Genomic DNA, 69,380 nt, shown 5'->3' on the forward strand with positions numbered 1-69,380 from the left:
TGTTTTGATTCAGTGCTTCTACTTGCACACTATGACGCCATTACTTCAACAAGAGATAAAGCCAACATTATGTCTGCTTTTTAATCAAAATTTATTTTGATACTGGCATGAAGAAAAGCAGTGGCCTTACAATAGGTTAGGAATCATGGGAAAAATCCAGTATTAAATCATGTATCTTTCGTGCTTAAGATGAGGATTTAAATGTAATGTCTGTTTTTTTCTTCTTTTTCAGTCATGTCCAACCGTGACTCGATGGGGTTTGGGGACCTGCTTCCCCAGGATGTTGTTGAAGTTTTTGCCCAAGAGAAGCACAGCAAAAGAGGCCGAAAGAAGCGGCGTCGCACTCTTGGCAGAGCTTTTAGCTGGTTGAAGGGTAAGAGGAGGAAGAACCTCAGCGCTAATGGACAGGGCCTGGGTCTCGGTCCTGCGCTGAACCTGGACTTGGATGGACGTCCCGCTAGGCATCAGGGTGGATTCAAGGGAGGACAGAAGTCTGGAAGGCAGGCTCATCCACAGGGAAACAGCCACGGTAAGAGCCTACAGCGCTGTATTCTCCAAAGTGTTTTTCAAGGAGTTTGAATCTTAACTTCAACTACAGTCGTGTATAATTTAATCAAGAGTTGAAATGCTATCTAGATTGACACTACACATACAGAGTCTCTGTATGTGTAGTGTCAATCATCATATCATACCTTTTTTGTATAATGTGATAAGGCTGTTATTTACATTTTTACTGGCACGAAAGAAACAAATGAGCTTTTCCCAAAAAGAAAAAGACAAAAACAAAACTGTTATTTAATGAGGTATTTGTCAGTTAGATTAAGTAAATTATTACCATAGAGTGTTTATAAAAGATGGGCGTTCCCATTATAACCTCTCCTGTTGGTTTATGGCCAAGTTAGATTTTTTCCCCCTCCAAAGTATATTTGAAGACCGACGCTATGAAAGTACTGGTATTTGAGGCCAGCTACTTCATTATGGAAATTCTTCAAAAGTACCAGCAGCACAGTGCTCAAACAGTAAGTTTAGTTGATGACATTATAATGACTCTTTGAATGGGAGTCTGTTGGAGGCAGAGGTTTTCTGTAGTTGGCACCAGGGGAGCCTGTGATTAATCAATTTGTCCCTGATTAGTTTCTGCAGCTGTATGAGAGCAGTACAATATAGTATTGTGACATCTAAGAGCCTTTTCACACCTGAGTCTGAACCAGCGTTTGTGTTTTGTTGCACTGCATACATTTGATGTGATCAAGTTTGTTTTCAAATGATAATTATGCATATTAATGTCCTGTCGTCATCATCTACAGTACATGGGCTACACCTTGCTTGATGTGGCACTGATTTATTTGTAAATGGGCTTCTCACTTTGATTCTTACTTAGGTGTGTAGTCATGTCTGATGTTACAGTGTTACTATGAGCTGCAGCAATTTCAAGTGTGTTTCTTTACTCTCTCTTCCTTTTTGAAATATCTAACAAGCATTTTTAATTGTTTTTCCTCCCCAGATCACTTCTAAATCATGTTTTAAAGAAAACTTGGTCTCAAATTGTGCTACCATAGCTAATTTTTACTTAGGATTCTGACTGTAGCCTGTTGTAAAGCTGAGATGTCCAGAGAGTTTTTTCACTCTAGAAATGAGCTGATTTAAAGCGCAGTTTGATCTGAGGTAAGACCACTTCTTTTCACAAGACAAGGGTTTGACTGTTTTGTCTTGAATGGGGTCTGCTGGAGTTTTCACTCACTTCATTTTGGATTGGATCAAACTGAGAAGTAATGTACCAAATGACGCTGTGGTGAATTGGGTGACAATATGAGTAGGTATAAAGTGCTGGCAACCAGTTTGAAAGCCTTCTCACTGACTTCCAGTCACGTGTGTTTGTTCTCCGTAGGGATGTTTGAACACTGGCTTCCTACTCGCCTTCTGACCTGCAGCTCTCTTTGTTTGCTGTGCAAAAATCTCTTTTCTGCGTCACCATCACTTACCTCTCAGGTCCTCGGATTAAATGGAGGATGAAGGGCTGCACAGGACTGGCAGGAAGAGCTATGTACACACATGCGTACACAGTCATCAACTGTAGTAAAAGCATACACAGAGTGAGTGCTTAAGAAAAAACAGACTTCACACTCTAGCAAGAAAATTGCAGCAACACTGAGACTTTTCCCAGAGCTTCAGGTCGTGTTGGAGCTTGTAGAGGTGTATTCGTATAGCAGCAGGCTGTGCTATTCCAGTCCTGTTCCTCATTGTTAATTTTATTGAATGTGGAGCAATGTGAACTGTCAGTACGAACATCTTATTCCCAGATTAATCGCATCTAGATGCAGTTACACAAAAACATTCCACAAACACAAGCAAAACCTTGTTTTGTGGATTCGGGCTTATCCCAAAACTGTGTTTCGTTGCTCAGGGCTATTTTACGTGTCTTTGTTTGGCTTTTCTTATGGTCGTGGCAGCTTTACAGACAGTGGAGGCTCCACTTGTTTATTTTTGCTGCGACCTCTCATGGTGGAAGCCCAGATCTCAAGTGGGAAAGGTGTCGGGGATTTCCGTGGGATCCAGACTCATTCAGACTCAAGTCATCAAACTGCACCCACAGGAGAAGATGAATATGTGGCAACATGTCTTCAGTCATGTTGGTGGATTTGGTAGATGATAAATGCATTGAGAAATACGTCAGCACTGAATAATGATGTGTTTGTCGTACCATTACACAATTTTTGCACTTTATTGTGCTGCTCACGATTGGTCACAACAGCAGAGTTTTGTTTGAGAAAGCAAACTTAGAATAGAGATAAGGGGTTTCTCCTCTGCCAAGGTTGACTTGGAGGCAAACTCCCACACTGGGCAGAGGTCAGGAATGTTTATTCTCTTTCATACTCATGTGCACAACAAGAATGAAAGAAATTTGTCATTTTCTGGCTTTATTTAAAAGGTGGAAGCAACGGTTGTACACAGATGGGATGATAGCCACGGTAAATATTCTTTCAAATAGCATATTAGTTGCTTTAAAATGGCATGCCTTGAGGTTACAGAAATATCACTACAAAGCCTGAAGCTCTGGCTGTTAGCTGTGATTTATGTGCCTGGCATGCTGCTATTGAGCCCTCAGAAATTATCGAGTTGTGTTGATGCCACAAAAGACCTCGGCAGACTCCCCACCAGACACTTTGTCCGATCAGAGGAGCAGCTGAGTTACGTCCAAAATGCACCAAAGAAGATTTATTACAGCAGCAGTGTAACGCTTGCCCTGAAAATTGAATGCCTCCAGCTGAGCCTCAGATGATGATCTGTATTGATGCCAGAGGGGCCTCCTGCCCACTAAATGTCTGGTATGGTGGGCACACCGCCAGTTAATTAAAAGCCATGCCAGCACCATTACAGTGAGGAAGGTACGGAAGGTTCTGTTTTTCCCTACACTTGTACTTTTACTGTTCCTCATTGTGCTGAGACAGTGGTACCCAGAGGCTGAACTGAAGTATGTGTGTTCAAAACAAGATACAAGGCTGACAGTCAATGCTACATAACCTTCTGGAGATGAAATGTGTTGTGAACGTTTGTGCAAATCCTATTTAAATAGATAACATGTCAAAGTTTTTGTTATCTCTCAGTGATCACAGTGACCTGAAAGCAGCTTTACAGATTCCTCTAGATTGTCATGTGACCTCTTCTGTAGCTCACCGTGGATACTAAGTGTGCAAAGTCAGATCTTTATGTTTTGAGAGTCGAGAATTCCAAAATTTTCTAGAGAAACAAGCTGTAAATTACATAAAACAAATAATTCTAGAGCTATCATCAGCAACTATTCTAGAAAACATCTTCCTGGCAAAAATACAAAATATTACCCAATCCTGAGCTTTAAATAATGTGGACTTGCTTATTTTTTTCATTTGCAACAGTGGATAAATTGGGAAAATACTAGCAGATTTATTTACAGATGTTGCAGATGCTTTTATCCAAAGTGACTTTCAAGTGAGGCAAAGCATCCAAGCTTCAGTGCAGTAAGAATCCCTCTCGTATACATGAAGTGTTAAATCTATTTAAATGACTACAAGTAGTGCAGATACAACTATATGAAGACCCCAATTCCAAAATTGGGACACAGGCCAGTGCAAATTCCAGATGTGCGAGTTGTCGGTTTTTTAGACACTAGTGCACCTGCATCCTACCAGAGATGCAGGCTTTTGAACTGAGTGCTGATAAGTCTGATGGTACTGCTTTTCTTTAATCTGGCACCCATGATTTCCTTAAAGAATATCAAATTTCAATCAATCTGATCACAGACTTTTTTTCCACTTTGCTTCTGTGTATTTTAGATTAGCTTTGGTTCAGAGTTTTGGTTCTGGCAGCCGCGTGGTGAGCTGCAATTAAGTTCAGTAAGTTGTTCGTTTTGGTTGATCAAACACGCTGGTGTGGTTTTGACCATTTGTAGATGTTTTACTGTGTAAGCAGAGAGGCCTGTTTGAAGAACATTGCCGTAGTTGAGGAGAGTGATAATCTCAGTCCGTACCAAGACTTGAGTGACTATCTTTATTTGGAAGATTCTGAAAGAGGTCATTTTTATGGCGGTAACGTGTTGAATTAAATAACTGGCTTGGATGATCAGCTCAGTCTTGGAGATGTAGCATTAAAGGTAGCATTTCTCCATCCATGTTGAAACGTCAGAAGGCCTCCTCACAAATGCTTTTACATGCATGTGTGAAAGTACCGAGGCAGCATGACGGGTCAGAGTTGATCCGCTGCTGATACTATTGATATTGAACCAGCTAGGAAGGTGTATGAGGGCAAGCCGGCTCTGTTTGTAAGTCTGACATGTGTGAATTACCAAAACGGAACAGCGGTGGTTTAATGAAGATGTCTTGTTTTTTTTTTGGAGTTATTTTTTCTGCCGATGATCCAGAATCGAAATGTGAAAAGAGGCAAATTTGTGCTAAAACTGTGGCACAGCCAGCGAGGTAGTGTATATTACAAAGAGAATGGGGCTGCAGCCTATCCCAGCTACAAATGGATATATTCTTAGGGAAACATTATACAGCAACTTAATTTTTTAAAACGATTTTGGTGCATATTTTATTTATTTATTTATTTATTTTATAAAGGTTGACCTAAAGGAGTACAAATGCCACAGTATTAAACTCATGTACTGGATTTTTGTAAAAATCCTTTAGAAATATGAATACTTTTGTAATGATTTCTGATCTTATTACTGAAAATGTCAAAGATCAGCAAGAAAAAAAGGTATATTATGCGAAAAAGCAACCTCCCGTCAACACATCAGAAGCTTAAACTTGTTTTCAGTTTTACTTAAAGATGAAAGTGCAGGTTGACCCAGATTCCCTGTCAAACTGATCATCTGCACCCTGTGTAGTTTCATTTTACCGTTTGCTCTTATGAGAATACATTTTTGTAAACGCAGCTCATGCAGTTCTGTGCTGAAGCATGAACTCTGTCGTCCTGGACTTTTCATTATGGTAAAGGCATTAATTCTGCATTGTCCTTTCTTGTGACTCTGTTTTGTTTTGTCTTGGCCAAAAAGCAGGTTACAGGTTTATCTACTTCCAGTTACTTTAAGAAGAATTCCCCTCTATTTTATTGTAAGCAAGCTTGTTTAAGAGTTATTTGGTCATACAGTCCTAACAAGGTATGCTCATAAGGTCACCTGTTCGCTAAAAAACACTCCCTGAGAGATTCTTCGCATTCCTGATCTTTTAGATATTTCTTTGAGGAAGCTAGAAATAGGGAGGCCTTTGTGTTTGTGTTTCGCTTGCATGCCAGAACCACGACATTTGACCCATTTAATTTGACTTCCTTTGTTGAAAAATCGGTTAATGATACTACTTACCAGAAGTAGGATTGGTAATCCTGAACAAACTGACTGTATCTCCTGCTTTGCTGCATTTTTTGCATTGTGGTGTAAAACCCTGTCAGTTAAGATGTTTGAGTAGCACCAAACTGCAGCTGAAGACATTCATTTTGATTCAGTCGTCCAACAGATTTGCAGATTTTATGGTTTTATAACCAGGTTTGACTGTATGTGAATTCTGCTAAATTGAATTTAGCAGAAAGTGGAAAATTTGGGAAATACTGGAATGAATTATATAGAACTATTCAGAAATTCAAAACACTGGTTAACTCTCCACGATTATTGTTATATTTGTATATTGCCGCTCTGTCAGTCAGGACTTGGTGGGGATTTAAATGATTAAATTATTTGTGTTGACAAACTAGAAAATCTGCTGACATTCAACTTCCTTTTCCATGTTGTTATCCCTTATTCCTCACTTATTTATCTCATTTTCTGCATGCAGAGCCTTAAGATCACAGTCAACGAACCGTGTCTTGAACTTCCCTGTGTAGATAAAAATCTATACACGGTTAACTGAGGGTAAATTATGTCAGTCACTTTCTTCCTCCTCCTGTATCAAGCAGGAAACGCACTGTAACTAGGTGTTTAGTTATGTTACCTTAATTGATAGTTTTTTCTTCATGTACACATTTGTCCAGGTTACAGGTTAAGGAGAAATGAACGGGATTCAAGTCCCCTTAAGATCAAAATTCTTTTCAAATCAAATTCTCTTAAAGGATTTTCTTCTGCCTACATGTCATTACATGGCCCAACAATGACTCAACCTGCTCTCACAGGTATAAAGTAATTTCCCATCCTCTGAAACAGTTTGTGTGAATATTAATAAAGGTGCCAGAGTGGATTAGGAAAAGTGGGTGCTGCCCTCTCAGCCCGGTGGACCTGACCAATCAGAGCAGACTGGGCTTTTCTGCCACCCCTCCACTAGCTCTCGACTATCTGCGTCACAGAAATTTCAATAGAAATGTATTTTTCTGACTGCAGGGCTGTAAGAGCCAAAGGTGACTTCAGCCTTTGACCAGTTAACTGAAAAATGATATTGCTGTAAAAATGCACAGCTAATATGTCACTTTTGTGGGTTCAATAACTGTCAAAGGCAAGGAAACAGTTTTGGGAAGTTACTTGTGATAGAGTTTAATTCTCTACATTTCAAGGCAGAATGTAATCAGCTACCATTTTGTACACTGTTGCCTCAGTGTGAGGTGTCCCTCTGAAATATGCTCTCATCACTTCGCTTTTTATGTAAAAAGATCTACTTGTTGATTTTGGTGTGTGTTTTTGTAGATTCAAACACTACAGTGGAACAAGGATGAGTTTGTTTTTTTGTGATAACTTTGGCACCTCAGGACCAGAATACTGGTATCTAAAAATCAGTCTCAGTCTCAGAACAGCTCAAGCTAACACGAGTTAGCAAGTTGATGCCAGCACTATGAGACTTGGCTGCGTGTAAAGTAAACAGTTATGCAAGTGCTCATTTGTAATCACAGGCTTTTTAAAGCGTTTAATAGAACTTTAATACAACAAGTGAAGAATCACCACATCCAAATGACAGAGGTGAACGTATTTAGGTCACTCAAATATTGAAGAGGTTTATGAAAAGTTCCAGTTTGCCCTCTAGTCCCATTTGAATTATACTCTCGAGTTTCACTTGATTAACTTCCTTTTATTCATTGTAGTGTTCTAAGGTTTGGTGTCAGTGTTATTGAACTTGGCAGAACAGCCAAAAGGAACAGTTACCGTTTATGAAATCATACATTGTTTCATTGTCAAGATAGCAGATACATTACTGTGGCTTTGCACCAGCTGCACAGGCTCATGTCATGAAAGCAAAATGTTTGCCAACGCACTGTGGCAGGCAGGTCTACAGAGAGGCTGAGAAACATGTGCTTGGACTTTTGTTGGTCACCGCTCATGGCTTCTGCAGTTTTGTTATCAATGGTAGACAGCAGACACTTGTGATAGTCTTGTTAAAGATAACTCTGTTGGTTTTAACTCACTGGTGCTGCAAAGCTGAATAAAGGCCGACACGCTGCTGGATTTCAATGCAATTTTCTTCTCTTGAGAACAAACTGTTCTTTCTGGATAAATGTTAGGACTGGAGCCATGTTAAGCCTGAGCTATGCTTGTGTATAATAGACCCACTTAGACAGTTTACATCAGCACGGTGATGTCAGGGAGGCTCTACCATTTCATCGATGTGGAAGGCATCGAATAACAAACAATAGACCACAGCCATGTCACAGCTCTGTGAAGCTGGTTTATAGCACTGAGCTAAAGTGAAGCCATCTTTCCTTACTTTGAGTTCATGCGAACACTTGCCCGTGAGCAAGTAATACATGGATCAGCTGAGGCTGATAGATAATTACATTAGGTTTACCTGCATCTGGCAATAAGACAAAGTATTGCATACATTCAGAATCTTACCCTCTTTGAAAACCATGCAAGACGAAAATGTTCGGGGTTCACTAAGTTATCGGGCTTTATCCTCTGGGGAACATTAATCCAGTAGCCAGTAGTTAATGCAACCAGTTTCCTGGAAATTCAATATTTAAATCATACCAAAATATGGGCCAGCCTTGAGCCTTGCTGCTAGTTTGGTTAAGATGATGTAGTAATGAACTGACAAACATGGTCTGTCTCTGCGTTTTTTGTAGATTAACAACAGGGCTGCTTGAAAATTTGGAAACTCTTTGGAGTTCTCTGTCGGCCTTAATATGACCATAAACTTCATGTTTTTTTTACAAGTTCTTAAAGTAGACAAAGAGAACAAATCAAACTGTTGTCGATGTTGAATTACTTGACTGACTTTGTATTTGTTATTCCAATCAATTTAATTTATGCTTCTTCAACCTTCTTCAGTCAGATGACCTGTGTGATGCATGTCTCACTTTCTCCTGGGGTTCACTTTACTGACGCATGTCCTGACGCTTTCATCTGGTGCTTGCTGGTCAAATTCAGAATTAATCTGTCGATTGGAGGAGTCCAAACTCTTTAGAAAAGGTTTTGTAATATTTTCCCTTACTCCCTTTTTTTCTGAGATCCTGTGGAATCTTCTTTGTTGGTATCATGATACACGTCCACAAACTGTGAAGATCTGATTTGATAGAGCCCCTCTGAAATTAAAATGATATTCTGTGCTACTGGGTTGAAAATGTGTGTGAGGCGCCCACTTTTTTTTTAGAATCTGCAGCGTCTGCAAAAACTTTCATATATAAGGAATTATCTATTTTCATGGGTGATTCTAAAAGTTCTTTTAGAATCAGCTTTTGTGACCAGATGTAAATACACTTTTAATGCATTCCCACAAACTTTCTGTGTAAAGAAAAAGCAACTCGTCGGGTTAGCAGACACAGGTGAGGTGGTAATTCCAGTCTTGCTTATTTTCTGTTGCCACATAAAGCAGGAGCCTGTGACATATCTCGTGAAGTGGGCACTAGCAGGCCTGAATATTTTCCACTGTCCTGCACATTTTCTAATTTGATTCGATTTGTTTGACTAAGCCTATTAAACAGGGATATTGACGTCATGAAGCTGGCACTGAGTTTGCTCCTCCTTGATCTTCAAATGATGTGAAAAGATAGATTAAGACAGTGGGGAGGCTCAAGATGTAAACTTGCGTGATGATATTAATGATAGTTTGAAAAGGGACCACCTGCAAAGTAATGTGTATGTTTTAGAGGAATCTGATACATGCTGGTTTCCTGGTGTACCAATTGTGTCGTCTGACAGTGATGTAGAGTGTTACCCTGCCACATGACGCCAGCATATCTGTTACCTGGATCGTGGTTATTGTCTCACCATGCTTTTTTTTCTTTTTTTCTTTTCAGCTGTGATATATGTGTTTATATTTAATTCAGTGAACACCAAGAGCGTGAAAACAGTCAATGAAGCACACAAGCTTTGAGCAGGATGCATTAACTTGTCTGTCTGTCTGTCATACTTCAGTTTTCAAAACAGTGAGCTTTCAGCCCTTTTTCCATAAAGCATTTGGTTAGACGTGTGCTGCTTAGAGAAGCTTAAGCCCGCTCAGAGCTGCACAGATCGTCTCTGCATGGTTATCTGACTGTTTGTGCAAAACAAGAAAAGGGGCAAGTTAGGGCAGAGGCGAGAGGTGTGTGTGGTGCATTGTTTGATTCCCACATCAGTGCCAGTGTGTCTATGTTGATGCTGAGGATAAAGGCAAACTGCAATGTGTTATTTAGTCTTCTGAGAAACTGATCAAATGCAGTCTGCCGTCTCACTAGGATATCTACATTCTAGGCAGGAAAGATTGTCACAACAAACTTTTTGATTCACTCCCGTCTGGGAGAAGACCGCAGTCCATCAGGACCAAACCTCACGCCACAACGGTTTCCTTTCTTCTGTAGTTGGTCTCATCAACGAGGCCTGCCCCCCCCCACCCACCACCGCTGCTCTCTTACACAGTCTTGCTTCCATTTATTCTTCACTAAAGATCACTGCCAACATATCAACAGAAGATAACAAAAGAAATTTGAATGGATTAATGACAAGCATATTTAATATTTCTGCTTAAAATTACTTTAAGGTTAACCAAAAAAAAAGCATTAATTTTAAGAAAATGTTTAGATTATTTTTAATACATTTTATTCCCTTTATTATTGTTTCCCTTTACTATTTCATACTATTATTGAAACATCTCACAGAACACTGTTCCTAACATAGAGCGGATGGCCATAAGTAGCATTTCTTTTATGCCACAAACTCTCTCCATCGCCATGTGTGTAACTAAATATGATTTTGTTTACACTTTTTATTGATGCAATCCACTTTTATTTACATGTAATAAGATTGTATAATCCCCTCCACTTGAGTTGACGGGGAGGGGGGGCTTTATTTATTTATTTATTTTTTTCTAATATTGTTTTTCCCTCTTTGGAGGCTGAAGTCTGAACCTTCAGTGAAATGGTCCGGTTTAGCATTCAAATCCGAGCTGTAAACGTCGGTTTAGGGTTCATATATAATCACGGCCTCTCTTTTAATACCTCCAGCTTTTGCACAGTCTAGCAGTGACAGATGGTGTCATTAATATGGACATAATTACAAAGTGAATTCAGAACCAGAGATAATGTGGGCCCCTTGTTAAAAGGCAGTCATGCCCCACCCGTCATTACAAGCTTCTCCAGTTAAGTCTGTACTGTCATGGTATCTAGATAAGTGTTGTGCTAGACTGACTTAGCTTCACATATGCTCATCAGCTCTCTGTTTACAAATGCAAGCAGAGGCTTTGACTAGCAGCCAATCCTGTTAAACTTGTGTTCCTTTTTGACTTGTTACTGGATTCTGGCACCACATGTCGTTGATTTATTTTCTCTCTTTTTTTTTAAAGTAAACTGCTTTTGTCTGACTCACTCTTGCTAGGATCACAACCATGGGAATGTTTTCCATTTGCTCAGATGTCATACATTCCATGTCATGTCTGCTCAGCACACAAAGAAGTGAACAAACCCTACGGTCGCCACAGATGAGTTTGAAGTGTCTGGATCAGGAATGATTGTCAAAAGAGAAAAGCTGACACACTCACAACAGCAGACGTTTGACTCTGCAGCGAGTTTAAAAGGTTTTCAGGCTTCTCATTATATCAGTCATTTGCAGTATTCTGGCTGCATGTTAACAGACTGATTTTTTTTTTTTTTTTTAACTAAACAAAAAGGGAAGTTTTTTTTATCCACATGTGGAACCATGTGCTCTGGAACTGTAGGCCTGTTTTAAAACATGTTTTTAATCTAGTTTTAGATGTGGATCAGTTTAGTTCACCTACTCCCCCTTGTGGCAAAACAGTACAGTTATCTGCCTCTTGATGAAGTATGAGAAAGTAGGGAAATTGACCATATTATTACATTTCTGTAGTGAAAATGATATATGTGTTAACAAAGCTGTGGGGTGTTATTTATTTACAGAGCTTAAGTTGTTGCTCAGTGTACCCGTGACGCACTTGTACCTTAAATCCCTGACAATCCCTTGCTCCTTCTTTCCCGTGATGTTTACGTTTGATATCAGTTCGATCTGAGTCCTGACTGACCAATCTGGGGCAAGTATGCCTGCAGATGGGGAGCAACAGTGAGATGCTGGGTATCTGTTTGATAGTAGAAAGGGGTGGTAGGAATTAGGCTGCTGAGGATTAGCGTCTGAGCTCTGACTGTCTATTGGCTGCAGAGGCATTTTCTGCTATGCTTGGACGTATACTGACAATAACAGCTTGATCAAAAACAATCTGATCATGCTTGTTCCGGGATGTTTATTCAACTGATTGACTGCAGACAATTTAAAGCAGATTTTTTTCCCAGGTTTTTTTTCTTTCAACACAACTTGAGCTTATTTTTGGTGGACTTTTGGTCACTTTTATAAGATATAAGAGAGGCAATGGTGGTGCTCCTGACTAATAACTCAAGCTCTAACTTGTACTGCTTTCCAACAGTTTTAAAAAGGAAAGGTGAGTTTAAACCACATTTATCACTTGCTTAAGTTGTTTGGTCTTATTTGTTCATGAGTCAAGTCAATCGCCCTGCTCAGGATGGTGAAACATCTTTATTATTCATGTTTAACCAGAAGAGGCAGGAGGAACAGGCTCGCCTTAGATGGCAGTAAAGCTATAGTCCCTATAAACCACTTGCAAACCACTGTCCGTTTGTAGTGTTTACTCTGCTGACATATAAGATGCTGTGATTCACAGGGCAGAAAAAGGACAAGTGTCAGTTCAGTGTATAATGCTGTTACAGAAGAATAAAGAAAAAATTGGCAGCAGTCATGAAGCATGTGGCTATTGAAGCTAATTCCAGCTTGTTCTTACAGAGATCATAAAGACAGAAGAGAAGCTAAATGTAGAGCAGTTGTCATTATTACATAAAAGCATTGTGGCAGGCTTACAGACCGCTGATCCCAGACTACTCCCTGGAAGTGTGAGAGCACCTTATATATCACACCACATGGCAAACAATACATCATTATGATTATTTTATTTAATCTTGTCTGACTCTGTTATTCTAATCAAATGTTCATAGATTGCATCCTTGATATTTCAGGTATTTTCTAATTAGCTCTTGGTAATTGTCATTGCTGTACTGTCAGGGTTATTGGCTGTGACGGCAATATAACAAATGTCCTCATTAAGTGATACTTGGGCTGGAAAATATGTCAGCATATGTTGCTGATGGTAGATTTTTATATGATAATCCCAGTCACAGGAGTTTAATCCCACATAAAATAAAAATAAGTTCAGCGCATTTGATTAGTACTCGGATGTGTTAACCTCCAAACTAATTTACAATTCCTGGTCTTAAATGTCCCTGACAGACACCTGAATGCTCTCCTGCTGTTCACATGCCCCCCTAAACCCCTAACTACTGTAACTGTAACACAGAGCTTTGAGTTGATCCAGGCTGATCCCTCCTCTCCCTTCTTTGCTTCCAGCTGTCCCAAAGCGGGGTGATGACGACAAGACCCCAGCACCCCCGCTGCTCCAGGAGAATGTGTTCATTGAGAGCAGCAGACCCAAGTACCTGGAGGATCTCCACAGTGAGGCCCTGGAAGGATTGAAAATGATGCAGCAGGAAGGTATAAAAGCACTCTTGTGATACACTTTGTACACCTGTAAACTAAATTACAGCTGTTTATAACTGTCTGCATGTTGATGAAGATGCTGTGCACTGAAGAATATATTACTGCTCAGAATTTGCTGTGAATGTGGACTCTTAAATGTTATCTCATTGCAGAAACCAATAATGGGGTAGAGTACCGGGATAATGAAAGCACCATTGTAAGTTCTGCACACACAAGAAATATTCATTATTAGTAGAAGTGATTTGTTTTCCACTATAAATATTTTTCTCCTTTTGCTGCAGTCAAGTGTGACTGTCCAAACAGATGGGGACAGCGGCGGGTTTGTGACAGACAGCACCATTCCTGACTCATCCTCTGTTGTCTCCATGCAATCATCAGTGTCCACGAGATCTTCCCGCTCTGGACTGACCCGGCAAGGTGACTTGACCGTCAGATAAAGCATCATTTATATCCTCTCGTACAACATATTCCACACTTGTATGAAACATTTACAGCTGAAACAATCCATTACTTTGTTTGAAATTTAAGGATTTAATGAAGATTTTTAATATATGATAATGCAGTGTCAATAAAACAACCCATTTGTATACATTACTTAGCTCACTGGAATATTAAGTGTAAATTTATCTTTAAGATTCTTAGATATTTAAGACAAAACCATTAAACATAATCTGTAGATGGATTCAGATTAAATACTGATTTACCATAAATGCCTGTTGATTGTTAACATCCTCCTCTCACATGTATTTATTTCTGTCCAGGATCAACATTCAGACCATTAAACTCTGGGAAAAAGTCAAAAAAGGCCAGGACAGGGAGAAGACACAGAAAGACCGTTGTGGGGATCCCAAAACATGTTCAGAAAGAACTGGGTATGCTGCTGAGCTTTTGAATGTGTAAATTGCAAAAGACATCTGCCTTTGACATATTCTTTGCAAACTAATTATTTCTATAAGAAAATAGTTCTAATTTCTTAATTATTCATGTCAACTTGTACTAATTACTCTTGTTTTCAATCAGGCCTGGACAGAGCTGCCTGGGCACGGACTCAGAGACTGGATGAGGAGCAGTTTTACAACGGTGAAACTGACACCAGCCATACCTCTGATGGGCCACAGTATGCTGCAGAGTCAGCAAAAGAAGCTGGTGCCAGTCTCCAAGCTACTAACATCACCATGCCACTCAGCAAAGACAAACTCAAGCTGCTTGGTGCCACCCATGCTGGTCATAGGGATGACCTGGCCCTGCTGCATCGTCTGGGTCCTCACTTGGAAGGTGGGCAGAGACCCCGGTCTTTGGCGGTACCCTGGATGACTACTGCCTCAAGCTTCCAGCAGCAGCCACCCAGCCCTGTTATGTCCATGTCCCCCCAGGCTGCTTACCTGTCAAAAATCATTCCCAATGCTGTGCTGCCACCCTCCATTGAGGTGGTGGAAATCAGTCGTGGACGGAGTCGTAGCAGTGTGCGCACTGTCAGCAAGAGCAGCCTGGTGCTGTCCAGCCCAGCTCCTTCCCGCGCCTCTTCAAGAGCCTCTTCATCCAGAACCATTTCTTCAAACATCACCTCTGTGTCCCGCTACAACATTCCCAATGTGTCCGACAGCTCCTGTTGGAGCAATTCTGAATCTTCAGAGACCTTGGTATCAGACTCTTCAACTATCTCTAGTAGCAGCACCCCCAGACAGAGGATGTCTCAGGATCAGGATGCTTCTGCTAAGCAGGGCAAGGTTATTAATAATTCCTCCAATTTCACCACCAACGGCACCTCTAATGGCAAGCTGATTATTAAGGAAGACAAGGTTGAGAAAGATGGACAGTTTGTTCGTAGCCTCTCTGTCATCAAGCCCAAAAGGGCTCCACCTCCTCCAAGCCGCTCCTATTCCCTCCACAATAGGATGAAACGACGGTCGCGAGATCTGGCAGAGGCTAGGATCAGTCCAGGAGAATCCTCTCTGCATAGCACCTCAGCACCAAGTGAGGAAAATGAAAAGAACAAACTTGCATCATCTCCGATGCCCTCCATAAGAGTTGACAGCCCTGGCTACCATGCAGACACCAGTTCTCTGGAAGACTCAACTGCCTCTGTCTCATTTAGTCTCCTGAAATCTCAACTGCAAGAACCAAAGAGAGAGGATGTTAAAAATAATGGAGAAACTGTGTCCAAAGAAGCTTCACATGAGAAGCAGGAACCACTTCAGGAGAATAAACTCGACAAAGTAGTCTCCCCATCCAGTGGCTACTCCAGCCAAGATGGGACATCCCCCATTTCTAAACAGCCTCACAGCTCATCTCCGAAGCATAAGAAGGGCTTCTTAGCGAAGCTTCACATGTTATTTCATGGGTCCACTTCTGTTCCATCCCCTCAAACAAAGCCAGAGATTTGTGAAAAGACTGAAATCACAGCTGAGCCTAAACCTGATTTAGTCGACAGCATCAGCCCCTCTGTACGAACCTTGAGAGAGCTCTTCAACATCCCTCCCCCACCCAAAGTCCACGCTCCTCCACCTCCTCCCCCCGAGGTATGGGCTCATAATAAGCGTACATTTGAATTGCTCTTGGGACCTCCAGCTCCGGACAACATACAGGCCATCATAAAGAAGAATCCAAAGGACAGGAGACAACAGAGGCTGCCCCCCTCTGTATCTACAGAGGGCTCAGTGAAGAGCTTGGAGGGAGAGAGAAAACACAAGAATCCAACAGTAACAGTGGACACCGTGAATGGATCAATAAATGTGCCGCCGTCAATGAAAGTTCAAGAAAGTAGGACTTTGAATGAAGAGATTCACAAGGAGAATGCTGATAGATTAGTTCAGAATGGAGATTTGAAAGGAAATGATAAAAATGAGATAGTCAGAGTATGTGATATGTTGAATGGGATGTTAGTCAAGACCGTAGAGAAACGTGAGGAAACGCTGGCAGCAAAGAGAATTGAAGAGGGTCAGAACACATCCACCAGACCTACAGAGGTGAACACTAAGATTGACACATCACCTGTTGCTTCATTAGTGCGCATTTCTCCATCGCCATCTTCATCTGTGGCGCATCATCCTTCCCAGCCCCTCACCAGACTGACCACTGAAGCTGCTTCTGGCACAACTGTACAAGTTGTATCCCCCGAGTCGTCCTGGCCCCCGCCACCTCCACCCATGGCGCAAGTTGGCAGCAATGGACCTGATGAGATAGATCTCCCTCTTCCACCACCACCAATGTTTGGTCAGGAGGTGCTAGTCTTGCCTGTTCAGGTACCACCAAAGCAGTCCCTTCTTGGTAATGACTTATCTTGTGCAACTGTGTCCGTTAAACACGGAGGGGGAGCAGAAAGTGTCAAGGTAATCGCAGGGGCTGAACCACAGAAGCACCATATTGCTCAGGAGATGGCGCCTACCACCCTGAATATCCCTCCTCCCCCACCTTATACAGCTCCCCTTGCACCAAAAACAGCAGTCGTGGCTCCTACGACTGAAAAAGTCTCTCTGCCACTAAAAGAAGTTTCTCCACCACCCCCTCCTTTGAAGCCCAAACAATCCACCACTCTTGTCCATCAAGAAGTCCCGCCACTGGTTACAGTAGTATGTCCTTCACCAGTTACAGAAGTCACCCCTCCTCTGGTTGTAGAGGTTTCCCCTCTGCCCTGTGAAGAAGCCTCTCAGTCTGCTGAGGAGGCAGCACCTGAGAGTAAGCTTATGCCACCACAAAGTATTCCTCCTCCACCACCACCCCTGCCATCACAGCTCCATCCATCGGAGCAGATTGATCCACCACAAGAGAACATCCCTCTGGAGCCTGAGAGTAACATGGATTCATCTAACAGTATTCTCACGCCTCCTCAAAGTATTCCACCTACACCTCCAATAGAACCTCTCCCCCAACGTTCAGAGCTGTCTCAGACAACTGATTATCCAGCAACAGATGAGGCGCCTCCTTCACCTCCATCTGAGTTTAGAAACTCACCTTTACTAAAAGATGCTGAAGAACCTGCTTCTTTGCCACCTATTAGTGTTCCTTTGCCCCCACCTTTGCCAGATCAGGGTCATGCCAGCATTAAGCAGTCTAGTTCTCTGAGCACAGAAAACCAAAGCCAAGAGAAGATCTCTTCAGCTGTTGAGCCTGCTCCCAGCATCACCCCCTCCCTCCTGCACGTGGTGAAGCTGCAGTCGGTCGACAGCAGCCCCGAACCCCCTGAAGCTCAAGAACAGACCTCTGCTCCCGTTGCAAATGAGGAACCTACTCCCGTTTTCACCCCCTCACTCCTGCAAATGGTCAAGCTGCGTTCAGTCAACAGCAGCCCTGAACGCCCTGAATCTCAACAGCAACCCGAGCCCGAGGTCACAATGAACCAACAACAGCCCAGCAATCACGTCCCAACCTCATCATACAGCAGTGAGGCTCCTCAGAAGCCCATTAGAAGATCTCTGATTATGATCTCTACCACACCTGCTTCTCCACCCGTCGTTGATACCTCCCAGCCAACTTTGCCCAAGTCCCCGTCTATTGTGGTTTCATCTGAATCTTCATCCACATCTGTTTCCCCTGTGAAAAAGTCTCCTCCCACCATTTCTCCCTCCATGAACCTGCAGGAGGCCATCCGTCTGAGGACAGCAGCCAGATCAAAAGAGAACTCTTCATCTCACCTAAGCCTGCACTCTCCGGGCTTCCCTAAATCCCCTACTAGCACTGCCAGCTTTATCTTCTCCAAGAGCAACAAGAAGGTGGTGATTGAAACAAAGCATGTGATGGAGGACAAGGAAACCAAACAGAAGAACATTGAGAGTTCTCCTGAGACAAAGACGATCAGTGAGGCAGAGTCAACAAAGACAGGAGCCAAGGTGCCGCCAGCTGTTGCAAAGAAGCCTAAAACCAAGTGTAAAGGGACTGAGACCAGTGAAGGTGTGGTGCAAACTGAAGGACAGGAAGCAGAGCAAGAGAGTATCAGAGGTAAGAGAAATACAAGCAAATGAAAGTGAAGAACTGTCAATGGTTGTTACATTTGACCCAGAGGGGGAATAAGCGCTCAGAAAACTTCCCATCCGTCCATACAAAATGAGATATTTCCATCCAAACGTTCAATCAACAGTCACGTTGTGGTTGAAATTCAAATCAGTTTTTTTTGTCCCACCCTTTTGCACACCCCAAAACTAATCCTGTCCACGTTTTCAAACTCCAGATGCTGCAGAGGAAACAAGTGGGACAGCAGGTACTGTTGAAGGAGCGACGTCCTCAACATGATTGCAGAGGCTGGAGAAGACCCGAGAAGGACATAATCAACACTGAATTTTACTGCAGGTCTTTGTTTGTGGCAGGCAAAAACTGGATTTGGATGGATGAGATGCTCATTTCAGAAATTTCGTTTTCTGGAGTCGTTTGAATTTTATGTTAGTGGTGAGGGTCTTAATATTCTTAAGTACTCATTTTGCATTTAACAGAGTAAATATTGTATATTTTCTTTGCCTGAGGGTCTTCTGAGCTTTACTGTTGCAAGAGACGGGGCTACATCTCCCTCTAGTGTCAAACAGTGATTATACCACTGACAGTATGTCCTGCTGAATCAAAGCTTTAGTCTGTACTTGTACCAATGGGACTTTTGGGGGCTCATCTGTAAATATAGCAATATTTTGTATATTTAACATATCCAATAATGATGGATCTATTCTACGGAGTTCTGTACATTTTCCAAGAGTCTCCACACCAATTATTTGTTTAAAAATATTAATTATCTTAAGTTATTATTCTTGTCATGGTCAGGAAGGTCTCCGGAGACAGAATGTCCTTTTTCCAATGTGTTAAATCCTAACATGAGTCAAGTGTTTGTATGGATACATAATCAAATCCAAATTCATGATTTAAAAAAAAAAATAAAAATCCCACAAGCCACTTAGTTTTTTTTGTGTAATTGAGACAAACGTGCACATAAAGCAATACCTGGAACTTTGTTATAGAGCACATCTTCTGCTGCTTTTAGTTACTGACGAAGGAGCAATGCTTTTTCCCCTCAGTCACAAGTCATTCTTTTTTTTAACCTTTCAAAATGTTTTAGAGACTGTAATGGAGGAAATTATCATTTATAAAGAAAATTAAAGATTTATGGACAGATCAAATGGTCATTTCAACAGAAGAGTTGTTCTTATTTGCATGCATTTTCTTATTATTAGCCTTTGAAGCATTTATAGCTTTGTTGCCAGCATTAATCACACTGACACAGCTGATCCTAGTCAGCTGCTGATGGAATTAACTTTAAAGATCAGAGCAAATAAGCTCTGGAAAAAAAAGAAAAGTTTTAAGATGAGACACTACAGATGAAACCATGTTTTTACAATGTTGAGATTCTAAGTTTTCCAAGTCGTCCTTCTGAGAACTATAGGTACTCACCTTGAAGTTTCACTGATAGCCATTCATTAACCTTTATCCTTGTCACTTGTAGTGTCTACTTATATAAAGGGTAGTTCAACTTTTCTATTAAGTAATGACAAGATAGTCAAGTAGATGCATTTACACGTTTAATTTAAATGAGTCAACAAAAAATAGTCTTAAAGCAAATGACTCAGTTGTTGATTTAACTACCTCCATGTGAAATACCACGTCTTTTCCTCTTCATCCACTGAGTCACCCAGACTGCTGTCACTCTTCAGCTCCACCTTGAAAGACGTCATCCCATCCTTTTGGTTTTGAAGGGCCTCACTTTCTGTCTGATTAACATAGAGCATCTGATCTTCAGAGGGCTCCAATATATCCTTATAATCATCCCCTAATCCATCCTCCCTAAACGCAGTGAAATTCCATAATTCAGATGCACTCTCCTTATGATCCAACTCTTGTAGATCAGGTGCAGTCATCGTTCCAAAGATAGTTTCACTTTCTTCAAGCTGCTGCTCCTTGTTTTCACCATCATCATCATGCTTTAGTTCAGCGCCACTTTCCCAGATCTTGTCATGACTATTCAGACCAGTGTAATAATTTTCATTGATCTTGTCTTCTCTTAAGCTGCCAACTGCAGAGGAACTGACCGGTAAAAAGCCATCCTGTGCCGTGTTCCGTGGATCTGAGACCAGGAATGGCCCGCTACTGGCAGAGCCTTTGAAAAATTTAAAGATATGTTTTTGACAGATTTTAGGCTTTTAAATTGACTTGAGATCGTAAGCTTATATATTGTAAGCCAACAAAAAAATCTGAATAGGAATAAGTGCTTAAAGACTAACAGACCTTCCACCAAGGCCCTGCGGGATTTAGAGGTGACACATTTTGAATCGCAGCAGTCACATATGGAGTCATGGCCAGCAAGAGCCCTCCACCTGTTAAGGCAAAGATATTCTTAAGACACAGAAAGTGAGGAAAAACCCCCAAAAATAAATAAAATACACTGTTCTAGTTTAAAATTTATGTTGATAACGCTCACCTGTGGTCTCTGTAGGTGCAGGATTTGTGTGCAGGTCCTGAGTCGTCTAATGTGACTAATAATTTGCAGTGGATGCCAACCTAAGAAAGAAATTACACTCAGCCACAGTTGGTCGTGCAATTCCACACAAATCTAAATTTTCCACTCTCACCTCAGTGTCGGGGTCTGCTGTAAACTGGAAGGCCTTAAGAGAGAACCTCAGGGTCTCGTCTGTCCGAGAAATAAACTCGGAGGACCCAGGCTCCTGCTTGCTGTCCAGCATGCAGCTGCGGATACAAAGAACAACATAAACACCATGGACAAACCCAAAAGATTTGAGATAGCTTGTCCTTCACTATACATACCCAAAGTTGCCCATGATTGTGTATTTTAGGGAGGATTTAGGGCCACTGGATGGTGTTGCATAACAGCGACTGATGTACATTTTTTCTCCAGCGGGAAGGTGAAGAGCAGAGACTTGGATATTAACCGTTTGTCCAAGCAAGTACTCATGAGTCCTGGCTGGAGCCCTCCAATAATCTAAGAGTCAGTTGGACATGTCACACAAACATAAAACCACTTGTTTCAACGTATCCAAACAGAACGGAGTACAAAATTGAAACCGCATTTTACGCATACCATCCATTAAAGTGACCTCGAAGTCCATCGGGCGTCTTTTCAGCTTTTTACGCACAACCACAGTTTGCCATGTGGGCTGCACCGCAAGCTGGTGTATGGGATAGTCTCTGTAGGATTTAGGAGCTCTAAGTACAAACCAAGTTTTAACACAATCTGGATGTTATAAATAGCAAAGAAACAAGTCTAACCTTAGATAATGGCATTCAATGACGACGTCGATCGGGTGCGCTCTGCTTGGGAATCGTTTAGGTGAAGGCTCATAATGCAGCACGTATTTGTAGATCAGGAAACCACGAGGCAGCTGTGCGTCAGAAAAGCAGAAATTGATATTTTAAAGATTAAGAGACGTCGACACCCGTGTAACTCCTCTTACCTTGCGCACTCCATTACACGACGCCAATGGATAGGCGAAGAGCAAGTCACCTTGTGGTCCGAGATTGCCGTTGCTTTTGCAGCTGCTACCTATTGTCAGTTCATGCTCATCTGCACCTAGACCATAAAAACCTCGTCTCACCCGCACGACAAAATCCGACGTGGAGCAGGTAACAGAGACATCTGGGTCATAAGCAATGTCCGACTGGATCTTTTCTTCAGGCTGTTCTTGGCGCATGGATATAGGTGTCACCGCTGTCAAAGAACGGAAGAGCTTGCGCATAGGGAGCTTAGACGACGGGGGTGTGCTACTAGAGAACTTTTGACTGAGTTTTCGGTCCTCTGTAGTTGACAGATTGATTGGTTTGGGTTTTGATGCACCAAGTTTGAAATCCCGTTTCCTTCTGATAAACGGCAATTCATACGCGGAGCTGAAGGGGCCAAGCGTTATAACAGAAATACACAAAATAAAGATATACCACTTTGTTTTCATCGCAACAGACTACTGTCTTCCTATCTTCCACTTTCAATCCGCGCCTAAAAATACCGCCGCAACGGCTGTGGATAATTAGTGGCGATGGACTTCCAGCCTGTTGGTAAAAAGGTGAACTTACGCTTCGTTTATTTGGCCGATTTTATTCCTAAAAAGTCAGATGCTGTTTTCATGAACGCGTATTTTTAACTTTGTTTAAGAAACTGTTTTAAGCGACAAGATTTTGATTATAACCAGCTTAATAGAGAGAGAGATTTATTTGCATCAATACTATGCTGCTGAACTAGCCAAATGACTGGGCGTGTTTTGGGGTTATTTCAATCAAATCAATTTTTATGCTTTAACAAACTTTATTCACAGACTTAAAATTACAAATTTACAGTACATCAATTCCTTCATTTGCTGGTTTATTGCTCATCATCGTCAGTCCAGGAAAAAAAGTATCAACAATTCATACATACAGCAGCATTTACACATCAAGACCAATTGGAGATGTAATGTGATGTGATTAATTATGTTCATTCAGTGCAAGTTCAAAGCCCTACAAAAGGAAAACTATGCAGCAAAACACAAAGACTGCTTTAAAAAGCCTCTACAGCAACATAAGGTGGAATGGGTGAAGACAACTGCCCCGACATAATTTAAAAAAAAAAAATTTAAAAAAGGAATCTGGGCATGAATTGATGCTTTTGGGAGTCAACATTCTGTAAAGGCAGCCTGTTAATGGCACAAATTCTGCTTTTCTCAGAAAAGGGGAAAAAAAATCCACCACTTTGATGTTCTCAGAGTTTTCCACTGGACTTAAAGATCACTTTTTCACATAGTCAACAATAATCATTGTTAATAAATTATATATATATGTGCTTTCATAAGAAAAATTATAATCCCTTGGCAGTTTGTTCAAATAAATAGTTAAATAAAGCATTTTTCCCTCTTGGGAAGTGAGAACATGCAAGATGAAATGACCTCATGCTCAGTTGACTTTGCTTTTAAAGAACATTTAGACATATATCAAATTTAATGGAAACTTAAATATCTTAACAGTAAAAAGTTTTGCTCAAATAAATTAGACAATCTGAGTCACAATTTCATCAGAATATCTCATTGTAACTCTATTCGCAACATGTGGTTGTAAGGCAATGGTTCAGAAGACCTACAAGACAACCTTTCAGCCTAAGGAAATTCAAGTTTTTAATCTTCATGAAAACATTACCATAAAGCTCCACATGACTCCAGTTAGAGGAAGAGTGAACTGAACATCTCCTTCGGAGCGGTCTCTGACAGTACAGTTGACACATGGTAAACATTCTATGGTAACATCACACTCCTGTCTGCATGAGTGGCAGTCAGATCTTGTAAACCAGCACATAAATAATTCATGAGCCAAAACAACACAAATCACATTTGAAACCAGGCTTTGAGGATGTAAAGCAGTCACAAAATGAAGGATTCTAGTTCTAAAGTCCAAAAAGACCTGAATCAAAATCAGAAAAGCTCCAGCAACATCTCGGTAAACAAAACGTCTTTGGAGAAATGACTGAGGTTGCCATATAGACAGAAATCAGTGCCCCATTTCAGCTTGACAATGACAGAAAAGCTCTAGATAAGAAAAGAACAAGAGCTAACCTGGGACACTGGCTTTACACTGACAAAAAAAAAAAAAAAAACTGTAGATTTCTCTTCCGTTAGTTAAAAAGAAAAGAAAAAAAAAATCAAGACAGAAAAGAGAAGAAAATACTCCATGCACACACACACACAGGCTTGCCACTAGAGGGTAGCACAAACCTGCGTGATTCACTGGAGGTGGCTTGTTAATGCTGATGATCTTAAGACAGAGTATTGCTCTGTGGTCTTCTGTGAGTCGTAACAAGTGGTGGTCTCTGTGTAAAACGGCATTGCTACACACTGCTCCCAAGCTCTGAGATTTCAGACTCAGAATCCCTGTTAAAAGGTAGGAGAACAGTTCAGACTTACACACAAAAAACTGTCCAAAGTGGAACAACAAAGCAAACAGTGTGATGAATACATTGTTGAAGTTGTGCTGCACAACAACATTTGAAATTTGTGTATTACACCCCCCAACTTACAACAGTTCCTGCAGAAGTTTGCGATTTCCTTGCCTCCTTTCCTCGTCTATAGGGTAGGTCCTCAGTATCAACAGTCCGATAACAATAAGAACCACGGGCACGGGAGAGACCAGCACTTTTAGGGTTAAACTCACCGACTCAGGCTGCAAGCAGTCACCGGTCACATAGCCAGCAAATCTGTGAAAAAATGCAGAAAGATGGAAGAAAGTTTAGCTGATGTAAGTACAGTTTAGAGATTATGTGATTGTTGCCCACATGATTACAAGAGGTAATCCAGTATACCGTTACATTGAAATATCAATGTAAAGCACTGTACAAAAGTCTTGATCCACCCTTAATATCCTCATATACTGCCAGGTAAAATGAGAAATAGATGCAGCAATTTATTTAAATATGTGTTAACAAAAATGGAAATACAGTAGAAATGGCAAAAAGAGTTTGTACAACTCTAATGAGTTTGAAAGTCAATATTTGGTATGAGCACCTTTATTCTTCAACTCAGCTTGAACCCTATTAAACAAACTTTCTTGTCATTTCTTGGAGTAGTTTAAGTAGGTATAGTTCTCCAGGCTTCTTGAAGGACATCCCAAAGCTCTTCTTTGGATGCCGGCTGCCTTTTGTTCCATTCTCTCTTAAGATGATCCCACACTGCTTCAATAATGTTGAGGTCCAGGCTCTGAGGAGGATTCATCCCTCCATAAGACCTGTTGCCACTGATTTTCAGTCCACTTCTTGTATAATTTTGCAGACCTCAGCCTTTTCTCTGTTTCCCTTCATTAAGAATGGCTTCTACAGCCACCCTTCGTGGAGACCATTTCTGATGAGGCCTCAGAGAACAGCAGATGGATCAAGTGAAGGTCCACATGCATTTCTCTGGTCCTGTGTCCATAAGGACATCACTTTCAGTTTCTGTTCATTTGCTGCATTTTTTCCGTCTTTTGTCCTCCACTTTTACAGTTACCTCAATTTTTGCAAGTTTTCATAAAAAAAAGTCTGTGGAAATCACCTTATTGGTCTGTGTTAAGTAGACATTTTTTCTATAAATGCAAGTAAAGAAATTGGAATGAATTATGCATCTTTGTTACAGGCTGTTAGTAATAATCTAAAGTGGTTCTTTGCCAAGTTGTCTGTTGAAGTTGAAGGTTCATCTCTTAAGTTAGGTGTCTTTTTATGCATGAATGATCTATAGGTCAGTGTCAGGTTGCCTAACAAGCAAACACATTCCTCTCAAAAAGGTTGCAAGGTACAAGGACAGAACAGAAAATTAGTGAAAAAGTAGCCAGCGTTCAAAAAAAGAAAGACCTTGAAAGAGCATGATAAAGCTTGGAGAACTACTGCTCAAGACAGTCTTGTTCAGTGGAAGGAAACTATAAAGATATGAGAGGTGGCTTCAAGACCTTTGCACAGTGTGTATGAATATTAACAAAAAAAGAGATAAATACTATAAATACTGCTTACTTCAAACTGAGGGTAGAGATACCTAGGGACAACCCAGAGGCGAACTTGATGAAGAATACATAGAAAGAGTAGAAGAGAGCTTCATGACCATGGATGTCTGGATTCTTAACTTTGAAGTCATCCACTACATCAGGAAGCATTGACCTGAAAGAACAAAAACAAAACTTAGAAGGAAGCTCAATCAACAAAAATCTCCACCTTCACCCATTAAAGCACTCAGGATGAAACCGTGCTTACCAGGGCAGGAGGAAAGCTGCTGCCACACTCACACCTGCTGCCACTGAGACCAAGTAGGAAATGATCAGGTTGCTCTCGATAGAAACGATCAGGATCATGAAGGGTATTGCCCACTGCAGGGAGAGAAAAAGGTCTGAGAAAGATCCTCTCTCATGTGATGCCGCAACAGAATTTTTTTCACATCTTCTAGATAAAGTGATCGGACTGAGATAGTTCAGTGCACCCTTAGCCTTGATAAATAAAAAGAAATAAGTCATACCGTGATGCCAAAGTAAGCCGCTTTCTTCTTCCCGAACCGGGTCAGAAACCACTGCCACCATGGGATAGTTAGAGTCCCAGAAAGCTGGAAGAATCGTGAAAAAGAATCATCAACACTGCAGTTCTATTAAAGCTCAATATACAAACCATGACAGCACAAAAACATGCACAGAGTAAATGAACAAAAGAGCAACAATACTTTTATTTGTTTTCATTCTTTCAGATAAAATTGCCACTTTCCCATCAGTGTGTAAAGAAAACAAGCTGTTAGGGGCTGAAGCAACAGCAAAGTGGAGTAACTCTACTGCATGTTTAATCTGTCCGATAAAAGTTGATTTGTCATCTGTAGAACACTGCATTCAGGTCCTCGGCCTGTTCGAAGTGTCCCTGCAACACTGTAACCAAAAAGGCCGTTTCAAGCCTGGTGATGTGTTGTTTCAGTTACAGCTTCAATCTGAAAAAAAACATTTCTATCACTGTGCGTTCAAAACACCCAGAAGCTGCTATCTCTCTGCATAGAATTTATCTAGCATGCCGTTCATGGGAAAAAAACCTTCAGACTTGGAGTCTGTATGATACTTGTATCATTTGTAGAAAACATGTCACTATCAGAACACTGAGATCCTGTCTTCTGCATTTTTGGTGATCTGTTTTTTTTGCAAGTTGTTACCTTGTAGAAAGCAGATGATCACCTCATACGTACATCCTGTCATACTCTGTGTTATATGTATGTTACATCATTAATGTCTATGGCAAACTGTCTTTGATGCCACATTTAAATAAGATAGGATAAAGAGTCTAAATCTTCCCTGGTAACATTGTTTTAATAAACCTGACTTATTTGTATTTCTAAAGTATTAACTTTAGTCTGCGTGCATCTTTCTTAAAAGAAACAAAAGCCCCTCTCATTTGAAATAAAATCCTAACTAGGCTTCAATAAGGATTGAAATGTGGGAACTGGCAAGAATAAAGTGAGCAGAGGAGGCCAAGTTAAAGGTGAGGTTTAACTTGACCCTGCAGGGAGGGACCTCTGGGCCAATCTTTGTCAACCAGAGTGAAATGACCACACGAAAAACAAGCGTCCTGAACTTCAACTGTGAACAAAGTTTCCACTCCCATTTTTCTCTGCCAATCAGAAGGAAAAGCAGTGGAGCAGAAAGCAGTCAGGAGGAAGAAAAGATGGACACAGGGCATGGTGGTTGCTCCTGTGGCACCAGTGGAGGGTTGCCAAGGCAACCAAAGCTCCACTGTATGCCCATCTCTCCCTTGATCTTCTGCTAATGCAGAGTGAGCGTGTGGGTGATGAGTTCCCAGGATTCCAAACAACACCTCCTCTCACCCTGAAAATCTGCCTGTTTTAGCCTCACAGTCAACTCTGTCCTCGTACGAGGAAAAACAAAGAGATGAGAACAGGGCAGCAGAATATACAGACGTTATCCAACACTCACCATGATGACCAGCAGAATATTCTGGAAGTCTTTCCTGTGGCCGAGAGCGTAGGTGATGAAAAGGGCAAAGTTTCCCTCCAACAGCTGTTAAAGAGTGAAAAAGTTCAATTTTGAGGTGCTACCTAGAGGCAGTTACCCAGCACACACATGAAAAGCGACATGCCAAAATATTCAATTATTTCTTTCAGTATGGCCTGCTGAAGTTAATACAAGATGCTAATGATTACCATGAAGGCCAGAGATGTGAAGAGGAAGCCGATGACCAGTTTGACGTACGGGCCGTGACTCCCGACCACCCACAGACCCTGACAGAAGGTGAGCGGCTCCGACTTTTTCCGCCCGCTCTCTACAATCCAACACAGAGGGGAGGAAAACAAAGATAAGGGAACTGAAAATCTTTGCAAGCAATCTCGAAAGAAACTAATGCACAAAGAGAGCAATTTCAATGACAGAGTCTGGTATTTCACCGATATGCTGTGCATTTTGCAGAAAAATGTAGGGCCTGCAGGAATCCATCTTTTTTCCTGATACTTTTTCAGCAACACCCAATCATTAACTGACTGCTGTCTCTAAAAGTAAATTGCTTTGCAACACACCATTAGGTCTCAACTCCTCCTGAAGCAGTTCCATGACTTTAACCTTGGTTTTGAGTTCTTAAAATTATAGATCATGAAACTTTTACATTTTTTTAAACAAGGTTACAGATTCTCTGCGTTTACAGATTTGACAGTTCTCTTCAAAGCTGTTACTGTGTGCCATGTGTCAGCAGAACACAGACTTAAAAAACAACAACATTGAATTAATCATGAATGTTGGATTTCATCTTAGATCAACACCTCTGCTTTAAATATAAAAACTCCACACTGGACAGGTGAGAACGTCCTCTTGAGGTTTTGTACCTTTTTGCTCCTTCACACCCAAAAACAAGATTGCGGCACATAGGATGTAGATGATGCAGATAACCCCTGAAGCAATCAAGTAGGCTTGTTTCTGGGAACAGAAAAGAAAGCATTAGCATGGACAAACACAGGTTACACTCTCCACTGACACAGATGACATGGCTAGAATCGACTTCGAATGGCTTGTTTAGCGCTGTTCTCCTTTTCGCAGAAATCTTTAATTAAACATAAATAGAAAACAGGAATTTGGTGCACAAACAAAAGGTTTTGCATGGTTTCTGAAAACCAAACAGGGTAAAAACAACACGTGCAAACAAAAAAAAAATGTACATAGTTGCACTTTTGGTAGAGATCAACGAGCTTCTGGTTGTTGGTTTTCTAGCAGCGTCCTGACCTTTAAGACAGGTTCACTTATTTTCAAAAGCATTCCAGCAGGGACAGCATATTAGAGGTGGACTGGCCACAAAGTCCCCCTTTATTATGTGAACTGCCATTTCAAATCCTTGACTTCACCTTTTCGTAGTTATCTTAGAGTTCTGGAGCCAGGAGTGACCATATTTGGAAGAGGATGAAGAAAGACTCATACTTGAGACCTAATTGGAAAAAAAATAGTCATCTCTCAGGACTAATGCCTGCTCTCAAAATGACCATCTGAACCCTGATCAGAAGGAGTGAATTCTTCGTGCTTATCGGGTACTAGTCTGCTGAAACCATATTTGCTCCAGACACTGAGAAACTGTCAGTGTTTCATGTCTCAGTCAGCTACATCCACCTTTATATATTAGCCTCCTTTATCCATTCCCAAAACAGCTCTAATGTGTGTTTAGGGTCATTGCTCTTGGGAAACATTGTTTAGTATCTAATTTTAAGCGGTTTTGCTTTTATTTGGGGGTTTTGCTAAAGACTTTAATTGCTAGTCCTCCTTAATGATACCACATTGTTCAATCTATTAGTTCTACTGGCAGCAAAACAGCCAGAGAGCTTTATTTTACCATCAACACTAAGTTTTTTATGGAGTACGATAACCTCCTCCAATCATCTACCTGGTGCTTGTGGCCAAACAATTTGATCTTTGTTACATGTGACCATAAACTTTCCTCCAGCTTATTTCTTTTTCCTTGTGGTCAGCTGCATGTTTATTCAAGCTTAAATGGATCAGTTTTGGAGCAGGAGCTTCTTTTATAGCCTCTAATGCCTCTTTTGCACCAACCTAGCATCAACAACCAGTGGCACCAAAAGGACCCCTGTTGAGTGTCCTTGTGTTGTGAACAAGGCAAACAAAAAAACAACAAACAAAAAGAGGAACTCTGCAGCGCAAAAAAAAGAGGGTTTTTAAAAAAAAAATTTTAATTTTTTAATTTTTATTTTTTTAAATGGTATGGAACAAGAATTACTTTGTGTGCAGTTCGAGTTAATAGGAAATGAGAACTTTATCATAGGAGTGGTGCTAGCAGGGCTTGGCCTGCTGGTTATGGAAGAAGATAGAAATAAGCAGAAGCACAAAACAAGGAGAAACCACATGGGTAAAATTGTGGATTCTTATGTTATGCTTAACAGCCAATAACAATTATCTCTCTCACTGATAGATCGGTGCAGATCAAAAAGATACGAGACAGGTGTTGACAGACACTCGAGAACCAATTTCGTTTTGACAACTTGGATCTTCCAGACTTGTGGCCAAAACCTAACAATATATTATATCTGTATGTAAATGGTTTATCTCTGAATTTACAGTTGCTCAAAAATTGCTCCAATTTCCATTGTACCGTGTGTTGGTAAAGCCAAGAAGCGCTGTCAAATAAACCATTCCTATGTTCATAATCTCTAACTGAAAGCTGAGTGGCCTTCACACTATAACAATTTAACTGGGTGCATGGGTATTTTAGAGTCTGCAATTATTTATTTATCCATTAAATATTTAGGAGGTGCAATGATTCTCAGAAAACTAAAATGTCTGATGTATGAACTGTAAATTCTACATCTAATTCTTGTTAATGCCACCATTTGACACAATGCAAAATAATAGAGACTTACTGTTTCATCCAGCGATACTCTGGTAGTGTTGACTGTGGATGAGTTTATGCTGTTAGTGTCTTCAATTTCAGTGGGACAATTGGAGACACCACCTACTATCTGTCCTTGGATTGCAGTGCCCAGCACTGTGCCCAGTACCTCCACCATCATCCCTGAAAGAAAAACAGGCCTGCACGGTCAGCATATGATGGAGAACATATGATGGTGTAATTGCAATCAAGCAGGAAGTCTGACGTACGATAGGCGGTGGCAGAATCCCGCTCTTTCTGGTCGCTGCTGATGAACATGGTGAGGGCTGAATATGGCACGTGGAAGCACTGCAGGACACAAACTCACAGTCAGAGCAGTGTACATTGTGTGATGAAGAGGCTCAAATGCCTGATGTGTATCGACATGAGGTACAAACCGTTTGCATTGACTGGAAGAGGCAGTAAAATATCAGGTACCAGATGACCTTCCCTTCTTCAAACGGGGGCACATACCAGATCAGGAAATAAGTCAGCACTGCAAATGGAGTGGAGCAAAGGATCCTGGGTGGAAAGGAGTAGAGAATTATGGAATAAAAGTTTGTAAATCAACTTTAATTTTGTGCGTTTGTGGTAAGCATAGGGTGCTCACTGTTTGCCTCGCTTAAGAATGGGTTTAATGAAATCTGCCCACTGTTACTGTACCATAACCCCTCCTTTTCATTCATTCCTGCCCTGCAGTCACTTATTTTCTGCTGTCTCCCTGCTGCTTTGTGAATAATCCCCTTAATCCTTCCTCATTAGAGCTCATGTGTGGAGAAAGGGCTCAGTCAGGGCTGCGTGTGGAGCCCAGGGTGGACATGGGCCGCTTTGGCCCACCTCACTCTCACCCCACTAGTGTCAACAGTCTCTTCCTCAGCTCTGTAAGCCCGCCGACGTACCTCCGTGCCAAAACTCAATCAGGCAGCTGCACCACTTCAGCAGCTTGTTTTTACACAAACAGCAGGGCAGCTAAAACTCCCAGTGGAGAGAAGGTCAAACCGTTTCTCAACTTCACTTCTGCTAGCTCTTGCTTATGGTTCTGTGACGGTAGAGAAACATGACAGGGAAATCCCCCGTTGCTGTTATAATTAACATAACTTTCAATGTGAGCAATAATAAACCATTTTTGTCTTATTTGTGATATTAAACCAAGTATTTTCTCACAACCATGTGACATTTTATAGCCAACACAACAAAAAACAGCTGCAAGATTAAAGGATATTGATCAAAAACATTAGCTGTAGGCCTAACGTTAAAGTCCGGTTCATAAATATAACAGCAAATATAACATCTAAATCAATATTTTAGCCTCAATTCTGTCTCTACGCTGTCACACACAAAAGATTAAATCTATATTTCCCTGAGGGGCATATCACTAAACACACAGAGAGAGGTTCTTTATTGGATGTGACACTTGTTCACTCTGTCATATGTCCCCCCACTCGCACATAAAGCATCTCTTGATTTTCTCTCACGCCAGAGCAAGCAAGGTTAATGTGAACTAATCTATCTGAAAAGAAGAAGCCAGGTTGAAGTAGTTTCACACACACAGAGTGAAGACCTCAGGCCACTAAGATGTTACATTCGGAGGTCAGTGAGACCCAAAAATTTATTTAAAAAACAGAGTTTCAATTTCAGAAAATTTTACATGCAAAGAAATTCATATGTAGACAAAGCTAAATGTCCTCAGAACAAGAGAGAACATAAAAACTCCTCTGTTGGATGGTTGTTTCATTTACATGTTGCCTTTTTTTGACAGTGACCTCCATTATTTAATTCAAGCATGGCTTTTGACACAAGGTAACCTCTCTCTGCTTTTGCCAGACCTCCTCTCAGTTTAGGGAACCACAAATACATGCAGCACTCATTGTTCCCCCACCCATTGGTTTGAATCTGGTGGTGTGTTGTGGGTTGGACCAATCGCTGCAGAAGCCGGCAACACCCCCTCCCCCTCCCTTCTCTTCTCTGCTTCAACTCTCAAAGCGAAAGTCACATACAGCCGGCATTTTTTTTTTGTTGCACCACACTCAAGAAATCACTGAATAATCATGAGAGAAATAAAAATGGTAAAAATATCAGTTCTGCTCCTCTGAAAATTAGATCATGACCTCAATCAACAGTTCCTAAAAGAGGTACTAATATAGCCGTGCACCACATTTCACAAGCAAGCAAAATGTCGAGGTCATCTTTCTTTTCAACTGGACTTCCTTAATGAGCTCAAGCGTGCGAGTTTGGTTGCAGGAGTAATCTGATCCTACGAAAAAAGGAACATCTGACTTTTACAGCCGGCACATTTTCCACCTTTGTGCTGCGTTCTCAAAAGCTTCAAGTACAAATCAACTAAAACATACAGTACATCTATCCTTTTAAGGGTTGCAAGAAGCTTTTGGCAAGAGGCAGGAATATATATACCCCGGACAAATCGGCAGCTGTAGCACAAAGCTAACACGTGTACACTTGGACTCACAAATTAACCTATGTACAGTGACGCAACGTGCAAACCAAATATAGTGTCATAAATAATGCAATATTCAAAAGATTTTTTCCAATCTGTAGCTGTTTTAATGGGGGAGTTATTCCAGTAGTTCAGCTCTTAACAGAGCTATCAACATCTATCATGTTGAGTTTTTGCTTTTTTAATACAGGCAGATTTCATCCTTTCACCATCTATTACCCCTTAGCAGCCTCTTCAACCTTGTTGCCATGGTTACCACTAACAGCTTGCAAATTGCTTGTTCGTCACTCCATTTGCCTCACATTCCTCCCTCCACTCAACATCTCAGAAGCTCATTTCTCCATCATCTCATTATCGTCTTTCCTGTGGGAACCTGCTCCAGACACCTACCAGGGCATCATGCGGCCGATGCTGGTCCATTTACTCCGGCTCACCAGGAACCCCACAGTTGGGTCTGTGACAGCATCCCAAGCCCTGCCCACGAACAGGATGATAGAGGCATAGAACGGATCAAGCTACAGGGAGAGAGGGAAAAAAAAACAAAAGAGTGAGGCTTCAAACTAAAACAAAGAGGTCGCTAAATATAAGATCACATATGGCTTAGTTGGGGGAATGGTTCAAAGGAGCAGTGACACCAGTGAGGTTATGGAGACATTTAGAGGCTTAGAATACAACAGCAACTGTTTATTGAAAGCTACTGTGATGATCTCATTCCTTGAACTGAATGGCCATTATCTAAGTTCCCTCTGAGAACAGTGGAAAAGACTAATTCAGCAACAAAGCAAACAGCAGGAGTCTGGGTTAATGTGCCTGACCAATTATAGCAGGGATGAAGGCTGTTAAAGTGATATGAGGTGGAGAGGAGCAAACATCAGGAAGAGGAAATGGGTGAGTGTTGCAACTGGCAACAGCAAAGATACTGGACTGATACTACAACTTGCAAATAAATTACTTCTCTTTTCAAGAATTTGCTGCTTGAGGTTAATCATACAACTAATGAGACAATGTCATTTTTTTCTATTTTATTTCATTGTGATCGCCCCTTTTATGTGCATCTCTTGTCAATCACCTGCGCCACGTCGAGCAGGTAGATCTGGAGGAAGAAGCCCAGTGCACTGCCTGTGATCTGGTAGGGAGCTCCTCCGAATGCATAGCACAGTTTGTTCCAAACAGACAGACGATTTCTCTGGGTCCTTGCCTGGAGGAGAAAAACAGATATGTGGCGTTATTTTGGATACGAAACAGTCTGCACATCTAAAACTCTAACTCTGACCCCGGGGGGTTATGAATTGACTTTATCTAATTGCAATTTTCTGCTTCAAATTCCCTTTCCCATGCGTCCATCTGTCTGATACCGTGTTACAACCAGTCAGAATCTCACGGGAAACTATGAGGTTACTCTCGTTCACTCAAACCTCATCACTACTACATCAGCCATTGGCTCCTGCGATAGGATGTTGGAGGTAGTGTGACATTTTATGCTGAGCAGTCAGCAGACAAGCTCGAATATCATCGCCAACCAATCACCTTTAAGAGCTTGATGATGCAGGTGAGGGGGATCCAAGACCACCACATATACAAAAGCTGACTCACATCTTTCTAAATGCAAATTGCTACCTTGTTACAAATTAGAGCCAGCAAGATTATTTCCCTCTTGCCAAATTCCCAAGCTTTTCATTACCGGACTGGAAAAATAACCATGCTGAACTCAAAATAAAGGCGATATTAAAAGTAATAAAGATAAATATATGCTTCTTGATAACCTTTGATGACTTTCAGTGTGTCCAGTCAGACTTTTACAGGAGAAAACCCTATCGAACATAACACTAAGATGGTTTCAAGGAATATCGGTTTAACTTTACTGACTTTAAGGGGGCACATTTAAATTCCGTACATCACATCACACAAGCTGGACACTCGGAATATCTGGCATTTGACTTTGTAAACTGCCTAAAGGGAAAGAGCAGCTTCAACTCTGAATCAGTAGCATCACGTCATATTTCTGCAGCGCGTCTGTCTGCACCGGATAGACCAAACCTAACAGTTTTGAAGCAAAATGTCAGCGTAAATGTAGTCTCTTTAAAACCGGCACGTTGGCTTCGCAACGGAGCCCGAGAACAGGCGTACAAACGCGGTGAAATCAAATTCAGAGGACAGGAAAAGACACAAGACTTGAGGTCTCAGGTGCCGAAAGTAAGTAACAGACATTGAACTCCTGCGCCCTTTTACGCACCAGAGGAAAAACGGATGACAAAGACAAACAATTAGTAGAAAAACGTGCACTTACCTTTACTGTCTTGATATCTGTGCTCATAGGTTTGACCGTCAGCAAAGTCGCCGCGTACTGCTCGGCGCCCTCTCCTCGTGCCATTGCGCGCTCAAGACGACAAACTGATTAAACTTGGTCCGATACTGATATAATTTTAATTCATCAGAAGAAAAAAGCCACCTCACAGCATCGTATTATAGTGCTTCGTGCTCTCTGTGTGTCTGACTCAGTCTGTCGTGCTCCATCTGGCCAGCTCATTCATTCTACAACGCTGTATACGTCATTCAGACACTCACGTGACTATCGTATGTTCCACCGCAGAAGAAAGCACTAAGGAAGGAGTTATGCCAAGGTTGAGAAATGGAAATCATGTTATCAGGAGGTAAGCATGTTAGGAAAATGAATTAAAAACCTTTACACAAAATAAGAAACATAATATGTTCACTGACATGTGTAACTCCACACACTTTGTGAGAACTCATAAAACTAATGTGCACTGGTCCTTAACACAGCTGAGCAAAATTAGACCCTGACTGAAAGCATACAGGTAGATCTGTTGTGTAAAGGGTGTGCAGTGTTGTCCATTGGATTTTCTGCAGATTTCTTTCCCCAGGACCAGCTCAGGGTTTTTCAGAGCAGACAGCAGTATATGTGCAGTAGTCCACCTCTACTGTTCAGCTTATCCCAATTTATTGCACCCACCTATTGATTGATTTTGAGTTTATACTATGAAAATGCAAAGTCTAAAGGGATTTTTTTGTATTTCAAGGATGTATTAAAAAGATGTTGAACCAATAACACACAGAAACGGCATAATTACTTCATGAAGGCAGTTTTCTTTAATTTATCATTTTGCTCAGTTGCGGACTCACACAAACACAGCAGAATGGTGCTTTGGATGAGGGGCTGTGCAGTTGTTCAACCTGCTCTTTTGATAAAAGAAATAATGGCGGCCATTAAAAAAAACCAAAAAGCTATCTCTAGAGCCAGTGTTTGGTTTGTTCACTATGGGTTACTGTGGAGTACATGAAGTGCATGGAGACCTGGTTATTCCAATGGAATGAAAACACAGCAGTTCTTGCTTTACACTATTCCACACTATGTAGAATATATGTATGAATATTATATTGCATTTATACCAATAGATCCCTCTAATTGTAGCACATTAGAATTGGTGAAATGACTTCAGTGACAATGAAAGTAATGAAAATAATTCAACTAGAAAAATGCTGTTCCTGCAAAACAGCAGTGAGAATGCTGATAAGCTGAATGGGGAAAGCTGACCATGCTAAAAAAGCGGAACAACTTTCAGTTTTAGGAGTCATCAATGGTTTTACTAATTTTTTAAAACTGTGATAGTTCAGCCTCTCGCCCGATGACCGCTGAGATCGGCTCTAGCCCCCCTGCGACCCGACCGATGGATTAAGCGGGTATAGAAAATGGATGGATGGATGTGATAGTTCAGAATTGGTAGAACATTTTAAAAAGCTGCATCATTCAATAATGGCTGAATTTAATTTTTTCAGCATTCTCACAATTAAATATTTTTTTTAAAAAAAAGATCAAATTGTGAGGATAGGACTTTGCCGCAAGGGGAGGAGTTAAGAGTGTCTTGCTGAGCATAAAGGTAAAGCTTTTGTTTTACTGGTTCAACTACAGTGAGTTCCAACTCTCACTGACTGTGAGAAATATGAGGTCATGGATACAAGCAGCTGAAATAAGTTTCCTTTGGGGGTTGTCTGGGCTCAGTCTTAGAGACAAGGTGAGGAGCTGGTGCATCTAGGAGGGAGCTTGGAGTAGAGATGTTGCTCATCTGCAAACGAGTCAGCTGAGGTGGTTCAGGAATTTGATTAGGATGTCTTCGAGTTGCCTCCCTTTGGAGATTTTTCAAAGCATATTCAACTGGGAGTAGACCCCGAACTTAATGAAGGGATTACAACATTTTAAAAAATCCAACAATGAGAAATCAGAATATTTTGAATAACTTGAATTGGACCAAATGTATATAGCCACAGCTACAAGATAAAAATCAGCCTACTAATGCAATGAAGTCAATGTCACATTAAGTTGATTGAGCAATTGCATATGAATGAAAATGAATGAATGAAAAAATGGCGCCCAAACAGTTGTAAAAACAAAGCAATTTTATTGCCTTCACCTAACCAGGAAGAGGTTAAAGTGTTTTAGTGTTGTTGAAGGGAAAACGCGTGAATGATTGAAAGCTCTTGGCTTTACCGCACCATCCAACCGCCTTATGAGCATTTTATGGCCTCTTAAAAAAAACAGCTAATATATGTCTAATTTTCCTCCTGCTACTTGTAGGAGGAAAGGTTCAATTCAATGCAATTATTGTCTAATAAGATCAAATTAATTTAGAATCCTAATTAGTCCAAATCATATCATGCAAGTTCATGAAAAGGGGCCTAGATAAGGAAAACAGCAAATTGCATCAAATCTTCTCATCGATTCAGTCCAGACATTTTCAGCCTCATCATTTTTTGTTTTATTCTTTTTTGCATCCAGACGTCTGAAGGGGGTGTGCCACATTGATCCTACTGTTTGAAATTAATCAAAAGTAAACATCACAAACAGATGTAATGCTCATTTTACAGACATATTCAGAGTGTTAAGTGTTAGGCTAAACAAGAGTAAGAGGATGCAGTTGTGTCACGTGTCATTTTTAGTTTGCATCAGTTTAAATTGATGCTCTGAGGGAGTCCCTCCCACCAGAGGGACAACCCCATATATAGAGAAGTCAAATAGAGGATTCAAGTGTATGCAAATTTAGGAAATGAGAGAGACGGAGGGAGAGTAAAAATGTCAGAGTGAGGAGAGGTGCTCGGTGCATCATGGGATGCAGCAGCAGTCTGGGCCTATAATAGCATAATTAATGGATGGATCAGGGTTACCACAATCATTCCTAACTATAAAATGTCTAATCTTAAAGGTAGAGAAGATGTCTGCCTTCTGAACCACTACTGGCAGCTGTTTCCACAATAGAGGGGTCTGTTAAGTAAAACCTCCTCCTCCCTTTCTACTTTTAGAAGCTTGAGGAACCACAAGTAAACGTGTAGTCAGAGAACAAAGTGCTCGGTGGGGAAAATACCAAACTTTGAGTTTGTTAAGATTTGATGGAGCGTGGCCATTAAGAGCTTTATATGTGAAAATAATACTAATATCCTCGATGAATGCTAAATATTTCAATACTAGATTTAAAAATAAGAATGAGTAAGCAGATATATGAATTCACTCTGAACATATACTACTAAATAGTTTAATAGCTCTTCCTTGAAAAGAAGTGACTTCTATCATGTAACATTTAGCCAACTTTTGTTTTCCTTAGAAGTAAAATGGTATGACGAGCCTGTTCACACTTTTCAAGTTTTCTTCTTTCAGTTCAGCTTGTACACTCATCCTTTTGTCCTTGCAAATATTTACTCTGCTGTTTTATTTGTTTATGGCCTCTTTTCTACATTGGATTCACGGTACCTCTCATTTCCTAGTCTAGATAAACAAAAACACTCTTATTCTCAGAAAACCTGCCTAGTCTTCCCACACTAAGATCTGGCAGAAATGTTTGAACATGATTCCAGATGCTACTTTATACATGGTCCTACTTTTCTTCCCCAGCTGAACTACACACCACTGAATACTTCAGATTTGATGAAGTCTTTCAAAACCTACAAGTGGGAGGGAGGTGAAAGTGTTGAGGACATGTCTGTGGGTTATAAATGCAAAACAGAACTTGGTTCTGACTAATTCAAAAATCCTCAGTTAGAGGGGAAATTCAGACATGCTGTTCATCAGGTTCATGTCTTTTCTTTAACTGCAGCAACAACAGAAGTAATGACCAACCTCTAAACTCAGTGTGACTTTCTTGAAAGGTGCTGTTGCTTTTCTTACACCGTGGTCTGGTTTCCTGTCACAGAATGCTGATCCAGCTGCAGTGGAACAAAGCGAACACGGTTAGCCTGGTGTGAGTCTCGGGGACTAATCTGGTCTCATGACATACAATAACCTGAAACATCTTAATCCTGTGGATTTAATTCCAGCAAAGCTGAAAGTGCCAAGTATAATAAATTTGCTTATGTAAAAGTGTAACTGTGACTACTTGGTGTACTTTGACATTATCATAAAGATTTAGTTTGAATTAGTTTTTGTTTGATGTAGGTGTAATAGCCCATCTTTTGATATGTCAAATAACATTCATGGCACAGTATAGATTCTTTGTTAGATACATCTGGCTTCACTATTTATTTTAACACCAAAATAACAATTTTGTAGTTTAAAAAATTGTTTTATCACTTGGATCAGGACTGTTATTATCACTGTTGAAATGGACATATTTTTGCATTTTTACCAACTTCATGCTAACCATAGAAATGAAAACTGAACTGAAAAGTGCTACCTTTAACCTACAATGTAATTACAATGTGACTAAAAGTTTACCCAAAGCGAGTTGCAGGAAAACCCCTTAATCATGAGGTGTTCACTTTCACAAAACCAGAGAGGGAATGTAAATAAATGTTTCATTTTAAATGAAGATTTCTTCCATGTCTCACGTTCAGATGTGTTACAAACTTAGATTAGATTAGATGCTGCACCCAAGGACACTTTAAGTAATGGTTCTATGGGAACTGCAGCACCACCTACTGGCAAGGCCTTGTAACTAGAACACAAAGTATTAAGAGATTTATTTATTCATATATTGATTTATTGAAGTTGCGGGTTCTGTGAAGTTCACTCCAAATGTAACAGTTGTCAGTGTCTTACTTCTTTCTCACAAGTGGGCCACGTAGGAGCAAAATTTCACCATTTACACAACTCAAACCTCAGAAATTTCACAGCTTTTCAAGCTACAAAAGGTCAAAAAGCTATGTACTGTGGATGCCCAATGTATCCTACTGCTTGAATCTCTTAATGTTGTTCAATGTTTATTTTGACATTATGGAAATAGTAATTTTGATTAAAAAAAATGATTTTTTTCTGCCTCTGCACCCCCAAATCTGTCTAACTTCCACAGTCTATGTCTACTCCTCCTTTCTGATGAGCTCATTTCATGTGAAGGTCACCAGATTTGCCTCAGTTTTGGGTGTGTGGATTTGGGCCACTTCATGCTTAGAATGGGCACATTTAGCCTGATTCAGAACAATGGACCTTGTGTCCAGACCTTAATTTTGTCAAGATACAGACCTGGTTCAGTTTTTCAGCAAATAGACTGTTCCCAGACTGGTTCTGAGATATTGTTCAAGCCTTACTTGAGCAGAGTTATTTCCTCTAGCACAAGATGGCAAAACCATTATGCCAATCTGTGTCACAGTTTTAGTCAGAGAGCACTGAAAACACTGATGTTATTCAAGCTGATTTGAATATTTTTCAGTGGGATATCTGAAATTTGATGCATCAGGAATCATGTACAACAAATGCCAATTCCATCTTTGTCATATTAGACCTGACAGCTCACTGAATTCTACTATTTAGACAACTGCTGCCTTTACCCATGGAGAATGTGGTTCATGGGTTATTTGAGGATAACTTTCGGGTCCTTGGATTAAGGAATTGGATGAGGTGGGGAAAGTACTTTCTAGCTGGGTACTAAATGTTTAATGAATTATCTAGAAGTTTAGCTTTTGACATCAATCTTCTCCTTTATGGCTGTTGTGTTCCTTTAGGCATAACTGGACTTTAAATCTTGTTCACAGAAAAACAGAAAGGACAAAAATGATTCATTTGGGAATCAATGTAGAGGTTGATAGGTTTGGCAGGATGTTAGCAGTTAGATAACTTAGGTATGATGATATATAAAAAGTTGAATAACATTTCTGATATGTCATAAGTGGGCTCTACTCAATCCTTGGACTAATGTGACCATTATTGTTAATTATTGCTTCAGAAGCCATAGTTGTTAGCTATTATTGCCCAAATGAAAAGAAAAGAAAAGTAAAGAAACAATATTCCATATTTTTTTTATTAAAAGTACTAGATAAGTATGAGTTTTTAGAGTTTTGGTTAATGGAAAGGGAAGAAAATGAACAGCCTTCAGATGCCTCTTTATTAAAATGGATCACAGCGCCATCAACTGCGCATCAATCTCACACGGCAAGAAAATAAAAAAATGGACCTGATAAAGCTGAATTCTCATTCATCTCAGACTCCAATTAATCATTGACTTATTACTCTATTGATTTATGATTTACTATTTTATGGTGATGCATATCTATGAGCTGGAAACAGACCAACAACACCAAAAAACATTCAAAGAAATTAAACAACATTTACAGGTTTGCCTGTGTCTGGATTTTAGTTCAAATTTGACAGCTTATATCATTCACAACATATCCCACATAGAGGGGGGGGTCTCTTAAATGCATCAGTTTAGCTGTCTGGCTTTCCAGAGCTTGTTTACCCTTACCCCTTAACAAAAGGATCATTATCAACAATTAAATACTTGTGTTTGTCTATATTTAAACCAGTTAAATGTTCTCTCAGATATAGATTAATATATATGAATCTGTACATCTGCTCACAGTGCTGTCAGTAATAGCTGCTTAGAGAAGATTCTCAATTATTTCCACTGTGGTCTGTCATAAGACTGCTGCTGACTTATTGAATTTGTTCTCCTTGCTATGACGCATGGGTGCTGGAAACCATTCCTGTAGTTGAATGTGTCCTACATTCACTCATATACTGCAGTTAAGTATAATTTCCAGACACTTTAATGATTACATTGAGTATGTTTTTCTTTTTTTGGCTTATGCTACTTTTTCTATCTATGAGAGGAATTTTTGGTTCTTTTTACTTCACCTTCTTGACAGCACATTTACAATCTTGTGTCCATCTTATAAAAGAATACACTGTTGACAAGTTAGATGTACGTCAAATGTAAAGATATGAGTCAAATGAGCTGACCAGCTGCACGTAAAATGCAAAGAACATCAATATATCAGTAATGGTCACAGAATCTGCCATTCTGCATGAGGAGTACTTCAGTTTTTTACTTTAGATTATTGCTGATAATATTTTAATTGCCCTTTTATTCAAATAAGTTCCTTCCTTCTCTCCTTTTTCTTCCTCTGGGCATCCCGGCAGTAGTGGGTGGAGAGGTGTGGCAGTTCCATGAGTATTTACAGTTAACAAACACCAGATGGCAGTCTGAGTCTGTCCATAGCTGCTGCAATGAAACAGCATTTGAATAATTCATCCAGGTATAAATCTCTTTGTCACTATTGCTCTTACACACGTTAGCACATGTTTTAAGTTTTATAAATGACCTTGGTATGTTCTTTATTTTCAAGTGGAGGAGTGATGTGAACTGAGCAACTTCTATCTTTAAGTATTGCACTGGTGTAAGAAAGCAACGTATGTATCTAAGCAATGTATCTAAAGATTTAAATAAATGTTCTACATTTTCTACTGCAAAGGTCTGTCTGGGAACTTGAGCTGCATATCCATATCTGCTCTTTAGTGAGGAAATGACCAGATAAGTGATAGCTTATAGTAAAAGCCGACATAATGCATGGTGTAACAGATAGAGATCGTTATGACAGTTGCAAGCAGGTAAAACTTGTACTCTGCTTATAACGTTCTTACGTTATTTTAAGGACGGAGGTGAAGGAGTGTCTGAATGGGGTGTTTTGCCGCCAAGGGAGCAATAACGTTGGTGACTTATTTATGTTGTTTTTCTCTGCTGCGTTGCTTTGTCCCATGTGTGCTGGTCTCATCTCTGAACCCTAAGAGCAGAGGGTCACAGGTCAGGGTTAGGTGGTGTCATTAGGGGTCGTGGGGAAAAGAAGGACACCCTCTTGCGTAACACGTGGATAATTCCAGACAATCTTTGAAAAAACATCCAAATTCCTGCACTGCGTTGGGCTGGATGCTTTCAAGCGGCAGACTTGGGGTTACATATTACACAAGGAGGGTCAGCTGACCCCCCAGAACCTCTCTTTTACCATCCTCACACATATGCTACTATAACAATAAAGAACAATGGTGGGCTCTTGAAGTTAAGCTGGGAAATGACTTGGTGAGCTGGCTATTGTTGGTGTTAAGCATTGTTACCCCCACAATGCCCCTGCTGAGGACAATATCTCCACGTTTTAGTGGAGGGACAGAAAAGAGAAGAAGGACAGAGCAGGGGACTCATCTGAAATTTATGGGACCAGAGTTTTCTAGTTTTTGGCAGGAGGAAATATTCCCAACATAGCAGGCTGAGGGTTGGTTGACTATGTAATTATGGGATGTGCAGTTTCAGGATCTTAAGGCTGAGATCTGTGGTTAAAAGGACTCTTACTGACATTTGAAGATGTTGAGCTTACTTTTTGCTTCAGAGCAAAACTTTTTCTACATTCAAATGATATTACAGGATTTTATATATTTCATCCATTCAGTCAAGTTAAAGTACAACTTTTTCTACAAGACTTGACCAGTAAAGCAACGTTATTACAGCACAAATAATCTTAAATTGTGTAAGATATAAGTTTTTATACAAAAACATACTGGTTTGGTGAATCATAAGTATGTTACAAGTCTCCAAAAGCTTGAGTGCAAACCCTAAACTTAGTCAGTATTCAATTTAGATCAAAGGTTTAAGATTAAAAAAGTGAGGATTTGCTAAATATAACAGGAACTATTCAAACTCTGTTGTCTGATGAAGCTCGAATGTGATCAAAAGCTCCGAAACAGCTACCAGTCGGGCTTTGAAACTTTTTCTTGTTGACTTGTGTCAAGTGTTCTCCAGAAGAAGACTTTCAAGTCTGTGAAGTAATCATATTGATTACTCAATTGTTGGGTTTTGTTTCTGTTCAGTTTCTAATTCATATTTAGAGGTTTTGTTTCTGGAATTTGGGTCTTGTGTTTGGAGTTCTAATTTAAAAATATATATATTTTTGGACTTTGTGATCTGACTGCCTGATTTCAAATGTGGAAATCCAAAGCACAACAGTTTGGCTGGCTGATGGTTGCAAGCTGCTGAATGTATTGATGCACGACTGCCCTCACATTTTAAATGAAAAAAAAAATTGTCTTGACCTTATCAAACAGCTGATGTTCAAATGCAGTCATCAAAGCTGTCCAATGGAGGCCTTGTGTTTGACCTCATGCTGGTCGCTGAGGGCAGATGTCCATCACTAATCTGTTACTAGAACGTGAATTGAATTTGACCAGAGTACTGGAGGTTTTGTTTGTCCTCAGACATGATTAATTAAAAAAGGAGACATCCACGCTATGGACCAAAATGATCAATATTGTTGGCAGGAGGTGAAGGACGGGGGTGATGTGTCATTTTGACCTGCTGTTCCCTGATCATGAGACGTTGGTGAACTTTAACCTTTTGCTTGCCAAGCGTTTAATCACATCAGACAATACACTGAAAAATCATGTCTCTTCTTAATCATCACCTGGTTCAACATGATTATATTATTTTCAGGTCGCTAAGAGCACATGTTTTACAGGCTTGTTCTTTTCACCCTGGAGAGCTTGCTGCTGAGGCCTGGAAACTAAAAATTTAGAGCAAACAAAATGTTTGTTTAGGACATGTTTGCTGGTGTTGAAATATACTCGCTAAAGTTAACTCACCTCACCACCACTCGCAGATGTCTCAGCAGCTGAATCGTGATAGTTTACTTGTTGGGGTCTTTTGTTCAAATGTAGATCATATAAAACTAGGCACTCTGACCAACAGTGAAAAAAGGTTGTAGTTTGGAATAGAATACACCTCTGAACGACTGTAAATATCTGGTCTTTGTAAGGGAATGGAGTATGGAAATGTAGGGCTATTTGCATTGAATTCTGGTCCTTTGTGACACAAATTAAGTCTTGGTTGTTCAAATTAACAGGTTTTCACACCAATGCAGCTTTGTGAAAGTGCTCCCCTTAATCTATATCTTCTCTGATCTAAAAGTAAATATCTAAACGATGTTATCAAAAATCTTCATAGATCAATTTCCATAATCTGTATCAAGGCGGATAGCACGACCATTTTCAACTGGTCTGAAGCAGCATATATCAAGGAAAAGAAGCCATTTCTCTGATGAAGTGGTTGGTAAATACTTAGCTCTGTTAATTTTAACAAGATTAGTGGAAAGTGGGTTAATCTTAAAAGTAATCTTTGGTGTCAAGCCTGACACACGTTTTCTTTATATCACAGGATCACGAACTTCTGTCTTTATTCAGTGACTGAACAAGACATCAAACTGGTCTGGACATGACCCTTGAGGCAATAAACTGACCCTGATTGTCTCCAAAGCATTGTGAAATATTAATTTATTCCCATCTGGGAAATATTATGCTAATTATGATGGGGGGTGCAGTGATGGAAGATGTATCCATAACTTAAGTAATGTAGCCATGTAAAGTGCACAAGGTAATACAGTAATTCAATTAATTTGAAGACAAAAATTTTCTCCCAAGTTTGGTAAATTATCAGAAAAAAATAGTGAAAAGCACTGATTGGGATTCTTCTTACTGCTGTGGTTTCCCTCTGCAGTCTAAAGACATGCAGAGACTAGTGTCCTGTCCAGGATGCAGGTCACCTCAAACTGAAACTAGATGAAGAAGATAGATGGATGGACTGACTGAATTTCAAGGGATGCTGTGTCATATAATGTTTTTTTCCCAATAAAAGTTGACCAACATTTTCAGTTTTATATCACAGAAAGCAAAGAAGAGCAACCCCTCACATTAGTGGAGTTGCAATTGGACAATATTTTTTTTATTTCTGCATGAGAAGCAAAATTGGTTTGATCGTCAAGCCCCTGTCAGTGATGTAATAATGTAAGTAGGCTGGTTTATTACTGCCTTGCAAATCAAGATAGAACTCATTTTGACCCATGTGTTTAAAATCTAACAATAAGTTATAACCTTTTAACCATCTATTAGACTTAAATAGTCTAATAGGTGGTTAAAAGTGAAACTGAAATAGATTGAAAAATCCATCTTGAATGCCTTAAAGTAAAAATATTAGTAAAATACAATGTGGATCCTTAATTAGAAAAATAACCACTTAAAGTTCCATAGTGCCCCTGTGCACAATCCCTAATTGTTGTCTGTCGCCCCCCCTCCCAAAAAATCCCCCCTTTTTTAAAACTTTTTTTTAATCTCTGATAACTATGAAACTGATATTGAAAAAAAGTGTCTGTTATTGGGACCATAACTGGAGATGCAGCCGGGGCGGGGCTGCGCGCCTCCCCCCGCCTCTGATGCAAATAAAGGGGCTTACCCGGATCTACCGCTGCAGATATTTCTGAGACTCCTCCCTTCCTCCCTGCGCTTTTATCGCCTTATAACAGGATACCTCACTGGCGCGAAAAACGCACTGTGTGGCTCTTTATTGTGGGGTGGATCTGGTGCCTGCCGTCTGCGCCCCGGTGGTTTTCGTCCTTTTTAATTTATTTTTTACAATAATTACCAGAAACAAAAAGGGTAGATACCAGTATCCGCATCCAGGAACAACGGGGGACAGTTTTTAATTAATTTTCAGTGGACTGTTGTTGCCTCTTTGGCTGCCAGAGTAATTTTCAATGTCCTGAATAGCGCACAGGCACTCTACAGAAATCCGGTGAGTAGTTACATTTTAACGTCTTACTCGTAAAAGTTTCTGAAATTAAGCTCTGTCTCTAAGGTTAAACCCTACTATGTGATTACGTAGCAACCCACTTTTCCTTTATACCGATACACAGCAAAGTGGAACAAAGCGCTGCGTACAGGAAATGGTTCACTTTTACGCAGTTACATTTTTCCCCTCTTTCCTTTTCAGAACTTGCTATTGATTGTATTAACACTCAGGCATATATAAGCCATATGTAATCATATAAGGGTAATAACCGTATGTGCATTAACGGCTTCTGTCCATCAGTGCAAAGAGCATCTGCAGGATGCAATCAATTATTAATGGGGTCCCATTTGTAGAAGTAGGCTATTCTGGGAATGTGATGTTCCATTAGATGGATATTTGATATGTGATGATACATCTAATGGAGTAACTTGTAAGAAGAATCATTGCTTATCGCCGATATTTTCTCCTCTTGTGCAGGACCTTCCTCAGAGCACTTTGGGGTCATTTTGATAATTTCTGGGAATAACCGAGTGGATATTTTTCAGCCTGAACATGGAGTTTGATTGCTATCAGCACTATTTTTTGGACGATTTCGACACTGAGGAGGATTATTACAAGTCAACTGCGCCGAGTGAGGACATATGGAAAAAGTTCGAACTGTTGCCCACCCCTCCCATGTCTCCCACCCGGACTTTCTCACACCTCTCGTCTGAAGACAAGTTCAGCTGGTTGTCCAAAGTGTTGGGTCAGGACGAGGACTGCGAGGCTCAGTTCATCCCCGACGCGGACAAGTTATTTGGCAACCTCAACGCCCATATAATCCGGGACTGCATGTGGAGTAGTTTCTCTGCCAGCAAGCAGCTGGAGAAGGTCAGCGGGAGAGTGTCGGCTGCGGCACAGACCGGGGTCTCCCCGGTGGCACAGATTTCGGTGCGACCGACCAAAGTGCTGTGCGCCTCACCGGGTAGCCTTTCCACGACGACGGACTGCGTCGACCCCGCCGCTGTCCTCACTTTCCCGGCAAGCAGCTGCAGAAAGCCTGCGTCGTCTGGTTCTGAGTCTCGCTCCGATTCTTCTGGTAAGGAAGCAGTCATGGTTTAAATTGCCCCACCCTGTCATGCCTCTGGATTATATTGCCCACTAACAATGGGTTATTTAAAAAGCTGGGCTGTGTTCCACAGGGGTCACCCCGAGCACCACAGTCAGTCACCTTTTTGCTGAATTACTACTCATACTTTCACAATGCGCCACATGCTTGTTGTGAAAACTCATGCCATCTTTTGAAAACCGCGCCCCTATCACTTTTACTTGAACCTCCCTCGTTTCTTTATCTTCTGCTGCAATACAATCAGGGTGCGGTAGAGGGGCGGGGTGACCCAGTCCAAATGATTTATTGCTGCTGCACACACCCCGAAATTCTTACATTTCCATACTGAAACTGTTCAGCGAATAAAGCTTAATTAATGCCAACTTTAGCAACCAATTTTCTGCTTTCCCTGCTGCTCTGCCTGAGTAGAAGTGTTTTGCTTGTTGGTTTAAATAATGCACTTCTTTGCATTTAGTTAATGATCCAGTTTGTAGGAATGTTGATCCCATGAAGCATGACACTGCAGTGTCTTCATGTGAGCCTTTTCAGCATGTATTCATGAGTTATTTTCCTGTGTGATGACAGATGATGAAGAGGAAATTGATGTAGTCACTGTGGAGAGCAAGCAGAACCGGGTCCGACTGGTGAATGTCCGAAAACCAGTCACCATCACAGTCCGTGCAGACCCCTGCCCCAAACGCTTCCACATGTCTGTCCACCGGCAGCAGCACAACTATGCCGCCCGTTCCCCAGACAGCGACCCAGAGGAGGAGGAAGAGGAGGATGATGATGATGATGATGAGGATGATGAGGATGACTCTGAAGATGAGCCTCAGAGCAAGCGTATCTGCACAGCATCCCGCCCGCAGCCAAGTTTTTCAGCTCAGTCCCTCTCAGATACTCCCCAAAACTCAGACGCTGAGGACACTGACCGCAGGCGGAACCACAACTTCCTGGAGAGGAAGAGGCGGAATGACCTCAGATCTCGTTTTCTGGCTTTACGGGACCAGATCCCAGGCCTGGAGTCAAGCAAGACTCCAAAGGTGGTCATTCTGACTCAGGCAACGGAATACCTCATGGAGCTGCACGGCAGGGAGAAACAGCAGCTCCAGGAGAAGAAGCGCCTCAGGTCCAGGCAGCAGCAGCTTCTCCGCAAATTAACTGAACTCAAGCGCTCTTGAGATTCTAGATGTATCTGAAATAAACTGCCTCATTCACAGTGAACAACTTTACCCTCAAGTTATTTGTCACTTTTGAAAAGCTGTCATTTTTATCGCGCAACATGCCTAAATGGCTGTGAATTTTCTTTTGAATGAAATCCTTCCTGTGAATCCACCGCTCTGTGAACCTGCTTTGGGGAGGAGCAGTTATATCATTGTGCTGTTTTGTTTCTCTTTGCACAATTGATTTTTTTTTCTAGACAAAAATACATTTCCTTGTGTGCTGTGATGTCAAATTGCTTCTTTAGTATGATAGCAAACATTTGCTCAAAGTGAGCGGGAAATTCTCTTGTCTTCATTTCATAATTGCACATAGAGCTTATGTGTGAATGCTGTTCCGTTTAGCAGAGTGAATGAGTTTGGTCCTGTTTTATTCGATCAATTGATGTACAGATCCTCCTGTAAATAATAGCTTATTGAATCTGGTGAGAAGACAGAACCAAGAATTGTCGCTGTGCTACCAGGTGTCTATTTTGTTTTTAAAAAAAAAGAAAAATGAAAAAAGTTGACAAAGTAGCACTGCTGTACTTTATATTCACACGTCACTTTGTGATTGCAATGCTTCAAATTTTGTTTTTTAAACATGCTACCATCAACAGCATCATTAAATTTTTATACCATGTTTGCTTACAAATCTGATGTCTTATTGTTTTTATTCAAATATTACACAGTGGTCAGTGCAGATACAGTAGTACCCTACAAAGCCACAACTTACGTATGCTTAAGTATGCAATGAGTATCTCAGAACCTTTCAGCCTTGCCATCAATTGGATTTGCTCTCATCTCAACCTCTGTTGGTCTCCATAGAAACATAACTCAACCTTAACTCACACCCAAGTGAAAGCTTCATTTGAGGCAGAGATTACAGTTTACACAGATTGAAGCCAACACATCTTGATCTGTGACTTTGCAGCGTTTTTTCCACTATAAATGTGCATCTCGCGCAGCAGCTGCTGGTCTTCAGGAGGTTCGATCGAGCCTGTCCTTCAGACTTGCCCTTGAGGAGTGTAGGTGTGTGTGTGTGATACCATTGTGGCTCCTCTCCTCTGCAGTGGCTGTTGCTTGCCGGTTTCCTGATGTGCTCTGAATTAGGTCACACTCACATAAATACTATTGGTATCTTTAGAGCAGTTCCCAAGGTGTGGAGCTACAGTGCAGATATGCAGTCAGGGACTCTGGACTGGTTAGTTTAAGTGGCTGTAAAACTTTGTTTTGTCACATGCCTTTAACCTTTGTTGTGTAATCAGATGATTTGTTTGGTGCAATGTAATGATTAGTCTTTAGATACGACCGGTGTCCTGCTTTGAAAACTGCTTGAGGTTTACTCCTTTTTTTTGTGTCAAAACATAAAACAGGGCAGAGCACAGAAGCAAATGGTATTTAAATTTGGCATAACAACATAGAACAATGTAGCACCAAATGTGGACAGGGGAGAGGTGACCCCAAAGCAGGATCCTGAACACCCCACAGTCACTGGGAAGGAAGCCTGTTTATTAGAGAGTAAGCATCCATGTGATGTTGATGTTGTGGAGAGTTGACAACTTGCTATCCATCTTCGAGGAATTCCCCCAAATCCAAATACATCAGGAGGTCATTAGGACGTTTTGAAGTTTGAAACAGAATAAAGAAAGCAAGTTTAAATTTAAAAGTTAATTAAAACATTATCAGTAGTAGTAGTGCTAATATAAATACGGTAGTACTAATACAATAATATGTAAAATACTTGTTTTTACATTATATATATGTAGCTTTGTCCACCGAATTGTACAGAACGTGAGGTACCTCCTGCAATGAAATAAGCTATTATACTGTTTGTCCACTGTTAAAAGAGCAGTGTGAAGAATTTCGTGACTTCTTGTGGCGAACTTGCAGACTGCAACCAACTGAATGCCCCCCCCGATCAGCCTCCCGATCCGAGAGTGTAATCTAAGACGATGGCTAGAAATGTAAAAATATTCTCTCCAGAGTCACAATTTGATGTGTTCGCTCAGGGATACTGTAGATTCAAGGAGTTACAACATGTCAGACACAATTCTTGTTTTCATATGATTTTGCACACAAACCCTGGATGACTCAGCTTTGAGCTCCTGTCATTTGTTTGATAACTGAAAGCAGCCATGTGGTTCAAGCAGGCAGTCCAGCCTGACAAACGAGGCAGGCACACCCTGAACTCCAACCGTCTTGCACCTTGCTTGCTTTTGTTCCTGCTGGGACTGGCTGGTGTTTCATGTGTTTATTTACTCAGCCCCAAGGGCACTGTTTTCTGGCCCAACGGAATATCCTTTATTTCCATTATCAAATCAACATTTGGTCTCAGGAGGCTCTGTTGAATGAGACACAACGGATGATAGAAACTCTGCACCAGCTGATTTTTCCATTTTTTTTCTTTGTAATATTTTTTAAGATAGGAAATTCTGAGTTTTTTAATTCTCAGATTTCTTTAGTAAACTGTGTGTGTGTGTGTGTGTGGGGGGGGGGGGGGGGGGGGGCAGTACTAACTTGATGAAACCCAGTTACAGCGACTGCTCAGATTGTCATGAACTGCTGTTGTGTTGCTTTGCACTTTATATTGCATCAGGAAGTGAAAGTACATATCAGATGGCAGGTTTTGGACCAGATAGGATAGGAGCAAAATGTCTGATGTGTTTCCTGTTAACTAACAACCAAAAAATTAATTTGCAAAAGTAAAGTAATGGGGATAATAAGTGATATAGTAAAGGTTAGCAGATTCTCTTCAAGACATGCGCTTTTCATTTGACCTTATCTAAGAGTCTCAACAGCAACATGCACAATGTTCATTCCACAGCATGGTGCAAGCATGGTGTTTTAACATACTATGCTTCAGAATTCAGAAACAACAAGTTTAAGGATTAACTGGTAGAATGGTGTCAGATCACATGCTGTAGTTGTTAAACTGGAGATAACAGTAATGGAATGAGGGTCTTGACCCCATGTGTGCAAATATTGACAATGCACACTCTGCAGATGCTGCTCTTATGTTTCAACTTTTTCCTAAAGAAAACAATGAGGAAAGAGGATCTCTTTGTCTGATGGGATGTTGTGTGCCACTCTTGACGGTTAACTTGCCAGACCAGATTTTCTGCTACGTGCAGTGTGCATTTTGTGCTCACTTGTACACACTTTTAAGAGCGTGTTTTATTATTTTACATTAGTCGGCTACACTTCTTTGTAATTGAAAAAAATGAACCCATGTAGTCCACATAAACGCTTGCTGTCCCCTAAACTACATATCTTGTTTGTGAATAGAGATGTGTGTGATTTGTCATAGTCTGCACATTCCCACAGTGTGAATGGCTCTACTGGTGGTCAGACAGAAGTGTGTGATGTGCACAGTCAGGGTGGGACTGTGGAGAATTGATGATTTGGCTGGGTGGAAAGCAGCCTCACTGTGATTTACAGGTCAGCTCAGTCTCGCTGATCTTTCCTTCTCTTTTTTTCAAAAGTCAATATTCATATGATGAGACCTAATAGCCCAGTTTTTGTTAGATCTGGCGTAGCATGCACAAGATAATTTTTGCAGATCATTATCTACAGACTGAAGGTGTGACTGATTTAAATTGTGCTTAATAGAGCAAATCAGAAAAGCTGTTTGACAGGATAAGATAAGAATACAACTTAAACAACTGTGACAGTTAGACATTACAGATGACACTTTCACTTATCACTATGTGAAATGCAAAAGGGTTTGTCCAAACAATGGATAAAGAATGTGTTTGTGCACGTGTACCTTTGGGAACACATCACCTCAGACCAAATTGAAAAAAGAAACCCGTACATCTTATCTTTGGCATAAGAAACACAACCAGTCCTACTCGCTGCTCCGGCATCTCTTGCAGATAAACTGCCTTCAAGACACGTGGAAGTACGTGGGAATCTACAGTCTGTTAGTGTAGGCTTCCTCAGCGGGGCTTTTAATTGGGCATGAAAAGCATATGCATTTCTGGAAAGTAAGATGGTCCACTTTCGCAACCGTTAACATCCTCTGGCTGTTGCTGTGAAGAATCTCTTACCTCTGCAATTTGAAACTGAAAAAAGTCAGACAAGTTGAGCAATACTTCCACCCTTTCGCCTGGGTGTGTTCTGACTGTCTTGATTTGTATAGTGTGTATGCATTGTGTGTTTACACTATGGGGCAGAGGAGGAAACAGACCATAAACACGGCACTGGTTTGTGATCTTCAGGCCTTAGTACAATTGGCTGCTTATCTCTGACCCACATGCTGGGGGTTATATAGGATATATAAAACAGGTCGAGGAGAACTAGGCAAAAGGATAACCTTCTGATCTCTTGTGGGAATGAGCTGCAGTGGACTTTAATAAGCTCCCATTGGGTGGTGGATTCAAGTTGAGCAGATAGATTTTGGGAGGTTTACATGCTCAGAAGGATTCAGTCTTCCGAGGGGAGAAGTGGACTCGATGTCATCTCTCGCTTACTCAACACTCAACACACACCCTTCCTCTTATTCTATTTTCAAGTGGCTGATGGTCAAGGAAGATGTGGAAAACACAAGCGGGAAAAGACGCAGATACACACATCTGTTTCTGAGAACGCACACCACACATGCACACACAAAGGCTTGTAGAAAACTTTCCCTGGCCACAGTTGTCAAACTCCCTGCCTACTGACCCACATTCCAGCCTGGTTGTGTCACTGGAACTCACAACCAGGCAGCCACTGTATTCCAGTGAAGCACCGAGAAACCGCATGGATAAGCTGGCATGCAAGATATCACTTCAGTCTTCCCTACTCTCCTGTTTCTGTACGCCCTCATTTCTCTGTCAGCCCCCTACACTTTGCTGGCCCTTGCCTTCCCATCAGGTACTTATCTCCACTATTTGCCGATCTAGGTCAGTCTTCTTCTATCGCCCCCCCCCGTGCTGCTCGCCCTCCCCTTCCTAAGCACAGTGTTACATAACAGTGATGATTCAGTTGGAGCAGGCTTTATATGTTCCTCTCTCTGGATACATCTGGCTCCAGCTGACTGGTGTCAAACCGGTGTTTTTCTTTAAACCTCAGCTAGGCCAACACATAGGTTTTCCATGAAACCAAATGGATGCCCACACTCTTACAAGTTCCTGTGTCTGCGTTGCCAGGATTTGCCAAACCTTTGTTTTGGCTTTTTGTGTTCCGCCTTTCAACAAGCACCTTTTTAACTCTCCTCAGCAAAAGGCTATCTCACTTACTGTAGAGTTAGTGGTTTCAGAGATAAACTCAAAGAGGTAATAATCTAATCTGGTGCTTATCCTAATCCTGTTAGTGTAAACGCTGGTACCATCTGGGCCCAGACATACCACAGCTCTGATTATAATGAACCCATCAAAAGGTCTTCAAACCATCTCACTGGCTAAGCTGTCAATGGCTCACATTCACCTCTGACCTGCTTCGAACAAAACCAGGAGCAGGGTGGATAGACTTTCCAATAGTAAATGAGTAAACAAACAAAAAAGGCAGGATTTATAAGTAATCTGTTTCTAAGGTGCCTTTAGGCCCTGGAGAGGCACCTGTAACTGTGGAGATGTAACCACGATGCTGGTTAATGGATAATCTGTGGTAGAGATGGGGGAATAGGACTCTCCAGTGACAGTCCCACCATGGCAACCCCTCTTCAACTCCACTCCTACCAATACACACACATACTATAAGCAATGTGGGTGAGACAGGGTGAGGAGTTTGGTGGGGAATGTTTGCTTGGCTCTAAATATTTATGTTTATTATTGTTTTGTACATATGCACAATACAGTACTCCCACTGAACATAGGACCTGGTCATTGGTGCATTATTAGTATACACAGACAGCTGCCACAGATGGATTGTTCTTCCTATTCCACTAATTTGCAATCTGGTTGAAGTCAACTCAGGGGATCAACAGGCTTTGCAGGTTTTTTGTTTGTTTGTTATGTTTTGATGTGAAGTGGAAAGCATAATTTCCCCTAACCCCAGCTGCAATAATCTACATACTGACCACCAAGTAACAGACAAAGTTAGCAACTGAGTTGAACTAAGTGTGTATTTACCCTCAGAAGTTGGTGGGGTACATTATACTTCATTCTGCAGGTGGACAGAAACAAAATCTAGATTGATACGAATGTTCCTCCATGTCTGTTTGATGCTTGTGAGTTTTAAAAGATTTGTGGATATTGATTTTAAAGAGGATGTGTTGTTATGCTTAGCACTTGTGCTTTACCCAGTGCAGCAAATAAATAAATACATTCAGGAAAAATAAGCTACATCCATTGTTTAAGCTGCATAGTTGTTTTGTTTTTATTGCTAACTAGCGTGAAAGTATTTGCGAGCAGCTGTCACAATAACTACAGGTACAAAAAAAAGGTGTTTTAGATACCTTCAACTGGGGGTCAGGTACAGAAAGAGGTATTCCACATATGCACACCAAGAATTTGTGGGAATGCAGTCATCCGCACAGAGCCTCATGAACACTCTGATGATCAAATTTACATCACAAGGACCCCTAACGGGGCATCATCTGAACTCAATAGCTGTGCACAAATGGCAGTGGTCACATGAGCTGCTATTATAGCACCCATCTTTTATATTTGTCATACTAGTTTTCTAAAGCTTCAAACATGCTAACACGTTTTCATTTTGGGAAGCACAAAACTTCAAGTTCCTGGGTTTACGCCTGGAAAACCACAATTTACCACATTTAGTTTGGACAGGCAGAGAAAGGCGTTTTGTGTCACTTTCAGTAAAAGATCCACCAAAAACAAAAGTTCTTATTCTGTCTCTGAAATCTTTGTATTTTTGCTTTTCACCATTGCCATTCTTGCTTTCTAGAATATTTCATATCAAAGCAATCAGCTGATTCTTGTTTACATGTTTGCATGCACAGTTGAGTCAAGCTACAGCTATAGCACCACTTGGCCAGATAGTTGGACCGCCGTCTTTGTCCCAGTGTGTATGCACAGGAGAGGAAAATCAGGGTTTTATTAAGCCAAGAGTCTGGAAATGCTGTCATTGACTATCAGTTGACACAAAGTATCAACGGGATGCTTTTCAGTCACAATTTCTGATGCGTTCTGACAAAAGCAGCGGTTTTGAGAGACAATTCATACGATTTGGGTCGGACTAACATCTCTATGTGTTTTAAAATCTGGGTTTTGGTCAGACTAACACAAGAATTTTAGCAGTAACACTGACTGGTACATGTCTGTGAAAGGACATTCACAACATGGATTTAGGCGTGTTGCCTGAAAAACAAGCTATGAGCTCAGTGATGTATGTTGTAACACTATCTCTTCAGTCAGAATCAAGCAGAATGAAAACTTTCTGTATAAAGTTAGGCAATCCACTTCAGTCAGAATCAAACAGAATGAAAACTTTCTGTATAAAGTTAGGCAATCCACTCAGAGGTGCCAAAGGGAATAAGAATATGGATGCAACAGGTTTGAACATATTTCTGACATTGAAAAATGTTCAAACCTGTTGCCACCATTGGAGATCATATCCAGCGAGTAGCGCTTCTAAAACACAGCTACCACTGCTCTCACAGCAAACAGCTAGCCTTTGTCAGTCAGCAGATGTTCCATTGTTTGGCCCTGTGGTGTAAGGTTGCCTCAGTTGAATTTGGGACTCTTTCTGCATCTTTTGAATCTAGCCCCTTTCAGTGCTGTCACCAGCAGCCGCCCCCACCCCTTCAACCCCAAGCTACTCAGAGAGGGGCTTTACCCTCCCCCCATCCCCTTTAACCCTCGACAGACCACATAGTTGTTGCCCCTCCACCAACACAGATACTACTCTTTTGTCTCTCTCGGTCAGGCCTTCACCAATCACACCCCCACCACTCACGCCAAATAATTTATTGACCAATTACTTCAGTGTGAAGATGTATTTGCATCAAAATACATTTAAATGTAGATTTAAATTTACACCCATGCATACCCACTCAGCATGATCAGAATGTCTGTTATCAGATGGTGAATACATGGTGTATAGATGGCTCTGTTTAGCCTTGCATGGTTCTTGAATGTGACTGCTGTGATTTTCAGGGCCCAGGAGACCACTACTGTGGAGCTTATGTAATAATCACGGCCTCTGTTTTCACCACCCCTCTACAGGCTTGTGCGAGTAAAACACAAGAAAGAGGCAGAGTAATAAGACCTAGGAAACACACAAGAAACACAGGCTTCCTGTTTTTGTGTTGAACCAATTGGAGGCAGGAAGTGAGAGGAAAGGCTGCTCTTTTGCTGTGTGACTGGCAAATTTTGCCAGATGAAGAAATAGTCCGCTCTGTCAGGTGGCACCCACTTACTAATACCACAGATTTAAAAGGCCCGGGTGACTCCGGGCTCTTATTAACAACAAATCCAGTCATGTGGCTGGAGTGGGTGCTGCTGATTGTCTGCTATGCCAAGTCCGCACATGACCCTTTTATCCTTTACCTTGTTAGTGGAAGACTCTCCTCAGCAAGAAAAAGAAGAAAGGCTTTTACATGTGTGTGATAACAGCATACGTTTGTGTGTCTGTGTAGCTGTGAGAAAGAATATAAAGATGGGATCAAGCCTAAACCAAGCAGAATCCCAGTAAGAACAAAGAATCCGGTGGTGGTAAACATGCCTGAGTGGCTGCTTTGAAGGACTGCTTAAGGTTATAATAGTCATCTGGCTTGCCTCAAGCCTTTAGGCTGTGTGTTGGGGGTGGGGCCTGATAAAGGGTAGGGGGTAGTCCAGGCTGTTACCCTCTTTGTTCTGGCTTGCTACACTCATGCTTTCTTTTGTCTCCACCCACAGTCTACCACAGTGAGCTTTATTTCTCCAGCAGTCTTGTGCCAAAACAGAGAGGATGGCATGTTTCTTTTTCTTCCTTCTTTCTCTCTTAGTGTAACTTAGTGTAAGTTGTTTCACATCTGACATGTTTCCAGGGCAACTGCAGGTACGGCGTAGGTGTGCCAAAGCTCCTAGAGCTCAGCCTGTATAGCCCCTTTCTTCTTCTCTCTTTCTCTTTCCTGTGTTCTTTTCGCCCCAGCATTTCCCGCCACTCCAGGGTGCATGAGGAGGGGAGGGGGAGTGGTGTCACAGCCAGTATAAAGAAGGACTACCTCCTCTAAGCCTCGCGCCAAATGCCGGTGTTATTCAAATCAAGTCAGTGGGTGCGGCCCAACTGTCTTCGTGTCCTGTTAACCCCCTCCGAGCTTCAGACTCAAACACAAAGACACTCATGTGTAGGCTCGGGGCTTTGCCTCCTTAATGTATAAGTGATGCTTCACAGATACAAAAGAATGTGAAGCTTCCACTTTCCTCCAACTCTTATAGTAAGATAAATATAACTATTTTTGTTTTATCAATTCTTTACTTTTTGCCATATCAGACTTACTTGTTGGATCTAATCTTTATCTTCACACTGTAACAACCTGTCCCTAATGCCTTTAATGTCCCTAATAATGTAAATATTGCCATAGACATTGAACATAACATATATAGTTCCAAAGTCTCACTGTTTACAGATACAAAATGCAAACGTTTTCAGATCCTCTTCCTCTTTACACGAGCAACGTTTCTTTTTCACATCCTCTTTGTCTTCAACACCTCAAGACATGAATGACACTGAGGCATTCAGAGCACACAGAGGGCTCTAAGCTTATTAAGCCTCTACTACACTCTAGTGGTTGCATGGATTAAATGCAAGGACTGCCTTTTATTTTCAGTGCTACCACACTACTTTCACGTCATACCTAGGCTAAAGATTTTTAGTTGCTCTCTGAGGGGTGTAAAGACTGAAACTTCTCTGGTTGCATTTGTGCCTCATAAATTAAATTAAAAATAACAAAAAAACAGTGTCATTCCTCTGTCATGTCGGGGTTTGATACTCCAGGCTTCACTATTGGTCGATTCGTCTGCATTTTGTGTAAGATTTTAGAGTCATATGTGAAAAACTGTTGTTTACTACCACAATTCCAAAAGAGTCGGGAAGCTGATAAAATGTAAATAAAACCAGTATTTGCAAATCTCTTAAACCAATATTTTATTTGATGTAAAACACATGAAACATGTTAAATGTCTCATGGTGAGACATTTTACTATTCCAGGAAAAATAAAAAAATTGTAGGAAAAATAGTTTTCTCTTGAATTTGATGGCAGCAACATGTCTCTAAAAAGATGGGACAAAGGCTTTGAATACGCCATCATCTATAATTCTAATGTCATCAAAAGATGATGATGATGAGAATTGTATTTCAATCATAGGGAAGTCTCAAGCAAAGCAAAAGTACAAAAGAATCAATCAAACACAGACTGCATTATTTAGATGTATGGAAGGACTGCAAACTTATTTAAATGCTTTCAAAACTTTTAAAACTTTCCTAAAACTCCATTAATGTAGAACAACACAGAACGATATGTAATTAGATAACTTACTTATATTTTGACTTTTTATTCTAGCAAAGACTAACTTAACTACTTACATTCATCAGAGCTACATTTATTTTTTTAAATCCATATGATAAAATTATGCTCTCTATCCTTTCTTCCCAATCTTCAAATGTAATACAGCATATTCTGAAGTAAAGTATTGCACTCCACTACATTTATTCTAAAGCTTTAGTCACCAGTTATTTAGCAGATTTTTATAAACAGTTTCAGTTCTTAAATGTGAATCAACTAATAAATTATTTATCGTTATTAAAGATTAAGCTACCCCACAGTGCACTGAAAAGCGATTTGTACACATGACTACCTCAATAATTATTACCCATCAAAATATTTGATTTGGAAATGGGCCTTCCTATACAATATGTACTTTCACTACACACTGACCCAAAGGTCTTTTTTCATCTTATCTTGCATAACGCTTATTTCTAAAAATAGTGATAATGAACATTGATAATTCCACCTCAGTGAAATCACATTTTCTAGTTTGGAGAGTTAAATCTTAAACTGACTGTTAATGGAAGTGAAATTTTCAAAGTATTTGTTGGTATTGATACATATCAATGGTTTAGCTTGAAAAAAAAGAAAGACGAAAGAAAATGCTTACATGTATATACAGGGAGAGAGAGAGTTTGGGTGTCCAGAGAAATAGAGATATACAATCCTGCTGCTGTTAATCAATAAAACATCTTGGCGTCTGGTGTCTGAAGAGCTTGGAGGAGAGTTAATGGCTCAAATTTAGTCCTAGCCCTAGTATTGAAACCCTCGCAAATCAAACTTCAGACTTATGTGAAATACAACAGTTAATTGATCCTCATGTTTGTACTTTTGTACATTTAATTGTAACATAAATCAGTTAAACAAGTGAAAAAATACACGAGACAATTTAAACATTTACTTTTTTCTAATGGTGCAAGCGGATGTGTTTTTATGTAGACTTATTAGAATTCAACATTCTTTATTTGCTGCCTTTTTTTTTTTTTACTACTGCTGGTTAAATAAAGATGATGTTCATGATGGATGCAGTTGTGTTTCTGTCTGTCTTTGTACACATGCCTGCTCAGTATCTCCATTCCAGAAACCATCTGTGGCTGGTAAATTATCAGTTTGTTGTGATAAAAGCAGAGTTAATACTGTTAATTCAGCATTTATATTCTTCAAAGCACAATGTGCGCTTTTATCTTGGTTCACTGCATCGCCTGCCTGTTTCTTGATGCCACAGTTGGAGGTCGGTGTCCACCCAGCCAATCAGATCAACAGTACAGTATGGGTGAGTCCCTATCGCAGTGACTCTCTGACTGTTGCCAGGCAACAGGGACTGCTGCTTCATAATTCAGTCATTGCAACGACAACCTCCAAGGATGAGAAGGAAGCATTATCAGCACATGCACGGAGGGTAGCAACTGAGCCGGGATGGACTGCATTTCCCACAAGGCATAGCAAGGTTATGTAACGAGTTCATGTAAGGACGTGAGTAAAACACAGAATATAATGTTCCTTTACAATAACACCTTTAACAATACATTAAAACCCTTTTCTATGAAGCTAAAAATGATCTATGAGAAAATTCAGGTTCTGTCTCTCTGTTAAGGGAACTGAAGCATGAGTGCATCTCAAGAATCACGACACAGGACACATTGACTTCCTCTGTCCAATAGCATGCAGTGGCTAGTTGTCATATAGATTACATCACATGCTCTGTGAAGGGAGTCAGAAACAGAAAGAGTTCAAAAGTGTGAGGATGCAGAATTGCTTCAAGTCAGTGGCGTTAGTACAAGAGAGGAGCACACAGACAGACAAACACAGAGGAGCTGACCGAGGGATTTCATCTGCACGATGCTACAGATAAGAGGACAAGCTCCCAACTTGAATTTATTGTTTTTTATGCTCTGCCTCCATCCTCCTACTCCGCAGTATCCTGCTCTAAATTTATATTGCATTTAGCTAAGTGTCTCTGCAGCTGCAGTCAGGTTAATCTCATCTGTTGACTGCAGCAAGCCTGAAGTGTGAGGATTTTGTTGGGAACTCTTGTAATAAGGACAAAGAAAAGTGAGCCTTTAGGGGACACACTGGGTCTCAGTGTGATCCTGGGAGGAAGTGCTGAGCTGTAGAAGTAAGATGAGTCTGAAAGGCGCTCACACTCTGACCGTCAGTGGACAGGACTTGGTCAAGAATGGCAGCAGGGGCAGCCAACCTCCCTGGGAAGATGCTGGAACAGTTTTGACGCCCTCCACGCCCACCAGGAAACCAAAATCAGTGAGTATTTACATCTTTTCCCATTCACAGTCTACTTACAACTACAGCTACCATGTCAGACTTATCGGCAATAAAGAGGATCCTTATTAAACAGAATACAACTGGATAATGAAATCAGATACACTCATGCTCACTTTTTTAAAGCTACTTATGTCACATTGCTCAAGACTGATAATAACACATGATAACTATGGAGCACAGACACTGTGAACACTCAAGTTTATGAAAACCCACCCTTATTAAAAACAGATAAAGGATTGATCCAAGTCTGTCCGTGAGTGCTGGAAATAAACTACATGAAGATGTAGTTGAGGGAAACACGATAGGATGCTACATTGTGTCCGTTGGAAACTGAACAAGACAAAGAGGTCGTGTTTCAGATCAGGTGGATGGATAAAGTCAATCAGAGACCTGAGACTAGAACATTGACCACAACTTCAGGCATGTGTAGGATGCAGGAGTTGTCAAAGTACAATGTTATGCCAGAGTCAATTTTCTCTCAAGGTTTCAGATGAATAGGTTTTAACAAATTTCTTGTCTTCAGCATTTATATGCCATTATGTTAAGAAGTTGTTGTTTACCTTATCTTACCTTATCTGTTTGTGGAGAGGTCAGCATATTTATTGGAAGTATCTGAGGTTATTTAGTTTGACAATACGCTGTCATGTTGCTGTAACCTCATGAAACAATGTTTTATACGGATGTTAAAGAAAGATAGTCTTGGGATAAAGGAGTTAAAGTTCACTAAAAATACCCAAAAACCTTCAGTTCAATTTATCTTTTGATTGTTTATGAGCAAAACAATCAAAAGATAAATGATATGATATTCGGATTATCAATTGAAATATGATCAAATGCAGGAGCCCCTATACAAACAGAGAGTTCGGTCTCAGCCTCCAAAGAGTTAACAAATGTCAGCCTGTGGAATGTGTGTCTGCACTATCAGGCTTTTACAAGGGAAAGTATTTCATATCACGCTCTCACTTCAATTCAGTCACATCACCTCACTCAGTTTACCCACAGCTGTGTGTCTGTGGAGTGATGAAAATTTCTCAATATTTATTTGCTACCGCTTAAAGATAGAATATAGTATTGTGTCCTACTTTCAGTTAACTCTGAACCCGATGAGATGACAAACCATCAGCTCTACTCGTTTAAAATGAAACATCTTCAGCCTTTTTTCCTCCAGCCGAAACCGGAGAACGCCATTACCATCGCCGTGTCCTCTCGAGTTCTCTTCAACATGGAAAAGGAGCAGCAGATCTTTGAGCAGCAAGGCATGGAGGAGTACATCAAGTATCAGGTGGCACATGAAGCGGAGCCTTTCAGCCCTGGACCTGCCTTCTCTTTTGTTAAGGTCTGAGACTATGAGGGGGAAGAGGTGGACTCACAAGCACATACACATACGCAACATGTCAGAACTAATGCAAAACTATTCCTTGTTGTTCCTGCGCATGTGGATAATCAAATAAGCGAACTAACACTAATTTCCATCCTCTGTGCAGTGATATGATCCTTTATTTGAACACAAATCTGTGTTTGGTTGTGTTCCCAGGCTCTGGAAGCTGTCAACACTCAACTGAGGGAGCTTTATCCCGAGAGCGAGGAGCTCTTTGATGTCGTGCTCATTACTAACAACCATGCATATGTGGGCCTTAGACTCATCAATACCATCAATCATCACAGTGAGTTAATGATACAGTGATAACTTCCCTTCTTGCATTGTACCTTATCTATAACCTGGACCTTTAAAGAGTTCTAAGTCCACACCAATGAGAATACTCCAAAAAAGAACACTGCTCTGAAACTGCCTGAAATGCTTGAATTTGTAATTGAGACATTAAGTTTCTAGACTTGAGGAGCATTTGTCTATTTGCTAGTTTGGTGTGCCTCAGACAAAGAATGGCCAGCTGGCTTGTACTTCACCATTTTTGACCAACCAGTCCACTAATAAGAGGAGTCGGACAGTTTCAGTAGGGGGACCTGAAAGAGATAAGAGATAAAATGCACTTCTTGTCAGACAAAGTCTGCAGCAGCAGTCAACATTGAAGCTGTTACACAGCCTATATCAGATGCCCCAAAATAAAGTGTTTAACAAGAATGTTGGCATAATGTGAGCCCTCTATAGCTGCAATATATAGATAATATAGTTTATTTAGAACTTTTTAAAAATAATTATATAATAATGTAAAGTCAAGAGATGACTGTCCTAAGCCGTGAAACCAACCCAAATACTGTAATATATATAAATCCTGAATCGACTTGAATTATCAGCAAGTGCCTTTTAATTTCTCTTTGATGGTTTAGTCAGGAATAAAACAGAAAAGCAAACTTTTAGACAGCAGTGGTATAAGATTCTGAGGCCGGAAAACATGTTTTATTCTCTGGACTGTATAAAAAAATACTAAAATCCAAAGTGAGGTTTAAATAATAACTGCTTAGACTTGTTTTTTAAGATTTTATGAAGTTTCATAAGGCCATCTGCTGATTGCATATAAGAGGAGAAAGGCATGGCTGGACTCCACAGCTGCTCCTCCTTATTCCCACACTGTGAGTGACTTTATGACCCAAGCTCACCCACAGACACGGATGTGTGTACATAAAGTCCACTCAAGGTGTCGCAGTATCCTCTGTCGATTAAATTAGATGAAGACAGAAACAGAATATGAACAGGCTGTTGTCTCAGAATCTCCTGAACTGTGGTGCTTTACTGTTCAGCTGCTTTGTGAAGCCCATCAAGTTCACAAACTCCCACTCAGTTCAGGGGCTCACTGTCATCCCTCTGTGTGAACTGGGACTGACAGTGGTTGCAGTGGGATCTTTCTCATGGTCCACACACCACAATATGACCACAAACACTGCTGGGAGTTTGGTTCTGGCTCTTTGCACGGGTTAACATCTCAAATCCTGCATCAACTGATGTATTCAAGTGGAAAAAATATGCTCACCCTCACACACAACTGGCAGTCAGAGTGTGATAATGTGCAGTCCAACAACATGTTCCACTGACCTGTAAGATATTTATGTTCATCATGATGATTATTATTACATTTACATGAGTAAGATGGCTAAGATGGGGTAAATATTTCTTGTGCTAACTTCTAAATTGAAATTGCTTCCTCATTAACACAGACAAAGCGACAGTCAGTGATGTGACAAATCTTCCCCAAAAAGTGATGCTGATCTTTTTGTGTAATTATCAACTGTATCCACATCATCTGATCCCTCTATTTTTCATCACTTCTCTTTGTAGAGTTGTTCATTGAGCGCTTCTGTATGACTGGAGGAAACAGTCCAATTGGCTACTTAAAGGCATATCACACTAACCTTTATCTGTCTGCTAACCCGGTCAAGGTTCACGAGGCTCTGGAGGAAGGTAAGTACAAAGAAAAATGAGCCACTCATCACTGTGATGCTCTACTGTGACATGCTCATATACATTTTCAAAAATATCTTCAGAGAAATTAAAAATCCAAACACAGTATGTGTGAAATATTATGTGTGAACCAGGTATAGCAGCAGCCACCATGTTCACCCAAGAGAAGATGACGGAAGTGTCAGAGACTCAGCTGCGTGTTGCCTTTGATGGCGATGCCGTCCTCTTCTCAGATGAGTCTGAGCAGATTTACAAGGCCCATGGACTGGACAAGTTCTTTGAGCATGAGAAAGCGCATGAAAACAAGCCCCTGGACCATGTACAGTACACACAAAGTGACACGTGTCATTATCACTTCAGTGCACTTTCTTCAAGGATAGATGATACTAGACTGAAATTCAATTTTTAACTTCACTGTACACACAACATGGTAATAGGCAAGACAAATTAAGCTAAAAGTGAAACTAGATCTAGCTGTTGATTATTAAATTCTGCCACTAAGGTGCTAAGTTTGCAATACACGTAAGTTATTAGAAAAAAAGACTTGATATGATTTTCTCTGTATAAAGTGTCACATATGTGAATGTACAAACTACAAGCTGTGATTCTGTTGTAATATTTCTTTATCTCACTTACAGGGACCACTGAAGGGCTTCCTGGAGGTTTTAGGAAAGCTACAGAAGAAGTTTTATGCCAAAGGCCAGCGCATGGACTGCCCCATCAGGACCTACCTGGTGACAGCTCGCAGTGCTGCCAGTTCCGGTGCCAGAGCTCTTAAAACTCTTCGCTCGTGGGGTCTAGAGATTGACGAGGCTCTTTTTCTTGCAGGTGCACCCAAGGGCCCAATGTTAGAGAAGATCAGGCCGCACATCTTCTTCGATGACCAGATGTTCCATGTGGAGGGGGCAGCAGAAATGGGGACAGTGGCATGCCACGTGCCCTATGGGGTCGCTCAGAGAGTTGCAAGGAAAGGAGTAAAGGATAAAGAGTCTTCGGCTGTTAAGTAGCCAAGACATCTCAGTGCAGAGGAACAGGAGTATAGAGGGATTACTAATATTGGCATTCAGCAGTGTAATATTATAACTGCTGGAGAATAAAATGACAAAAAAAAACAGTGTAAACTATGATAAACATCTTATTATTACATTCATCAAAATATTATTTTATCAACACTTATTTATTTTGTCTTCTCCTGACCATAGATATAGTTTCATAAATATGTTTGTTCAAACTACTATAAGCCATATGATTATAGTTGCCAGGTGTAAAAAATTATTTTACTAATGGGGCTGTATGATCATGTGCGTTATGATCATTTCTGCACGGATCATTGTCGCTGATATCTGGAGATGATGTAAATCCCTTTTTAAAGACAAGAGCCCTATTAAATTATAGTTCTTACAATCAAGCAGCCATATACTTACAAATATTAGAGATATAAAAGTCTACCAACTATAATTAGTATTGATTTAGGCATAAGAATGATAAACATAAAACAACTATTTTTGTAAATTCCAATCTTATGCAGATTTATGGGTTAGTGCAATTCTACAAAACGAGTAAAACTGGTGCCTTTCCACACAGTTCTCTTCTTTATGTTCTGATGGTTCTTCTTTGTCACTTGTTGCATGTTGTTGTAAGTGCACATTGTACATGTCACTGACTGATTCGTGTATATGAATGTAACTTAAAATAGCAAATAAGGTGAAGCGAAAGACTTGAACACTTGAAAATGTTACTCATGTTTCCCTTTGTTAAAAGAGTCTGTAAGTTTGAACATATTCAGCATTTGCTGATATCCATGATGTGCAATTTTAATGTCTGCTGCTTGGTTCCTAATTGTTGAATGTTCACTGTTCCCCAAGTTATTGTCTCTCTGTCTAATTCTGTTGTGTGCGTGTTATTGGTGTTCCACAACTCCTTGACTGAGTGTGAAGCAAACTCTGAGTTCAAGAAGACCAGCGTTTGCGGTCAGATGTAAAATCAGTCTAAATTGGTCCAATTAATAACTGAGCGCTGTTTTTTCTGTATCCAAACGGTATAAAATAATACTGTATCTAAAAATAATGTTTTTCCAGTGGGAAAAGTTTATGTTTTCATTTTCATCTTCACAATCAAAAATCAGAGTCAAAACAAGGGGAAATGGAGATTAAACTGTGGTCTTTCTGAGAGAAAAATCAATGGATGGAAATGATTCAAGAGCAAAATGATTCTTCCTTTTGACAGCAGAGGGCGACTGACACCAAAAGTTCAAAAGCAATCTATCCCTGCTGCTGTCATACAGCTGCTGCTGAAACCGAAACAACCACTGATAAAGCTAAAAAATGAAGGCAAGAGAAACTAATGTGTATCAAAAAGAGCTGTGCATCTAAAACAGGTTTTTACAGACCACATCTTCAGTCTGGCTACTTTGTTTTCAGAAGTTCAGGAAAAATGAATTTCTCCAGCTGGAGAATAAACTGAGGGAAATCTTCTTTGTACAAGCATATAAACTGAAATTAGGCAAAAACCTTTTCAAAATGACTTGATGAAGAAAACAATCCACTTGATGGGATGAAGATTCTCTCAGATGAGTTAAAGAATTTGTTTAGTTTGTCAAGAAATTTTAAATCATAGTTTTTTTAAAACCAGAGATCAGCTTCTTCTTGTTGTTCTTCTTTTCTTTAGTCTCTTTTTCATTGCAGTAAACTTTACAGTTTACTCTCTAGTTTAAAACACACATGTACATACACATACTGTCCATGTATTGCAGAGTTTGACTAGTTTTGCCGTATAACACACTGACAGAATAGCTTTGGTTGCATGTGTGTCAGAAAAATTCTCTCAAAATTCTCTCACCTTGGGCTGGACCAGTTCTCTTTCTTTATCACTGTGATGAGGATCCAGTCTCCGGGTATTAGAGATTCCTCCACAGGGTCACCTGGAACAGACTAGACAGAAGAGATCTCTCTACTTGTTAACATTTTAACCATGCATCCTGCTAAGGTTTCTTCTCTTTCTTCATCATGTCCGGTGAATAGTTCTGTGGTAGTAAAAATGGTCATACATTATACATTATCTGAAATGGAGTCAATCCAATGCTAGGTGGAGTAATATGCATGTTTAGGACTACTAGTGGTAAACAGTAAACTCAATTCTTCCCAGTTTCTTCAGTCTTGACCTAATTATTCAATTGTGTCTCTCCAGCAAACCTGCTGATTGTGGATGATATGCACAGTGGTTTCTGAGATCTATTTTTAAGTTCTTTGCCATCAGGAAGATAATATTGTTTACAAAGTGCGTCCCATTATCACTGTAGATTTTTTTTTCAGGAATTCCAAATCTAGGAAATATTTAATTCACCAGGGTTGAGAGTGCATCTGCCTGTGCATATGGAAATACTTCAACTCATTTGGTAAAACATCAATTATCACCAGGGAGACACCTTTATTTAATTCAATGGAATCCATACAAACGTGTTGAAAAGGGTCCTCCGGCCTCGGGAACTGTCCTCGCCCCCAGTCCTGGGCCATATGTATGGATCATATTTTGCACATATTTGACATGTTAGACAAAAATTCTTTATTATCATATTATGATATTATTATTATTACTAAAACCATATGCTGTAAAAACCTTATTGCTACCATCCCTCCCGTAGAGACATGACGTGCTCCATGGCTCAATACTGCAGCATATTTAAACAAACTCTTTGACAGTATAAGTTCTACACTTCATAGTAAATGGCACCTTTATTCTTCCAGATCTGTCCTTGTAAGTGTACATTTGGTTTTGCATGTGTGGTCCAATTTAATGGACTAATATATGCATCCAGTTTCTCAGAATCTGAGGCTTCTTCACATGCAGTCACAAACACACCTAAACGCCTCCAGTGGTCGTCTGTGGGTTTAGAGAGTGACACACGAGGTGCATTACATGATCTTAAAAACTTTCTCATGCTGGGGGAGAGTGAGCAGCTAGCTGCACAACAACCCTCTTTATTCCAGTATAAGTGTTCTAACTTTAACATGGTTTGTTTTTCTCTGAAAA

The 69,380-nt window shown here is 40.5% G+C and overlaps 5 protein-coding genes across 5 annotated transcripts; 3 read left to right on the forward strand and 2 right to left on the reverse strand.

Annotated features, from left to right (window-relative positions):
• Positions 1–232: 232 nt before the first annotated feature.
• LOC140270323 (uncharacterized) lies at positions 233–19,294 on the forward strand. The gene is made up of 7 exons (XM_072365455.1): positions 233–529; positions 13,286–13,429; positions 13,588–13,631; positions 13,717–13,852; positions 14,197–14,307; positions 14,456–18,370; positions 18,600–19,294. The coding sequence occupies exons 1-7, from the start codon at positions 235–237 to the stop codon at positions 18,659–18,661; spliced, it is 4,707 nt and encodes a 1,568-aa protein (XP_072221556.1). The 5' UTR covers positions 233–234; the 3' UTR covers positions 18,662–19,294.
• A 670-nt stretch (positions 19,295–19,964) lies between these two features.
• LOC140270651 (zona pellucida sperm-binding protein 3-like) lies at positions 19,965–22,312 on the reverse strand. The gene is made up of 8 exons (XM_072365849.1): positions 21,817–22,312; positions 21,632–21,744; positions 21,444–21,568; positions 21,170–21,350; positions 20,977–21,091; positions 20,826–20,905; positions 20,633–20,721; positions 19,965–20,504 (listed from the first exon to the last, which is right to left on the reverse strand). The coding sequence occupies exons 1-8, from the start codon at positions 22,306–22,308 to the stop codon at positions 19,990–19,992; spliced, it is 1,710 nt and encodes a 569-aa protein (XP_072221950.1). The 5' UTR covers positions 22,309–22,312; the 3' UTR covers positions 19,965–19,989.
• A 402-nt stretch (positions 22,313–22,714) lies between these two features.
• Positions 22,715–35,592, reverse strand: LOC140270563 (sodium-dependent lysophosphatidylcholine symporter 1-B-like). The gene is made up of 14 exons (XM_072365746.1): positions 35,480–35,592; positions 34,262–34,390; positions 33,583–33,707; positions 31,136–31,259; positions 30,968–31,046; positions 30,730–30,881; positions 28,696–28,786; positions 28,024–28,142; positions 27,797–27,880; positions 26,350–26,433; positions 26,091–26,203; positions 25,854–25,997; positions 24,396–24,572; positions 22,715–24,249 (listed from the first exon to the last, which is right to left on the reverse strand). Exons 1-14 carry the CDS (start codon positions 35,561–35,563, stop codon positions 24,207–24,209), a joined length of 1,548 nt encoding a protein of 515 aa, XP_072221847.1. The 5' UTR covers positions 35,564–35,592; the 3' UTR covers positions 22,715–24,206.
• Positions 35,593–46,721: 11,129 nt separating this feature from the next.
• On the forward strand, positions 46,722–49,953 carry LOC140270378 (protein L-Myc-1b-like). The gene is made up of 3 exons (XM_072365516.1): positions 46,722–47,015; positions 47,490–48,090; positions 48,685–49,953. The coding sequence occupies exons 2-3, from the start codon at positions 47,565–47,567 to the stop codon at positions 49,278–49,280; spliced, it is 1,122 nt and encodes a 373-aa protein (XP_072221617.1). The 5' UTR covers positions 46,722–47,015; positions 47,490–47,564; the 3' UTR covers positions 49,281–49,953.
• An 11,096-nt stretch (positions 49,954–61,049) lies between these two features.
• Positions 61,050–67,372, forward strand: LOC140270744 (cytosolic 5'-nucleotidase 1A-like). The gene is made up of 6 exons (XM_072365942.1): positions 61,050–61,975; positions 63,165–63,332; positions 63,531–63,660; positions 65,229–65,351; positions 65,486–65,670; positions 65,990–67,372. The coding sequence occupies exons 1-6, from the start codon at positions 61,838–61,840 to the stop codon at positions 66,356–66,358; spliced, it is 1,113 nt and encodes a 370-aa protein (XP_072222043.1). The 5' UTR covers positions 61,050–61,837; the 3' UTR covers positions 66,359–67,372.
• Positions 67,373–69,380: the final 2,008 nt, after the last annotated feature.

This window comes from Leuresthes tenuis, unplaced genomic scaffold (assembly GCF_036924035.1).
Source record: "Leuresthes tenuis unplaced genomic scaffold, fLeuTen1.0.hap1 SCAF_15, whole genome shotgun sequence".
In the NCBI taxonomy this organism is placed as follows: Eukaryota; Metazoa; Chordata; class Actinopteri; order Atheriniformes; family Atherinopsidae; genus Leuresthes; species Leuresthes tenuis.

Excerpts from the sequence above, each read along its gene's own strand:
- LOC140270323 (XM_072365455.1), top strand. The coding sequence starts at position 235 with ATGTCCAACCGTGACTCGATGGGGTTTGGGGACCTGCTTCCCCAGGAT. Across the intron at positions 13,430-13,587 it reads GAAAATGATGCAGCAGGAAG|AAACCAATAATGGGGTAGAG; the intron begins GTATAAAAGCAC and ends ATCTCATTGCAG. Across the intron at positions 13,853-14,196 it reads CTCTGGACTGACCCGGCAAG|GATCAACATTCAGACCATTA; the intron begins GTGACTTGACCG and ends ATTTCTGTCCAG.
- LOC140270378 (XM_072365516.1), top strand. The coding sequence starts at position 47,565 with ATGGAGTTTGATTGCTATCAGCACTATTTTTTGGACGATTTCGACACT. Across the intron at positions 48,091-48,684 it reads GTCTCGCTCCGATTCTTCTG|ATGATGAAGAGGAAATTGAT; the intron begins GTAAGGAAGCAG and ends GTGTGATGACAG.
- LOC140270744 (XM_072365942.1), top strand. The coding sequence starts at position 61,838 with ATGAGTCTGAAAGGCGCTCACACTCTGACCGTCAGTGGACAGGACTTG. Across the intron at positions 65,352-65,485 it reads TCACGAGGCTCTGGAGGAAG|GTATAGCAGCAGCCACCATG; the intron begins GTAAGTACAAAG and ends TGTGTGAACCAG. Across the intron at positions 65,671-65,989 it reads AAAACAAGCCCCTGGACCAT|GGACCACTGAAGGGCTTCCT; the intron begins GTACAGTACACA and ends TCTCACTTACAG.
- LOC140270651 (XM_072365849.1), bottom strand. The coding sequence starts at position 22,308 with ATGAAAACAAAGTGGTATATCTTTATTTTGTGTATTTCTGTTATAACG. Across the intron at positions 21,569-21,631 it reads ATTGAATGCCATTATCTAAG|AGCTCCTAAATCCTACAGAG; the intron begins GTTAGACTTGTT and ends GTTTGTACTTAG. Across the intron at positions 21,351-21,443 it reads CGAGGTCACTTTAATGGATG|TCTTAGATTATTGGAGGGCT; the intron begins GTATGCGTAAAA and ends TGTCCAACTGAC.
- LOC140270563 (XM_072365746.1), bottom strand. The coding sequence starts at position 35,563 with ATGGCACGAGGAGAGGGCGCCGAGCAGTACGCGGCGACTTTGCTGACG. Across the intron at positions 28,143-28,695 it reads GGGTGTGAAGGAGCAAAAAG|AGAGCGGGCGGAAAAAGTCG; the intron begins GTACAAAACCTC and ends GTTGGATTGTAG. Across the intron at positions 26,204-26,349 it reads CGGCTTACTTTGGCATCACG|TGGGCAATACCCTTCATGAT; the intron begins GTATGACTTATT and ends CTCTCCCTGCAG.